Here is a 72089-nt window from a genome sequence, read left to right as displayed (position 1 = left end):
GCGCCCTGACCGTCCACACTCATGAGCTGAGACATCATTTCCACCAGATCCGCCATAACATGGTAAGTGTGCTCAGAGCCTCCGAGGGCTCCCGTGGCCTTTAGGCTCAAAAAGGCTGAGGTCTTCCTTGTCATAAAGAAACGAGCAGCAGCATAACGTAAACCGTATCGTAGGCTGACTTGTAACTCTGATTCCTTGTAATGAGTTGGACGTGAATGAACCTGTTAAAAGATCTGTACTCATTAAGCAAATGAGTCATAATCCATGCACTATGACAGGTTTTTAGAGTGAGAATCTTGCACAGCCCACATTAATTCTAGTAATAACAGCAGCTAGAGATTTCCTGTTACTGATGTTCTCACCTGACAAGTACGGTGGCGTATAACACAACATGAAATGTCAAAACTCCACTGCAACATGTACCACTTAGTCTAAATCCAGGTTTCATGTGCGTCAGGAAACATGGCACAAAAAGTTGCTGGGAAATCCTTGTCTTGCTTTTGGCAAAGTGACGCAACTAAAAGGTACAGTGATGTAATGACTTACGGCCAAAGATAGCCGCTGCCGCAAAGGCTAAAGAATTTCCTTCTCATTCTGTTAGACGCAACCATAGCCTGGGGCTAAAAAAATCACAAATTCATCATGACTGCTTAAAGCAGATCAGGGAGTTCACTTAAACCTGTTCACAAAAAGTGACCTGTTGTTCACTTGCCTGATACAGTCTCATGTTGTTGTACAGCTTACTGAAGACAACCAAAAGGGTGTACGGTTGCTGAGAGGCGACATGATGAAGAACTTGCAGGTTGGATATACTTGATAAATGAACTAAATTACTAACATTTGGAGAGGGGAAAGGAACAGAGAGTTTAATGTATATTTCTTTAACAGGCCACAGAGAGCTGCTGCTTCCTCAGGCAGGTCCTACGATTCTACATTGAGAAAGTGTTCAACACCTACACAAGCAGTCATTCCCTTCACCGGAGAACCACCAGTGTGCTGGCCAACTCTTTTCTCAGCATCAGTAAAGACCTGCAAGCATGTGTATGTAGAATTTTGTAGTGAAACATTCTCTTGTAAGACTTTCATGATGAAGCAAGCCATATAAGAACCTAAAGAACCTTTCAATCGATAGTTCTTTAAAAGAACCATTTTTGGTTCCTCAAAGAACTCTTTAAAGGGTTTGTCAGGCAACTTCATAAAAAAAGGTTAGGCCTATTTAAATCTCTACTTAAATTGTCCTTTATTGAGCATACAAGAATTAACAGATACAGATGGTTCTTTAACAGCTTTGTTCCTAAACCAAAGCTAAAACAAAAATGATAATAACAAAAGAAATGCAAGACTAACCCAGCAAAATATTGACCAAATTCCAAATAGTTTATTGTCTTTGTCAGCTGAAAAGCCAAAAAAAAGGTCAAGGTTATCAGACGTTAGCTGGCAGCTACACTTGCTACCATTTTTAGCAAGCTTGGTAGCTAACTAGACCGCAATTAGTAGTAGACCTCATTATTTCATCATCCTGTAGTCAGTGTCAGGCCCATATTATTATTATAATCAAAACACCAAAGTTACTTTGGCAGTAGCAAATTACAATCTGGGTAGCTTGCATTGTTATACACTGACCAGCCACTTCATCAAAACCACCCTCTTGTATCTAAACTAATTCTCCATTGTATGAGCTCTGTGTACTATATAGGTGCACTTTGCAGTTCTACAATTACAGATTTTGGTTTATCTTTTTCTCTGCATACTTTATGCTATATACTTTCACCCTGTTCTTCAATGGTCAGGACCACCCCAGAGCAGGTACTATTTGGGTGGTGGATCATTCTCAGCACTGCAGTGACACTGACATGGTGGTGGTGTTTTAGTGTGTGTTGTGCAGTTTGTGTTAGTCATCCTCTAGTCTTTCATCAGTGATCATAGGAAGCTGTTGGCTGGATATGTTTGTTGGTAGACCATTCTCAGGCCAGCAGTGACGCTGCTGTGTCCAATCCACTCCAGCACAACACATACTAACATCCACCACCCAAATAATACCTGCTCTGTGGTGGTCCTGACCACTAAAGAATAGGGTGAAAGGGGGGGGGGGGTGTAACAAAGTACATAGAGAAACAGATGGACTGCAGTCTGTAATTGTAGAACTACAAAGCTACTTGTTAAGTGGAGCTAATAAAATGGACAAAAAAAGAGTGGAAGTAAGGGGTGATCAGCAGGTGTATAATAGTGCAGGACTGCTAACTTACTTGGTAGCATTAGTGACTTCCTACTTCACAGGATCCTGTGACATGCTAGGGAGGAATGTGCAGGGGACAAATGTATTGGATCTGGAACATTTTAGTTAGCGTGATTGAGGTCTACGTGTCTCACTAGACAGACTAACTTTCCTCAAAGTCTGCACAGTGCAAACTCTTAATATATCCTTGAAAACAATAGTTTATGAAGTCTCACTTACCATGGTTTTGAACCCAGGTTTCGATTGCAGTCTGCGTAGGTGGAAAATAAAAAAAAAAAAAAAACTGATGCTATCACCGCTTCATGCGCACATTATGTCCAAAGAAGAAAGTAGCATTAACTAAACCAGAATGATGCATGAAACTACAGTATGACAAAGGATGGTTTTTCTGTTTCTTTCTCTTTTTTTTGTCCCCACTCAATACATTTCACCCACGCGATAAATTTGCAACCATGCATAATCTGAAAGTTTTATACGACAAACAGACATAAGTATATCAGCTGACTGAATAGCACACTTCCCATTTTTTGTGAGAAGGTCTTTGTTCAGCATTTTAGTTAAGCGTTTTGGGCCTACTCCAACATAAACATGGGCCACTTATATAATTATCTTTAGCTTGCGACTTTACTAAGACATATTACTGGAACTGACTTTTAGATTTATATGATTTTAGACAAAATGCTTTTGAAACTAGGGATGATATCAGAAAGTAGGGATGATATCAGAATAACATGGTGTCAGCAGCTTTAAAAAAATCATCGGCCAGAGATTTAGATTTGACCCATAAACTAATATTTGGTTATGTATTTATTATTCTCTGGAAGAAATGAGGCTGGGCTACTATGCAAAAATGTCTTATTTGACTGCAGTTGTAACAGGCATGAATAAATGTTGCACTTCTTTAGTGATAATTGTGATAATTAGTGATAAAGAAAATTTCTATATTTTATTAATGTTTATACATCAGCTTTGCAAGAAATGCATACGATATTGGTTCATCCCTACAACAAATTTGGTCTATACTCAATTTTTCCTAGACCAGCCTGCTGGAAAAAACAGCACAGACTAGAAAAACTAGCATATGTTGTGTTTTGGATGCTGTTATGCTGGTCAGCAACAATTAAAGTTATTAGGTTGGTCATCAGCAATAACAACATGTTGTGGTTTGGATACTCATGTGCTAGTAAACTAGCTTGACTATGCTGATAACCAGCAACAGACAAGTATCAACCAACATAAACTAGCTTAGACCAGCATGAAACTCGTGCTGGTCTGTAGTTTTTTCAGAAGGGCCACCGAAACCATTTAGTAAACTTTAGTTTTAAGAGTATCCACAAAAAAGTAAGCATGAGCATGTAATGTAGTCACTTAACTCTAGCTTGATGAACCATTGGGTTTCAAGGACTGAAGAGTCAATTAATGTCATTAATGATTATTAGCTCCTTCTTCTAATGCAGACACGTCTTTTGTTCTTTTGTCAGTGCAGACTAATATTGGTCTCTTCTTTTATAAAAGCATGTACAGACACATTGCCAGTGCAACGCGGAAACCATGGAGAAATCTGATGCCATTCAGGCCAACTACAACAAGGTAATTAGCCTCATTTCACTCATATTTATCAAAGTTCTCTGAATGCTGGTTTGATCTGATTTAGAATCAGATTTGCCTTATACAACTAAACTCAATGACGATAGTATATTCAATCTTTTGGTCATATGAATGAATGAATGAATGAAGCCTTTATTGTCACATAGTCACCAGAGTAACCGGCGAAATTTTGATCAACCCATCCGAGCACATACAATATGACAAGGGGGGGAGACAGGACAGGAAGACAGGAATAATGGAAAACTACAGAGAAACAGAATACACTGGGTGAGGGAGGAGACAAAAAAAAACAGAGAGAAAAAACACCTCAGCATTAGCGCACAGTTCCACACAAACAGAGTCCATGATGGGGGTGGGGAGGTGCGGACAAACCCAGCACAGTAAGCGGCCATCCGGATCTGCAGCCATTAATCCGGCGCTGATCAACAGACCCGTCATACCATACCGGGGGGGGGGTAAAAGTGGCGAAGTCGTATGATACTAGAAATTTGATTGTGATTGAAAGTATAGACACTACATGTAAACAAGCAAATTCAAACTGGTACCAATGGACCCTGTTTATACACCTCGTCACTTCATGCATCTTCCATATAAGATTATATCAGGATATAGCCAAGCCACATAAGAATGCAAGCATAAACGCACCTAACACGCTTTCACTTACATTGTTTCAGAAGGTGATCTGAGACACATGGTGTTATATGTTATAGCAGTGTAAATGCATCTGTCTCTACAAGATACATTCCGCAAGTTAAAGTCCTCCCCAGGCAGTATGCCACTGGGCATGAAATCCATGTCTGGTTGGGGACCAAACATAAAATGTTTAATAACAATATGGACAGACACTACTGTGCAAAACTAACTGCAGACAGCAACAAACAGGCAGCAAGCCTCTTTAGCATAGCAGAAGAAGAGGCTAAATGGATAAGCAACTGGTAATTGTTTGCTGTGCAACAAGCAGATTTGTATCCCCCCCAAAGCAATCAGATTTCAGTCCAACTGACCGGAGATGCATTGGATTACCAAATGTAAATGCATGTGGCTAAAATCTTATCAGGATACAATCCAGATACTAGTCACATGAAGTAAACAGGTCTAAACAGGGCCTTAGATGTTCATTTAAGGTATAATTATTCAAAATTTCATCACTTCACACAATCAAAACAGACGTTCTGTAGCTAATCATGCTAAATGTAATTACTGGATGTGAATGAGTTTATATATAGAGCTACATGGGCTGGTGGTACCTAAGCCTAGATTGGAAAGCTACTCAGGGACACTTGATAAGTTTAATTCTTGTACTTTTACACAGCTGGAGCCAGCGGCAGCATCAGCGAAGGCAATCGGAGAGCTAGACTCTGTGCTAGAGTGGCTGGAGAGTTTCCGCAGCAACTGAGACCACATTTCGAGCCATACTAGCCATCATGATGTTGATTCATTTGGATGTCCATAACATCCTCTTAGTCATACAGTGCTGATTCATTCTTGGAAAAGATTCCATCAAACTTATCACACTGAGATGAAGCAAACAGTTAAACACCACATTAGGGAACAAGCCAGTTGAATGACTTATTCGACCTCAATTGGAGCTCCCAAAATGTTTCTACTGTGGACTAGTAGGCTATAAATTTCCCAAAACAGCATACATACTGATTATTTATTTAATGTCTAGTTTATTGTAGTTGTTGTGCACTTAACTTATTTTTTTTTTATATATATATGAATAGTAATGCCTAATGTTCAGGTGCATGACATGTAATGGTTGTGCTTGAAAGTAGACCTTTGGGGTCAATTTGCTGAGAATTTCAGTTGAGTCGGAAATTGTAATTTAAAGATTAAATAAATGTTCATTATCAAGTATTTTGTGTTTTATTTTATGTTTTGGGGTGTTTTATGTTCAGCTGGTCCAATCCCATTTCTTATTTTTACCCCTACCCCTTGCTTTTGAGTGTCACTGCGCCACAAGGGGTAGTGGTTGAAATCATCCCCTACGAAATGGGGCAATCCTCAAATAAAAAAAGAACATTACTTCATTATCAGTGTAGTAGCGGTGCTCTTAGGTGACCTTGCCAGTCTGCAGTGATAGCAGAGGAGGTCAGCAACCTTGCTGCTGGTTAGTTAAATTTAGGGCCTCATATGCCTCAAAGAGGGGAATGCTGTTCACTAGCTTCTTGTTTGAATTTTCCCATTCCACCTTAAATTTAAGGTGGAATGGGAAATTTAGCTAGTAAGCTACCAAGACATCAGAAGACTCCTAGTGAATTTTTATGACTGTTATGAAGGAAAGGACCATTAAACATTGAAATAACATTAAACTAAGATAATACAATGGTAATAGTAATTTTTACCAAAGAAAATATTCACATTTGCGGGATTGTGTAGCCATCTTGTCAGTTTTCCTTTTTTTCTCATAAACAGAGTGTGCCTCTGAAAAACACCTGAGCAGCAACTGAGACCACAACTCAAGCCATGCTGCCCATCATGATGTTGATACATTTGGATGTCCATAACATCTACTTAGTCATACAGTGCTGATTCATTACTGGAGCTACATGACAAACTTTCATAGATACCACAGGGTTAAAAATACCATCAAATTTATCAGACTGAGATTAAACAATAGATTACAAACTTTTGTGTGTACCTCACAAAAATACACATGAATATATACATGAAATGGCTATAAACACACTGCCAGATGCCTCAGACATTGTTTTTCGACAGTTTTGGTCTAAAATTGAATCATTCAGGAATTCTGATCAGTGTAATTCCCATTTAAGCTCAGTAAGGTGATAAGTATTATAATGTCTCATTTGGTAAATACCTTTGGCGTTGACTCCTCAGTCCTCACATTTTAGCTCTCTCTGATGTGAGGATAAGATGTGAGGACTGAGGAGGAAAAGATGCAAGGAACGGAAAAGAGAGATAACAGAAGCACACATTTTGTTGTCCCCTTTTTGACAAATACAGCCCTATAGTGATGCATCTACTGGCCTCTAGTGGCCAATAATGATATAGATCATTTTGGCCAATCACATTCAAATATAACAGGTTTTAGTTTCAGATAAACTCAAAATTGAGTGAAACAGTTACACAAATGCAATAGTAACATGGAAATCTCCCAAACTGCTCTCACATTCAGTAGAATATTTATCTTCCTGCTGCATCTTTAAATGCTCAGTTATGAATGTTATTTCATTGTTGCCACACATACTTAATCTTAACACATGGTACACATCATATTCATACGACTGACTGGGTCCAATGATGGTGGTATTGGCAAAATGTTGTCGAAACCCCCTGATGTAACGAGCATGGGCACTACACAATACTCTGTATACACAATATTTTACCATGATATTCTTTATTTAGTCCCTGTCTGACGTGTTCATTTGGACTCTGATGAACAGCCTGTAATCAAATCCCGGAATCTGACTGAAAATGCCTTTTATATTTTGTATTTATGCATTTATGCTATGTCTTTCTTTTAAAGATTTAGAAGTACTCTGAAAAAAAAAACACTCAAGAAGTAACGTCAGTAGACAAAGATCGGGCCTCTATGTGGATTCAGTGTTTAAATATCATTTAAGTCCAGTAATCCTCCCTTATTGTCTTGGAATCCAGTTCTGGTCCTGGAGGGATGGACACCAGCTCAATTAGGTAAATCTCCATCCGAAACATCTAAACCTGGGGCCTAATTTCTAAGAAATACATAGGTGAAATTCATTCTACATTAGTTCATATGTTGTCAGCAGTCATGTACAATTGATCACAGCTGATTGTATGTCAATATAGAAACATATGTGAACATTATGTGAATGTTAAATATGTAAATGAGTCTCTGGGAAACAAACTGCTGAGTTGGGGGAAATCAGCTAATTGTACTGAACGCCAGCCCTTCACACCTGGAGCTATGGCAGTGTGTGCTTTGCACATTTGAGTATTTTATCCATCAATCCAACTAATGAGCTCTTTTATAGCCCCTTCAAGTGGGTGGATAAAAGCAAGGAAATCACTAAAATGGGCAGGGGGTCTCCAGGACCAGGACTGGAACACACTGCCCTTGGACAATCACCTGAGCCAAGCTCAACCAACACAACCAAAAGGTGTCTGTAAGGGTTCTTTGGAGCAATACCACAGAACAGGGGTGCCCTACCCTGGTCCTGGTGATCAACTGCCCTGAGTTTATTTCCTAATTTAACACACCTGAGCCAGTCCCCTGAAGTCAAGTGTGTTGCTACATCAACAGTTCAGTCAACTCCCAATGATTACAAAATCCAGGCCTAGAAAATTCATTCAAGGTCCAGATTTAAAGGCTTCTGTGGGCATCTTTGGAACACCTTAATTTTTAATAGAGTAACTTAACCCAAAGTACATAAACGCTTTTACAGAGAAGCAGAGTCCAAGGCAAAACATATACTTTAACATACATTCATCTACATTTCACACCTCTGGGCAGACGTTTTGATGAAGTCGTCATGAAATAGGTGAAAACTGTTATGTGATTAAAAATAAAGCAAAATTTGCTGGCTTAGCAAGGATTTTATGATTCACTCGACCAACGGCCTGTTTTTCGCTTCACAAGTGAATTCGCTTTGCAAAATGGAAATTTGGTGTGTTGTCATGGTACAGATAAGTGTGGTTAACACTATCAGCGTGCAGAAAGTGCAAAAGTGAGAGATCAGTTTTGTTTCATGTCTTTAAAAAAAATTAAATAATTCATAGATATGCCTGTTTGTACAGGATCTGGCATTGAGTATAGCAGATAGCTGAGCAACATAACATTACACAGTACACTGATACTACAAATATTGCATTAGAAAGCATTTTGAGCACAAGAAAAAGAAAAAAAATGTACTGGACATAATATTGCAAAGTCAGAACTTTGAACTTTGGATATTGCTTAATAAATTTCATTAGATAAGATAAAATAAGTAATGTGGAAAAAACATGGGTTTATGGTTTTCCTGACACCCACCATAGTATTGACCAGACTTCCGTCGAAAACTGCTGATTACGGTTGCGAAATGAAGAAAAAAAGCAACGTTGCTTACTTCTTAGAGCACATTGTGTAAACTACTGTTCTAATGAACTCTACAGAAGAGGCCATTATGGTGTGTTATAGTCAAGTATTGAAATATGACACATCATGACATCATTATAACAAAGAGAACTGCTGGTCCTACATGCCAAGTCCCCTTGGCACCCCTACCCCATCTGTTTTGAAATGTGAGCAAGAGGCCAGAGCTTGGTGAGAAGCAGGTGATGGTGGGTGTTTGACACATAAAACCTTGCTTCAGACCACATCAAATGATAGCAGTGGCAGCCAGTGGTAAACAAATCAAGCGTGTTTGATTTGTGGGCCCGCAAAAAAGGCAGATGCAAGGCCACAATCATTTGCGTGCTGGTTGGGCAAGCTGGGCGGCCACTGACGGTGGAAACTGATGATTTATGCAAAATTCTAAGGTGACACAAATATGCCAACTGAATTGAATCACATGACTATGATCACACTAGACAACAGAGAACACTGCCTTTCGGAGACAGGAAGCCAAGATCTGTGCAGTTACAAAAAACATACATGCAGGCTTGCATGCTGCAAAACATGTATGTAATGGTACACTAAGGAAGCACTCATCTTTTTTTGTTGCACACAGCCAAGGGCCAATTGGTGTGCACAGCATCACGCGCCCGCAAAAAAGGCACGGGCAGTCCCAGCTGCTGCTTCTAGACGGATTGACACGTCCGCGAGCAAAACGACTGTTCCCTCTGCGTCACTGGCGCAGGCTGTGTGAACGGCAGCCTTGACACCCTACATCTGAGTGGTTGGCGAAGAAAAGAAAAGGGAAAAAATAAAGACGACTTGTGAAACTAAAACTGCCGCAGTGAACGGTGCGGTACGCATTACTGTTTGACAAGATTGTTTCCTTTAAAGACAGCGAAAGATCAAAGACCATATGCTTCTAGGAGCCCAAGATGGGCCCCTTCTTGACCCATTAAGAGGTGAAACCCTTGTTGAAATTCCTGTCTGAAAATGTTCAAAATGCTTCATGCTTGAACTCAAATCAAGACATAATCAAGAGCAAACAAGACTTGTTTTTTTTCCCCCTTTAATGCAATGTGGTACTACAGTTTCCAATATTGCACTGTAGCATGTTCTCCCGTGTACTGACTTCTGCTGAACTGTACAGTGAGGTTTCACTATAGTGCATTTTTACAGTTCAAGACAGCAGCTTCTCAGAGAAGCACCACTTTTGATTTTCTAAAGAAACATTCAGCACAGGGCTGAACAATGCAGCAACATTGTTGTACATACTAAGAGAAATTCATCTTCTGCCAACACAAAAAAAGACAAGTACATGTGTATATGTCCATTTTAACATTTTCCTGAGTGTTGTAGTGATTTTGTCATTGTCAGTTATTCGAGACCTATCCTAACTGCATGGTGTGTGCAATATCAAACATTTCCCCACCATCCAAGCCATCTATTCAGCATTGTCATAAGAACAGCAAAGCAGGTTAAGTTCTAGTGTTTATAGTCCATCAAGTAGTTCAAACACTATGAAAAAGAATCCGTGTTTGTAAACAAAAAGCCTCACAAAGTACAAAATGACCAAAAATTGTTTGGTTTGGGATTTTTTAAATGTACAATTACAACCATTTGATGATGCAGTGATGCAGAAAACAATAATTTCACAAAAAGAATGTTACAATCCAGACTTTCTACATGGAGCTTTTTGTTTTATTTGCTTTTTTTTAAATCACAGGTAAAATGACAAGGCATTTCATGTAGTTTTTATCTCCATGTTAAAAAATAAAACTTTTGCATTGCAACTTCTTTAAAGCAGGTCCTGGTCCTGGAGATCTACTAATCCCAGAGAGTTTGGATCCAACCCACCTGATTCAAATCTTCAGACGCCCCTAACGGCTTTCATTATCTGCCTCAAGGTTGTAGCTAAAAACTCTTTGGGCACGTAGATCACCAGGACCAATGAAAGTTTTCTCCTATAACAATATGCCTAAGCAGATTATTTATTATTTTCCTGCTATTCTTTGACTGAATGGTATAAGATCGACAGATTCAAAAAAATCTGACCGTGAGGTTCTTAGCTCATTGCTCAATGTTGGAAGGGCTTGATGATTACCTGTTAGTTGAATCACTACAGTAGTGTAGGGCATCAACAGCATTCAAAAATGATCAGTGAACAGATGACACAAAGGAACAACTTATTAACCCAACCTAATTTTCCCACATTACAAAGTTAAACACAAGATTCTGAGCTGATTTGTGGGTAGAACACATTCGAGCTAAACTGGTCATCTCGAGTGAAACTCAGTATTGCTCAACAGAAACTATCCTCCCCTTAGTAGGAAATTTGGGACTTCACTCAAGAAGATAAGGTAAGCTTTATGCAAAATCTGTGGGGAGAGACATGAAGGAAAAACGAAAGTTAAAAACAAAACCGAACAGCTAAGCTGAGCTGAAGAGCAAAGCATTTTTACAGACTTGATAGACTTGATGTAGATTATAGATAGGATAAGATGGCGTATCTTGGCGAAATCCAGATGGGTTCTTAACCGTCAAATGTTTAAATACAGAAAGGGTTGCTATTCACATTTCTTCTTAATACGACCTCCCATAACCTCTTTCTCTCTCTCTCTCCTCATCAGCATGTCAAACGTTGACAAACGTTTGACAAAATAGTATTTGTTTCAGAGAAAAACAATTTTAGTACATCAGACCGAAGCTAGACTCTTTGCGTAGAGAAAACCAGGAACCTTTTTACCAGACTAAAGCACGGAAGGGGAAAACCTTGTCATTTGTTGTCATTGAGGTTTTGTTCATTGATGGAGTCATAGTTAGAAAGTTAGAAAGGCATTTTGGATGCAATTCTGCAGAAGTCTGCAAACGATAACAATAAGAAACACACACGCGTTGAAATACAGTGTACCACTGCATTGTACTCTACATGCAAAGTTCACGTATTTTTTATATCATAATGTCAAAAGACGCTAATATGTCATAAGCATTATACATGGAACTTCTGGGAGAAACTGAGAAGCTTTAAAAATAGCATCACACTTTACACTTGGAGAAGAAGTGGTAATAATAGACATTTTGCTGCCTTGGCGGTGACAAATACGGCCCAGCACTGCTCAGCAGGCTATTTCCAGTAAGCCATCTCAAAACTGGAAGACGTCATCGTTTATGAAACGCGACGTTTTGAACACGATATTGTGCGTTGAAGTACTTAAGATAAAGAGGGCTTAAAGTAAAGAAATAGGCGCTAACTGCAGTTGTTTCAGATGTCTTGACTAATGCATACTTTGAATATGATACATGATACTTTGAACGTGTATCGAACTCCTGTGTCAATACTACTGTACTTCGCTAGGGCCCTCGGTAAAATCTATATTTCAAGAGTTAGATTAGAGATTAAAAAAAACAAAGCTTTCACAATCTCAAATTATGAAAGCCACATCACACACAAACAGTCATGACTAAGGTCATGTTTTTTGACTCAAAGGAAGACATTTCATCTGGGCAACATACTCATCGCCTTTGATGATGCGTTTTGTAAGAAAAACTACGCCACTCATGAATGTGGGAGTCCAGTTCCAATGAACCTGGCTCAGAGTCTTTCTGTCACCCGAAATGAGATTATGAGCTATCCATTCATCCTTTTCTCCCTCTACCTCCGCTCTCGAGGAACATCCTCGAAAGGCACTGAATGTGTAAAGCCACAGCATCCGTCACAATAACATCACGCTGCGAAAACTGAGAATGTGTTATTGTTAGGCACAAAATAAAGCTCTCAGACATCGTCACCCTCATGCTGTCCAGGCCATCCAGTGTCGTTAGACTGTAAGCGCAGAAGCATTTGTGTCATCATACAACTACTTTGCAGCCATCTTGGCGAGGTGTCAAAAGATCTTTATCAGGCCTATAAAGATGTCTCAGCAAAAATAGAGGTCATATCCATCTTAACTTTGGTTAATCTCTCATCCCACTTTGTTCTTAGGAATCCTACTGCTATTCAGAGGATGGACGAAACCTAATCAGTAAAAGACAGAGCTGATGGCTCTGATAATCTATCTACCTGTATTGTATATGAAAAAATCCCATTCTTCAGCTGTCAGGGGGTTTTCACATCATTTTTATTCATTTAATCAGAGGAATTAAAAGTAAGACAGTCTTTTTAAACCAGCCATTTAAAAGAAATGACCAGAATCATGGTCACTGGCTCTTAAGTAAATGGTTTGCTAAGACTTAAAAAAAAAGCATACATGTAAATCTTAGACACGGCTAATAATGAACTTTAAAAGTCATAGATATTTAGACATCCCTTCACAATTTTAGACACTGGCCACTTCCATCTATAGTTATGTATTGGCCAACACTCAGCTTTGACATCAGCCTTCTGGATATGTGACAGATGAAAAATCTCAGATGGAGTGTAATTCATTAATAAAACCTCCATATATGAATGCAAAAATAAACAAAAAAATAAACACAAAACTCCATGTATGCATTAGGGGGTTACATGACGACACAATGATTCATTGGCAGGAAGTCCAAACCCACCTCCCTACAGAAAACTTATATAAAAAATAAATAAATAAAAAAGACGCCTTGAAAACTCTTCTGCACTCCGCCTCCCTTCAAGGTTCTGCTGGATTTTTCAAAAGGCATAACAGCCAATAAGACTTCTAGCTTTACTGTACTGTCAAGGACTTTCAATGCAGATAAGACAACTGCAAAGGCAGCTGCTGCTCTTTTGTGGAAAGCGCCCCACCTCACACACAGAGATAAGTGTCTACTACGTGAGTACAATACGCATGATATGAAGCTGTCGGTTTTGATTTTTGTTCATCTTTGTTTTACACTTTTGCAATGTATTTCATTTTGTTTGTAAGGTTATAAAAAGCTCATCTGTACCAATTTCAACTGTCTGGATTGTCATTTTGACTACGTTTTTTGTCTTTTTAGCATATTCAGCATCAAGCCATCAAGTGCACACAAGACTGGATATCATCTTAACAGTGCATCTTCCCTCAAGCTTGCCATTCCCTCCTGGGCAACCTTGGACAAAGTAAGTTTCTTTTATATGAATATTTATTGATCTGTTAATATATTTGTTGGTGTAGGCTTGTTTTTGGGATTTGAATACAGAGAAAGTACTGGATAGCTAAATTAGCTAACAATTGATTCTATGGTCATGCCAGCAGTTTGTTGAAATTGCAATTGCAATTTTGAAAATGTCTTACGCACTGTTTGACCTGTGTAATGTTACATCTACACTAATGTCCTGTAGCATTCAACGCTATTAAAGAAGACACGGTTTCTGTGTGCCATTGTGCTTTACTAGAGGCTGTTGTTGGCCACAGCCATGCCATACAAAAAGGAAGGTTTTCTAAATGGCTCTAAGCCTAGCTATGTCTTGCTTCCTAGGCCATCAGTGATGGACTGATATAGTACGCCTTCAAAATAAGAGTCCTTGTCAGAACAACCCAAAGAATAAATGCTAGAGAAATAACACTCTAAACATAACATTTTGAACATGCTACACTACATTAGCTAGTTGACGTCTGAAAGCATTTGCAGGGTTTTAGCCTACAGATGATATTAAGTTATTCGAGATTACCTTTGAGGAGGGAAAATTATGGGATCAGTTCAGTGGTAATACTGATATTTCAGTGAGGGACACGTGTGTGTGTGGGTGTGGGTGTGTGTGTGTGTGGTGCATACAGTTGTTATTCTGCCTAAATGAAACAATTACATTGATATGTGTTCTTGTCGTTTGCCACTGCAGCTGATGTGGAGAGGAATCTTCCCTTACTGGCAACTCCTGCTACTGACTGGTATGTTTACAATAAATTTGTATAAGCCTGCAAAAATTATTATAGCATTAAAATAACAATATACTTGCTTTCAGCTGTTAACCCTTTATTTTTTCAGGTAAGAAAACAGCAAGCTGGATTGGACACTGGATGGTCAGGTCTTGAGTGACACATCATCTTATACAACCCACTTTCTTGACTGGGCTTGCGGCTGTTTTATACAGCTTCAAACATCAGGAAAAAAGAGAAGATATAGACACCATTGTAGTGTGATGTCATACGGTCGCACTTGGTTCTTATCTATTGAACGAGACACAGCGAGCTAAATGTCTCTTCCGTTCAACCTTCTCACTCGAGTCCATTGCTACCACATGACATTACTCTCCCACTAAAGGGGTTTAGGCTACTTTTAATATTAAATACAACTAAAAGAGTGAAGTTGGGCTATGATAGCTGGATTTTTTCTTGGTTTATTTATTTACTTATTTATTTTCCAGGCATAATATGGAACTTCCTTTGATGGTGGACAAAATATAAAGTAAACAACCAAACAAAAAACATCCATTAGTTCATTAAAGTTCATTAGTTTATACTGACATGACAGACTTTTTTTTATACGGGTAACTAAATTAACGCCAGTAAAACACAATGTTGCGTGTTTACAGAACATTACTCGTAACTGTAATAACACTATAGTGCATTACTACAGTAACAGTATTCTAATGTATACATATGAATCATTGATGTAACAGTAAGTTCCTGAAAACCTTGCTGCCAGATCTTTACCAATTTATTTACAGTAATTTGTTTTTCACAGTGTACTTTCCTCCAAATACATACTGATTACATGACTTCGGACCACTGATGCAAATGTCAGTGATGCTTCTTTGGGGTACAGTTTCCTATAAGAGTCATATGTTTTCCCACACAGGGTACTCCCTCTAAATGAGTGCAGTGTTGATATTAGCTGCTTAGACCTGGGTTTAAATTCCTCAAGTTTTCACTTGTTTCTTGGTTCTTTTCATGACTCTCAATCCAAGTAATCAAGGCATCTATGAAATCATGAAGGACAAGTTGGGCAGCTAGTGTTCTCCTCCAAGCATGGTGAGATGCTTTAGAGGGCTAAATGGTTATTAATCTCCAAAGATTTGAAGTAAGCCGTGTACAAGCCTCTGCTCCTCCAGATAAGAGAGACTTAAGAAAAGAGATGGATACACTGCATTTTGAAAAATGCCTGAGGAAAGCAAATTATTAGACTTCCAAAAAGCATGCCCATGGCAGAAACTGTAGATCTCTTGGCATCACTGATATGCATGTGTCCTCCTTTACATTCAGTGGCTTACAGTAATCTAGACCAAAGCCTTGAACCCTAAATGAGGTTTCTCACCTCAGCATATCTGTGAGGCTGGGGGGGAAGAAGCATTTGCATCATGGGTTGGGCCACATTACCCAACTCTCTCACATGCGGCATCTGTGAAGCAGGGTCTGCTTTATCATTATATCATGGAACAGCATGTTACTCACACTTTGTTTACCAGTTAACCCATTTTCTGTGAAATTACCTAGACTAAAAAGAATGAATACACATGGACAGCTATGTGAAAGTGGAAGAGTATTAAATTAGGAGTCTCTAGTAGAAACCTGTTTAACCATCACTTCACCTGTGACATAAGCACATTGTATTAAAGGCATTATAATATCAAATACACACCAGTGACAGTGACTGCATATACAATCAGATACAAGGTAATATATATCCACACAGTACTCTATATATGTCAGAAACAAACCTGAATTTATTTAATTTCCATTCAAAATGTCCATGAAGTTACTCATTCATTAGGATATACTTCTACACTACAATGGTATTCCTTTTTACTACTTCCCATGTAAGACCAGGTAGACCACCAAAACAGTCACCATCAGATTAACAGAACTTAAAGATTTCATCTTTGAGTGAGAGGAGAACATCAAGCTCAACTATTGCTTCAGATCTGAAAAACCACAAGTGTTTCTGTCCATCCTTTGACTATAAGAAAATTCTACACAACAGTTCTGAAGAGATGTGTAGCTGTCAATAAGCTGTTACTGAGAAAAGGAAACATATGAAAAAAAGTCCAGACCTCAACATCACTGGAAGCATTTGGGATTATTCGGATCATGAGAAGAAGAAAATGCAACCAACTTCTGAGACTGAACTTTGGAGGTGTGGAAAAATTCCCTTGCAGATTTCTCTGAAAAACACAAATTGAGTCTCCTGAAAAGCACGGAATAAAGGAAAAGAGTGGACACAGTGAATACAGTGAATAAGTGAATATTCAGTTATTGAGGCTTTTACGTAATTCTCTATTTTCTTCCTTTTTTGCTGACTGAATATTAAATAAAGAAAGAAGGATGTCTGACCTTTGCACAGTACTGTACAGTGCCATCCTTTTGTTGCGTTGGTAGAATTGTGAAATAAATTTCCTCAACTACATTCTACACAGCCTTTGTCAAGTCAGACATCAGAACTTCTTTAAAGTTAGAATTAATGAACAAGGCGTCAACAAGGCATGAAATTAATATTGAAAAGTGCTGGACAAAAACTGCACTTTGCTGTCAAACCTATGTGCTTTATTTAAAAAGAAAGATAAAGGAAAAAGAATATCCTTGAAGGCTGATTAAAATTTGATATCAGCATTCTGCATAACTGACTCTAAGGGGGAAAATATCAGGTGGAGTGTAATTCATTAATAAAACATTTCCATTTATGTAACATAAAAATAACCTTGTCAATATAACAGTGAGGGAGTGACATGATGACACAAGGATTCATTGCCAGTAAGTCCAAACCCACCTCCCCACAGGAAATTTTTGAAAATGGGGTATAAAAAAGGTGCCTCGAAGACTATTCTGCACTTCTCCTCCCCTGGGGGTTCAGCTGAATCTTACATAAGGGTTAACAGACAGTGAGACTCCGACCTCGAGGATGCACTTCTTCAAGTTCCTCTTGCCTTCACTTCTGACGGTGCTGCTGGTCGAGGACACTCAGAGCAGAAGAGTCAACTGCATAGACAGCTGCTGTACTTTTGTGGAGAGCTTCCCACTCAGGCTGAACAGGCTGCGCTCCTCGTACGAGAAGATAAGAGACTACTATGTGAGTACTACAACCTGTTTTGATCTTAATACATACTAGGTTTGACTTAGCAGCTCTGGTGCAGGAGCCAGGGAGCCTTCATGGGAGTGCAGAAATGCTGCTTTTAGTACAAACATGGAGCACAGAAGCCTCCAGAAGGTCAATTCTTTCTAAAGGGTTTGACTGAGGGGCTCAACTGTGAAGTTACAGGGCATTTTTCTTTTTCATGGAAAGGGGGTTATCAGAGACTTGAAGCTGAGCTTTTTATTTCTATCCCTGCAGGAGGAAAAAGATGAGCTTGACAGAGCACTACTCAACAAGACAATCCTTCAGAAATCCTTCAATGTGAGTATGACATCCAAAGATTACTACTGTTACTACTGCTAGTGTTTATGATTCAACTAATTTTACTGATGCTGTAGTAATCTCATTCCTACAACTGCAGCCTTCTTCCCCGGGTACAAATCCGCTTCGTAATAACAGCATACTCATCATATCGAAACTGAAGGGTGATACTAAACCCATAGCTGTTTTGACACAAGTCAAAATGTGAAAAAAGTCGCCTACGAGCGTTGAGGACTGCTTGATTGTGGCCACGACTGATATTTGAAGTCTCGTTTTCCCTTCCAGAGCCCTTACGGGTGCCATGCGATGAACGACGTTTTGCATTTCTACCTGGACACGGTGCTGCCCACGGCGATTAATGAGAACACGAGGAGCTTCAAAACGCCAATAGACGAAATTGGAAACATCTTCCAGGAGCTCAAGAGGGACCTGATCAAATGCGTAAGTGCTCACGTTTGTTTACTTCACTGGGAGAGCGCTTATGTATTGTCCTTACTGGGATTTACCTAAATGCTAATACGTCCTTATGCTAAAAACACAAGGTTTATCATAACTGTGAGGAACCTGAGGGCAGGCAGGCAGTCAGCCAGCCAGTCAGTCAGTCTGCCAGTCACCGGGCTAAACGTGTAGCTGAAAGTTCCGAGTTAGCTTGTTGAGCTTTCCAACGCTGTGAACGGACGATTAAAAATCGAAACATTTTACTCGAAAACGCCACTGACCGCCGTTCATAGTCATCAGATATTAGTCACTGACACAGTTCCTCGACATCACGAGTCACTTGTCCACTTCTGTTGTGTCAGCAGTGGTCGAGAACGCCTGTGCGCTCCATTTTGAAGTGCCATACTCCCTGCTCCCTACTCCCTACTCCCTACTCCCTGCTCCCTACTCCCTGCTCCCTACTCCCTACTCCCTGCTCCCTGCTCCCTACTCCCTAGCAAACCCAGCTTAGTCCAGCATGGCTACTAGCAAAACCAGTGTAGGTTGTGTTTTGGATGCTGGTATAAAGTAAATCTGCACCAGACTAGCACTAGACCAGTGTAAACTAGTTTAGACCAGCACAGAATTCAGGGTGGTCTTTTTTCTTCAGTAGGGTATTCATACCCCACAGGACAGAAGGGTCGAAAATAGCAGCCAATAAACAAAGTTCAGTTGCATTGTTTTTCAAGCAAAAGCAGCAACTGTGGCTGAATCCCAGTTGGTTCCCTGCTGGCCATACAGCACAGAAGCTAATACTTCATTAGCCTCCCTATTTAGGGCACTATAGCTAACCTAGAGTTCTTAAAATCTGCGTGGTCAATCTAGTTTCCTTTCCTGGATTTCGTAATTACTGGTCAGTGTGACACTACGTAGCCAATAACACCAACAGTTCAGTTAACTAGGACTGGAAACTGGATTCAGGCTCTGCATTTGATGACCTCTAGCATGTAAGGAGTCGTTTCTAAATGACAAAATCACTTAGAAATGTGAACAGCTTCTACAGACTAATAGCATTAGCATGCATAAAAGCAGCTGAAAGTGTGCTATGCTAGCATTACTATTATTAGAACGAAGCGTGAGCAAGTTCCCTTTGAACGTGAGCTTCATTCGTGCACCCTAATTTCCGGATTAGGCTAACTATGTAACTGTGGTGATTGTTACAGAGATGGGGTAAAACCACATGTTGTACCTGCACCTAAAATCCAATAGTAACCAACTGCTAAACCAAAACAGCTGACTAACTGCGATGTTCTTGTGTTATAGAGGAATTACCTCGGATGCCAGAAGCCCTTTGAAATTTCCAGCATCAGGGACTCATATCAACAAGTAAGTATCAATATCAAGTGAACCCAGTACAATACAGCCATAGTGTACCAAAAGTGTGCATTATGTGCGTGATTATCAAACAGACATCACCTACGCATAAATGATCAATACGGATGGGCCTATCAAGTGAAGGGCATGGGTTAATGTCTGCTTTTTGTCTTTTAGATGAAGAAGAAAGGAATGTACAAAGCCATGGGGGAGCTGGATATGCTGTTCAACTACTTTGAAAAGTATCTGGCATCAAAGCGTTCAACACACTGACTACAGACGAGAAAGCCGCTGGATAACCCGAATCGCTCATTGGAACGGTTTCGGGGCAACAGTGGACCATGGAAGAACAATTGCACTGGATATTGTAAAGAAACCTATTTAATATTTGGCATTATCCTGCCATTAATTCAAGAACTCAGGGCGCCTTTCTGCTATGGTGCCACACTACTTAATCTTTTGTTGCACTGAGCTGTTTGTTTTCTAGAGCCCTTTTCTAGAAATGTTCTTGGTGTGGTGATGTTCTTTAAAGAACTAACCTTATAATTTAAGTCACATTGACCAAGGCTATTTTGAAAAGTAGTTGCCTTTTGCAATTAGGTTTTATGTTTCAGCTTGAAATTTTTGTATGATTGTTAATATTTATTTTAATGTTAATTGCCATGTCATTGTTTTTAATTTATTGTTTTATATATTGTATAAAATGTCTGCAAATGCTGTAATGTTTCATACTTGAGTTTAAATTTATTAAAGAAAACTGTAAAAGCTAAAGCAGCTGAGTTCCATATTGTTATTATGCTGACCGGGCTTGCTTTCATGTGGGATGGTAAGCTATATCTCAAGTCTCTTTTAGTAGCAGTTAAAAAATACAACCTACTCAGAAGACAACCGTGCCATATGTATCTTATGGCAGATCTAGCCATGTGGTTACATTAGGGTGTGTCAAACCCTGAGTAAATGCAGTGTTGAAGAATGACTCTTCTAACCTCAGAAGTGACCTATATAGGGCAATTTCCAGCAATGGCGCTGTCACCTCTTTACAGTAAACTCATGCAGCATGCCTCACTTCACAGACTATAAGAAAGCAAACCTCTAACTGCCATCAACTCTAGCACGCTGGCTGTTGTGTCAGCGAAAAAACAGAAGTGGTTTCAGTTCTGACAATGCTGAGTAAAGCTTAGAGGTGTTGGTTAGTGTTGCTCTGAAGCACTGGAAATTGAAAGTTCTTTGCACAAGAAATAAAACTGCCATTAGAGTTGTATGGGTTTCCTTTCGGTCACAAAGCTTTGGGCAGGAGCCGACAGCATCACATTTCTGACTTATTTATTAGGTTTCTTCAGAAGCTCAGTTCTGATCATGCTGAGAAAAAGATGTTGGTTAGTGTTGCTCTGGAAATCAAGAGTTCATTGCACAAAAAAAATAAAGTGCCATTAGAGGTATGCAGGATTCAGTCCACAGAGCTTTGGGCAGCAGCCTATAGAATTGCAACTGTGACTTATCTAGAACTGAGCTGATGTGTTTCTTCAGAAGCTCTTGCAATGATGAGTAGAGGCTAGTGATGAGAAAAGCTTGCACATGTTGGTTAGTGTTGCGCTGAAGTAGTGGAAATCGAAAGTTCTTTGCACAAAAAATAAATAAATAAATAAATAAAAAACTCCCATTAGAGTCATGCAGGCCGTGGTTCCTTTCGGTCTCACAGATCTTTGGGCAGCAGCCAACAGCAGTCATGATTGTCACTTAATTAGAACTGAGCTGGTGGCTCTTACAAGGAAGAGAGCGGGGGGTACTGCCGGGATTTACATCAGCGATGTTTCTTGTTTCCTCTGTGGCACACACAAGAAGTCAAAGGTAGAGGATCTGGCTTCTAACAGGAAGTGCTTACTCTCCACATCCTTCCTGAAATCCATGAGTGTGTCATCATCTCATCACCAAAAGGGACAAGCTGTGAGACTGGTTGGGGTCACCTATTTTTTTGTCTGTTGCCCTTCGGAGAAAGTTGTCCAATAGGATTAAGATTTAAGTTCATGTTTATGTTTCGGCGGAGATTTGTCTTTTTCTTTGTTTTAGGGAAACCACTTCCTCTCAAAACACACACACACAGGCACCCACAAAACCAAGCAATGACGATTACAGAACAATAAACAAATGATAATAATAGCAATAGCAAATGATGCTAAAAACTTTTCTTTCTTGTCCAGGTTTGAGCTACATAGACCCAACCTGTGTGTTAAAAACAACTGAGAAAAAGCTCAATCCTCATAATAGTATTTATTTCCATATACACAAAGGCACTGGGAGCACTGATCATTCAATTCCAAATGAAAACACAAACTAAATATCAATTTTTAAACAGAAAAAATGAACAAAAAAGAATAATAGATTGTTCAAAAAACAGCAATGTCTGCATTTTCATTTACAAACTCAAATATTTACAGTATAAACTGAAATTTGTTTACAGATTTAGGTTTTCTGTTCACATCTGTATGGCATCGAGTCAACTAACATCTGACACCTGCCAACAGATATTCCAGCCCAAGCTGACCAGACTACATTCCACAGTTCTGCATTCTTGGGTTTTGCATCAAAAACAGCATCCCCACAAATTCTCAGTTGGATTGAGGTCTGGGGATTAGGCTGGCCACTTTATAACATCAATCTTGTTGGTCTGGAACCAGGATGTTGCCTGCTTGCTGATGTGTTTGGGGTTGTTGTCCTGCTGAAACCCATTTCAAGGGCATTTCTTCTTCAGCATAAGGCATCATGACCTCTTCCAGTATTTTGATATATTCAAACTGGTCCATGGTGCCTGGTACTCAATACATGGGCCTGACTGGAAAGTATGAGAAATATTCCCAAACCATTATGCTTGCACCTCCATGTCTGACCGTCTTCGCAGTGTACTGTGGCTTGAATTCAGTGTTTATGGGTCATCTCACAAACTGTCTGTGGCCTTTAGACCCATTAAGAAAAATCTTGCTCTCATCTGTCCATAGAATGTTGCGCCACTTTGGCAAATTATAACCTTTTCAACATGTCTTTTTCTCAGCAGTGGTACAAGGGTTTCTTGCAAGTAGTTTGGCTTTATGTAGACGTCGTCTGATTGTTGCAGTACTCACAAGTAACTGAAGATCTTTGATTTCCCTGGAGCTGATCACTGAATGCTTCTTCGCCATTCTTGTTATTCTGTGATTTACGTGGATGGTAGTATTTCTTTTCCTACCACGTGTTTTTGGGTTATGTTTGCCATTTTAAAGCATTTGAGATCATTTTAGCTGAGCAGCCAATTATTTTCTGCACTTCTTTATATGTTTTCCCCTCTCCAATCAACTTCTTGATCAAAGTTCTTTCTCCTTCGGTACAATGTCTGGAATGACCCATTTTACATTTTACATTTACATTTATGGCATTTGGCTGACGCTCTTATCCAGAGCGACTTACAATTTGATCATTTTTACACAGGTAGGCCAAGGTGGTGTTAGGAGTCTTGCCCAAGGACCCTTATTGGTATAGTGTAGGGTGCTTGTCCTGGTCGGGGATTGAACCCCAGTCTACAGCGTAGAAGGCAAAGGTGTTAACCACTACACTAGCCAATCACCTGGCTCACTGAGCAAGGGCTAAAACCAGCAGGTACAACATTTGCTGCCCTTCTTCTTTAAATAAGGGCCATAATTGACCCCTGTTTCTTCACAGAATGAATGACCTCACTAATTGAACTTCACACTGCTATTAATTTGAACACACCCCATTCATTAAATGAGTCAATTACACCCAATTAACAGCATGCATGTCATGACTGTTGATTCTGTTGGTTGCCCATTACTTAGCTACACCTAGTCGTTAATTTTCTCCCAAGTTATATCTTTTCTGCCAAAATCAGTAATTAAACACATTAGTGATGTTAGACTGCTATTATTTTGTGCATAACTGTATATAGCTGGCTCTTTTAAACTGGACTTCAGCCACTAAGAAGTGGGTTTTGAAATGGCTATATTGATTCCGCCCCTTTCGCTGGTTTGAATGTGTAATTACAACATGAGGAAAAAACATAACCTCACAATAGTTGTGCTTCATACACCTTCCCTGAATGGATGAATCTGACAATTGCAAGCACGTTGAAGAGTATTCAGTCAAAATACAAAAGACTACTCAATCAAAACTTGAAGGATGTGGCTTCCAATGATGTAAGCTAACTATAAACTACTGCTAACATATCTTTATCAGTATAATGTTGATTTTTGCATTTGAGCCCTAAAAACTGAGCCAGAACTTCATAGGTCTGTGCTTAATGTTACTATGTAAAGATATATGACTTAATCTGAAAAATCACCAACTACACACTTCTGACTTAATTTCAGACTTTATTGGGTGACTTACAGCAGCACAGAAACAATATTTTAGCATACTGTTTCTTTTTAAACACCAAGTTCCCAATTCCCTTTTATGTGTTTAATATTATTCTGTTCTAAAGGTTCAGCAACTTCAATCAAACTGCGTTCCTCTCAGGCAATAGCTCTGCAGAGATTAGCCTCCTCTTGTGGTCATCTTAAGAAGGCCTTGCCAATTACCTGTTGAGTGGAATCAGGTGTGTATAATAAGGCTGAATGCTAAATAATCTTGAGAGGAGTCGAGCGGAATTTGGAGAAAATACTGTAGGCAATATTATAGGTTAAAAATTACATGCAATTTTTTAGGTAAGCAGTGGTTCCTAATTAACTAGTTAATAAAGCGGGGAAAAAAGGGTATAAAGTTGTATTAATCTAAAAATTACAGCTAATATTTTTAATAAACAATACATTAGTATGTGTAGTGACCAGTTGGTAACAACATGGGGTTATTAGTGCTGTGAAATACCAATTCACTTATGCTGTTCCTTGTCTAGAACGTATTTTAATGGTCAGGTGCCGTATGTTGTACATACATACACTAGTCACAGGCTGTAATTACAGTGAAACTAAATGGTATCAGAGCCATAAAATGTAAACTTCTATCCAATTGGTTTCTGTTACCGTACCTGTCTCATCAGACAACAACTTTAAAAATTCAACATAAATGTGACCAACAGGACTGAAATTATGACTAAATTGCTGCATCATCACCACCCATGGTTTTTCTATTGCTTTTACATGTAAGCCCATTGGCATACAAAAACACTGAGATTACACAGAATCTGATTACACAGCTGAAAAATAAATTACAGGTTCCTTTTGTGATGCTTGTTCACAAAATACTGGTCCTGGCTTAAACAGCAAAAAACACTCAGAAATTAGTTCAGTAATGGACCAAAAAAAAAAAAAAAAAAATCCATCGTTATACAACCGTTAACTTTGTCTGAACTTAATCTTAACAATTTATCTTAACAACTAGAAAATGAACAGATTTTTTTTTGTTAAGTACAACTTGTTACCATAATCTTACGATGCCACTACCCACTTATAACTGATCTGTAAATAGCTATTGAAATACCATATGGTACATTTTACTACATATTTTACTGGCCTTTTTGGACAAGGTGCAGTAGAATATCTGTAGCACCTTCAGCAGGCTAATTATAGCTAGGCCTTACAAACTCGCTGATTTTTGATAATACCTCAACTTTTTAGGAAACAAACTCATTTCAACATGTTTGAACTTTTGGCAGGCAATAAATGCTGGAAAACTGTAAAAATGTACAAAAACTATACGTAAACGTTGCCAGCTAGACGTAGCAGCTACCTAGACTGCAAGTCTAGTTTCTGGAATGCAGCTGAAGTCTGCAGTGCTGCGGACTCAAAAGAACTAGAGTCTGACACGTGGCCTAGACTGCTTTGCTGTTGCTTACACCTCTGTTTCCAGTTACCAAACATACGTGTTGGTTTTGTTGTTTTTTTTTGTTGTTTTTTTTAGATCAAAAAGTCACAAAAAGAACAAACTAGTCTAAAGAGCAAGACTTTTTACAATTCTAATGCCACCAGCCTTCATACAACAAGATCTGCTCTGGACCAGTTTCTATTGCTCAGCACTTGCACTTCACACTGCAGCTGCATGCAGACAGCGCATTTGGAGAAACTGACAGGAATAAAAGAAATTCAGAAAGTGCACACAAAGGCGAAGTTCTCAGTATCTCAGAGACAGACAGATAGTGATCTTTCTGAGTAAAGAAAGAACTAAATTGTGAATGAATAAGCACCATTCACAGGAACAGCATACTATGCAGTTTCGTATTCCACATTGGCTGGATTTACAAATCCAAATAATTCTGTTAATCTGCTCAACAGATTCCCAGGCCACAGTCATCTAAGCAGGAGTGTTTTGTGAATGTTCACCATTCAAGTATGCTCTCTTCTATCTGTTACACATCATTGAGAAGGGGTACCAAATACTTGTGTAATTGTACTTCCTTATTTTACCTGAATATTACTGAAACCAATACCTATTCTCAACTACATTTCTAAGAGAAGAAATAACATTTTTATTTGGACCTTCAAAGTACTCATCACAAAGCCTGAGAAAACTTCCTTGCCAGTTGAGCTCCTGTGCATTTGAATTTGCTTTTATTAAAACATCTAACTAAACCCAATCATTGTAAAATGAAACTGAATAAAATATCCAAATTTGTCTTTGTATGGGGAAGAAAACTTTTGCTAAATCAACTTTTTACTTTATAACCTTTTGTATGTTTAAACATTTATACTTTTACTTCCACTCAAGTTCATTTTAAGCCCCATAGTTCCACTTTTTGACTGTGTTCTATACTTTCACTTGCAGTTCTCTGCATTTTTCCACCCCAGTGATGTTTTGCGTTGTCATCAAGCAATGCACACTGAAAAAAATAAATGAGTTTAAATCAAAAGTGAAGCATGCACAAGATAATATGATGAACAGTGAAGATAAATTATGCATAGCTGCGAGTTTCCATTTCACAGCTTGGCCATCGCTTCCTTTCGGCACACATCAGTCGTACAGATGTTCTATTACCTGACTGTGTTTACCAACAGTGAAAGTACTATTGCCTTCTTCTGGAAACAAAACTGTTTCAGAAGCAGTTCGTTTCCAGTCAAGCCAAGAACTGCTATCAAGCAAAAAAGAGCAGGCGATCAAGGTTACTTCCAGGGTACTGTTCAGTCTTGTCTTCAGCAGTGCCCAAGTTCCTTGGAGAGGTTCGTTTTAACAATGTTCAGATGCTCCCAAAGGCCTTCATGAACTGGATTAGGTGTGCTGGATCAGTGCAGTAGATGACCAGAATCAGGCATCTTTTTTAAAGTTTCATGATTAAGCAGCAGCCCCAACAGGCAATTAAAACTGATGGCATATTACCGTAGATTAGCTCCTTACAGAAGAGCAGTTATTTTAAAATAAGAAGGTTTGCATATTGGAGCGCCTACTACTACTACTTCTGTATTTCCAGCCCATGCCTTCATACTTGCCGTCAGCTGCTTAACTTCCACAAACTTATGCAAATTTCACTGGTGGAAATTTTAGCCAAACTATTAACAAGTTAGCCATGTGTTTCTGCAAGAATGGTACACTAAGTCACTGACCTTACAATCAGCCACATACAGCAAAGGATGGAAACATCAGTCAACAGATTTAAAAGAAAGAACTGTTTTGGTTGAGAAACATGGAAGTAGTCATAACTCGTGACCCTCTGAAGTTTCAACTATCCACAATTTAACAGTGATGAAACAACACATTGCATTAGCTGGGTTCAGAGAAACCTAAAGATATTACCACTCCCACTTTCCATCCTCATTCAAAGAAAAAGGGTAAATGGCTCAATCTATCCTGTAGAACTAGAGATCACAGGCTTATAAAGTGGATTACGGATGTATAGTCAAGGGGTAGGGATCATGAACTCTGCATAAACTAGTGGTTTTCAACTGCAATCATGGGAACCCACTGCCCTTCCGCTGTCCAGGGAAGTGGCCTCTAGGAAAGTCATTGATCTAAACAATAATGACCAGCCTTTTCAGACATACTCAAACTAAAGAGTAAATGAATTAACTATCAATGTGTCAATGAGAGTGGTTACAACAAAAAAAGCCAAGGCTAGTTTACTACAAAAGGAGTCTTGACTCACACTGAAATAATTAGAGCTCCTTTTTTTAGTGCATTTTCTACCTCCATTTCAAACCTCATCAGAGCAAAACCATGACATGATTTGACATACTGCCAATTTCTCAGGTTGAGTTGCAAAAATGCCAAACCCAAAAACCTCACCTCAGTTTACTCTCATAACCTCAAGAACACAACAGGTTACCCTCGTCATTGCCAGACAATCGGTACTGGCAATAAGGAGAAAGGCTCACATCAATCTTCTCCAACAACCCTGCTCAAGAATTCAATGTATGGAATTAGTAAGAAGCATAAACAACATTTTAGGCACAAATCATAACATTTATCAAAGATCTAGTCAAGTATTACAGAGCATAACCACCATAGCACACACTGAGAGTCTTGCACTTAAACATGGCACCAAAGACAGGTTGGTTTTTATGTGTTTTAATCCAAAGTTGAAGCAGACCAAGACTTAGGTACAGCAGCTGAACACTGAAAATACATTTGTGACTCCCCTGCAAGTAAACCTGGGGCTCAGGCAACACTCTCTATATCCCATTTGTCAAATTTGTGCCAGGGAAAAAAAATAAAACTTTTGTGCAAAGGAAATAAAAAGATAGAATGGTTTAAAAATTAACAAGTGAATATAAAATATTCTTAATGTCCAGACCGAGGAATAAGTATAATCAGAAATCCTTTGGATGATGAGCTAGCAGTCCACTGCTTCAGACTTAACACATTGAACTGTACTGAAATTTGAGGAGACTGATTAAAAAAAAAAAAAAAAAAAAAAAAAAAAACCCTGATACCTGATCCCCATCACTTAAGAGCACATGAAACTACAGTAACACTTGGGGCCTGAGGGCAAAGGAAATATTTCTTTGATTATCATCCACATAGCTGTCTTTACATAGCTGTTCTCATAGGGTAATGCAAGCTAATCATGGACATGAAAAATCCATAGGAGGAAAAAAAAAACCAAAAAAAAAAACAAACAGCTATGCTCCAACAGAAACTGCCCATCGATCAAAATCCATTCATACTCAAAGAGACCATCAGTTACAATGAACCTTTAGCAGGTCAACTCGAGCTCTTATGAAATGGCTTTGCAATTCATCATTTAGGGCCAGAGTGTAAAATGTACAGCCCATGTACTGCATCCTAGATATTTCTAAATAAACACTGACCAACATTCTTTAAAATACTTTTCTAAGGAGGGGTCAGCTGAGGAAACAAAATGCATAGCAATTTTCATTGACAAGACGGATCAAAGTACACACAGACCGAGTGCATAAAGCATAGAATCAACAAAACAGTCAAAGAACAAACAAAGTGTGTTCAAGAGGGGTCTCCTTGTGTAAAGGACTGGGCAAGATTCCATGAGCGACTCCAATGGGAGAACAGATGCCAGTTCCCACCAGTCAAACCAGACCTCAGCAACACAGGCCACTAATAACGAAATCTGAAGCTCTTAAAAGATCCGGACGCTCTGAGTAACTGAACCTCAAGCATCAGTGTGAGACGTTCAAAGGGCTTCACAGTAAGTAACAGTTTGTCTACATTCGACAAGTCATTTCAGAAATACGTGTGCTCTATCTGCATGGTGGTGACGACAGCATTACATTTTTGGAACTAGCCTTTTAAAACACACAACATACAAGTGCAGGGGTGTTTCTGAGAAAATGGGGGGAGGGGTATTTCGTGAGAAAACCTGCATAAGGCTCAAGTTCCTCAGGTCTTTCTGTCACAAGAACCTAAGAAATACCTATGCAAGCTGGGTAACCCATATTAAAACAGTGCAATTCAGTCTGCAAGTCCATCCCATAACATAAGAATGAGTAGTATGAAATTAAATTGCAGTGAAAAAAGTGTGCGTGACCAATGGCTTTGTTGATTGATTTAAAAAAAAAAAAAAAAAAAAAAAAAGAAAAAGGAAAAATAATGAAATCGAGAAAAACAAAAAAATGTTCCTTCTCTTCAATGTTCAGGTAACCCAAAATACCATGTGAAAAAAACAGTAATTGCTGACATCACAAAATAAGCTACTACAGACATTAGCTCCTTCTTATTCATAATCTCTTTGCTCTCCAAATTTCATAAACCCCCTTTTCAGGGTACAGAGTGGTTGATTAGTTACAAAGTCTAAGTAATAAAAACAAATGTTTTTTTTTTTAAACAAACAGTAAAATTGATAAAAGATTAGAATCAAAGCAAACTTAAATTCCATTCATTCTTACTTTCCCATTTTCATGAATTATTGCTTCCTTTTTACAACCTTTCGAATGTAAGAATGTACGTCTTTTGTGTCTGTGTACACATGTATAAAGGAGAGGTGGGCAAACACCATGTCCTCAGCAGGCAGGTGTCTGATTTTCAGTTGTCATGTTGGCCTTCTTCCTTCTCTTCATCAGCAATGGATTGGAGGAATCCTCAATGGTCTTGATTTTGATTTGCTCATAGTCCACTCTCATTGTGGCCAAGGCACTTGTCATCTCCTCCTGAGATGCACAAAAAGGCAGTGACATCAGTGAAATTAATCTAGTAAAAAATAATCAATAATCAGCAGAAACAGACAAACAACTGGCACATTGAGGAGGCATCAGAGCTACAAAAAAAAAAAAAAAAAAAGGAAAAATAAATAAATAAATAAATAAATAAAACTGCTAAGCCTCTCCTTAAGCCTCTCCTCAGTGTTGAGTCTAAAACCCTTGAGTACACAACACAGGATTTTGCCATTTGCCATAAGCAATACAGCTAAAGAACAATTAAACCAGACCATGGAGTAAACCCTATGACAAAAACTGATGTGTTTTGTCCACAACAGCACAATATAAGGCAGAAAAAGCTCACCTTGACATCCTCCCAGGTATCCTTCTCCTCCTGCAGCACACGACTTGTGTGGAGGGGGGTCTGTGGCACTTCCATCGACTGCTGGATGACCACACGCATATACAAGGGTTAGAAATGCTCAGTCATTCATTTAGACAGACCATTACACTGCACTAATTGCAGAAGTTTAGTCTGTATACTAGGCCTGGATGACAGGGCAATGCAATGGAATATCTTCAATGATGGACAAGTAACCAGATAATGTATAAAAGACTAATTGATGTGGTAAACAACAGAATTAGAGAGAATTAATTTACCATTAAACAGCTTGCAAACTATGTTTGGAAACTGCAGTTCACATTTATGAAGTAAGCTGGCTTCCTGACATCCTTTGGAACATTAGCTTGCCTCAAAGTGACCCGCTACAGTAAGACAACCAAGCTAACATAATGAAGTTAGCACAGAGCAGCTGTAACCTGGAGAGAAATTCCACTTATCCTCGTCTATGGCTGGTGTTCTCAGAAAAATGTAATAAATTATATTAGCTAAAATGTACACAATGTTTTATTCACGTATACTGTTAAAACACTGAGTAATAATGGAGCATTTAAAGCTTCAGCAGAGTGAACTCACTGTCACTGTGTGTGAACTACAGTAAAATGTGCAGTATTTTCTGTACACAGTTCGGTGAATGGTTTAACACCACTGTAACAAAAGAAAATGTTTTGTTTTTAAATGTAGAAAGCATGTTTGCACAGCTTTGGAAATCACTTGCAGTCTAAAGTTTCTCTCACAGGGAGTGGTATTAGCATATACCTCACCCAGAAATTTGCAGCAAAAGCACATTTGCAGTAACGTTTATTATAACTTCAGGTGTAGTAGTTATCAAAAGATGTTGAAAACACTGTGCTAATTATTTTTAGACATCATCCAGGTCTACTGTATAAATGACTGTTCTTACATTGATCCAGGGGTGATTCATGAACTCTGTGATGGTCATCCTCTGTGTGGGTTCAGTTTTCAGCAACATTCTAATAAGTTGCTTGGCTGTAATGGAAAACCAACATTAGCAGCCAGTTAACCTCTACTCTTTAAAAGCGTACAAATTAATGAATACAAAGAAAAGAACAAGTTAAAAAGTTTACAGAGTTTATGATTAAACTTTAAAGACAAAAAACGAGGGAAAAAAATGCACACACGCACGCAAACACACACGCGGACAAACGCACGTGGACACACCTTCTTCTGAGACTTCAGACCATTCAGGATTGGGAAACTCATACTGTCCCATGCGGATTCTTCTCTTCATCCCTGGAGATATGGCTAGCCCATGGTTGGAATAGAAAGGTGGGTATCCACAGAGCCTAAAATACCAATGACGTAAAACATCGAAATAAAAAGGCAAAAAAAAAGAAATTATCCTTTAAGCAAACACATGTTTATGAAAGACAGCATATGAGGCACAAATCACTTACAGAATATACATGATGACACCCAAAGACCACATGTCACAGGACTTGTCATACTTTTCTGGACCAAGAACTTCAGGGGCTACAACATGAAAGAAAGAGTAATTGCACTTAAAGTGATAGGATCACAGACAATGCAAATACTACAAGCAAGCACTGAAATGGAAAAACGGACTGAACAAGGTGAGCTCTTGGAGACCATGACCCTTACCGACATAATAGGGAGTGTAGCATGGAGTGGCCAGTGAATTGTGTGTGGTTGTCTCCTTCGCAAACCCAAAGTCCGTCAGTTTGAGAAAGGCATTGGGCCTTTTTGAGGTAAACAAGAGATTCTCTGGCTGAAAAACGGAGGCAATCAGTAAGAACACTTTCAGCCATGTGGATATGAAGAAATGAGTGGATTCTTACCAGAGGATGTGTCTGTTTACCTCAATAACAGATATCTGACTTCAACATCATCTATTAGGCAGTATACATTTTTTTATTATTATTTTTATCCACTACTCCCCCCACACCTCAATTTCGTCACGGCCAATTACACCCACTATCTGCCCACGTCACACAACACCACCAAGGTGCGACGTAAAGGCTAATGTTTCCACACTTATTTACTGTTTACAGCCACCACATCTGTGAGGAGTGCCACCATCAAAACCTCTTAGGACAGCTGAATGCACTTGAAGGAGAACCCTAATCACCAAATCTGTTTCAGCTAACCGAAACATGTTTTGGCTAGCATCAGACTTAGTCATGGGGGAGAGGGAAGGCCATCATAGCCACCCAAGAAGAGCAAGGACACCTACGCTTTGTTAAGCCTGCGGCCAAGGATGACTGTGGAATCACAAGTGACAGGACATAAGCCATACTGTTTCGCCAGCAAGTCAAGGATAGGTTAAGGTTCTCACCTTGACGTCTCTGTGTGCAATGTTTATGCCATGAAGGAACTGGATGGCTTCACCTATACTCTTCATAATATCTGAGGCCTCTGTAGTGGTTGGAGGGGAAAAAAAAGAGGGATTAGTAACCACCTTTAGCGTTAACAATACAAGTTTTTAAGAAGGATACAATGCTACCTCTCTCAGTGAACGCCTGGTCCCCTCTGTCCTGAATCCGACTAAACAGCTCCCCTCCATCCATGCTGCAAAAGAGCAACATATTAATCAGCATACTTACAGCATTAGAGTTTAAGTGATCTGTGTAAAATCTTTGAATGGTTACATAAATTTCAGAATGTCTTAATACTTGGTATGTCCCCCTTTTGCTTTATGGACAGTGTGCACTCAAGCTGGCATGGACTCCATACATTTGTGCAACAGCCTCTGATCAGCACATCAGATCCACTCAAGTGTTATTTGAACAGGTGTTTAAACAGAAGTAATAAGATTTTTTTTTAAAAAGTGACCTTTTTGTACAAAGACCATAACATGGACAACCTCACAAATTTTCTTGAATGTGGGCCTAGAAATAGACTAGGATTCTGAATATTTATTTTGTCACAACTTTGTTAAAAAAAAATCTGGATTCTTAAAGGTTTATTTCCATGTGAATCAATTAATTAATTAATCAATCAATCATCACGTTTTCAGTTTTGTCTTAGACATTTTGTCTTCATTGTATGGGTGAGAGTGCATGCATGTGTGTAAGACAAATATAAAAATCATAGTATACTTCACTATTGTTATTATTGTTATCACTATTATTAACGCAAAGAAATGAGCATGTAAAAATTCACATGGAATCTGTCACACACACACACTTTCTAAACTGCTTATCCTTCTGTCGTGGGGTGGGGGTGTTGGAGCCTATCCCAGCAGTCATTACGCAGAAGGCATGGAATCTGCTAAAAAAAAAATAATAATAATAATAATAAACCTGAATCTATGAACTCTTATACAAGGGCTTGGCTTTGCTATGGAGTGAGCTATAAAGTTATTATGGGTCGTTTTTAACATATTTGTGCACTTGTCAGCATGTCCTCTTAATAATACAGGGAACATCCACTCTTCACTCTTCACAGAAAAGAGACATAGCAGTTTATGAGAATCTTCGGAGACAGTAACTTAAACTATCACAGCATTCATGTCTTAAAACCCACATGCCTGCCGATTACTGTTACGGGGCAAAAAAAAAAAAAAAGGAAATTAGCTGAACTATAACCTAAAGCCACGATGAACGGGTTGTTCAGAGTAAGAAATTCTCAAATCCAAACCACAATCATGAGGTGTCTTCATATACAACACCAAACCATCCCCCTTTATCATTGTGGTTTTCATCTGTATAAACCACCTCTAAGTGTGAACCAAGGACTGACTCGGTGGGCTGTCCTTCTTGGAAGCCTGCCAGTTGAGAAGAATTGAATTCGGTCAAGCTTTGAATGTTCATTCATAGAGACTGAGACTGCAACACTGAAAGAGACAGGGACTTTGTTAGATTCCAAATTTGCACATTATAATAAATGGCATCAGCACTTATTTATTTACTGTGTATTTTTTGACCAAAAGACATTTCTTGCCATGTTTAAATTTGCTTTGCTAGGAACTGAATTGAAGTGTTAAAATCAAACAAAATATTAGTAATTGTGTTATAGGCTGATTATTTGGTCAATGTTTATTTAAAAAAAAAAAAAAAAAAAAAAAAAAAAAAAAAAAAAAAGTAATAAAAGAGGGGGGGGGGGGCACGGTGGGTAGCGAGGAGGGCCTGGGTTCCATTCCCCAGCCGGGTGATCAGGGTCCTCTGTGTGTGGAGTTTGCATGTTCTCCCCGTGTCTGTGTGGGTTTCCTCCAGGTTCTCCGGTTTCCTCCCACAGTCCAAAGACATGCAGTCAGGCCAATTGGACATGCTAAATTGCCCCTAGGTGTGAGTGTGTGACTGATTGTCTGTGTCTGTCTGTCTGCCCTGCGATGGACTGGCGACCTGTCCAGGGTGTATCCTGCCTTCCGCCCGATGACTGCTGGGATAGGCTCCAGCACCCCATTATTTTTTTTTTTACTCATCATGCAGCGGACACAAAGAGAGAAAAACGCATAAATTATCTGAATACAGAAATGTGACATGGGTAAGGGGCTAAAAAAAAAAAAAAAAAAAAAAAACACACCTTTTATCACTTTCAATATCAATTGGAAACATGTCTATAGTCAGCCAGCTTCTCAAGACAGACAAGAAAAAAAAAGGAAACAGGTGTTCCAGTTTACATCGAAGAGGCTAAACGAGCACATGAAAAGACCCCTCTGTACTGCCTGTACAAACTGATGTTTATTTAAAAAAAAAAAAAAAAAAAAAAAAAAAAAAAAAAAAAAAAAGCCAAAACCCTAAAAATGTATTACCACAAAGTTACATTAAGTAACCAAAAAAAAACCCCAAAAAGCTTTTTGAGATCAAGCTGGTGGAGAAAAAGGCATATGTTCTGTGCTGTACAGATATTTTATCTTCTAAGCTATTGTACATAGTTAAATCTATAGTTGAACTATTAAAAGACAAGCACTCAATGTCTATTTGCCACTTATCCTCCAAAAGACAGATTCACAACATTCACCGGAAGTGAGCAATTCTAACAGACTAGGAAAACGACAAATGATAAAAGATTTGATGTCCTAGGAGCTTATCAAATCAAGACATCGTGACTACTGTACATCCACTAGTCATGCCTGGAATTCTCATGTTTCAAGATAAAACAAGACATGGCAGAGAAGAAAATCAATAAGTATTTTAATGACATACAACTTTAGAGATTATTGGGGATCTAAAACCCATTTCTTAATTTCCCTACCGACAGAGTACCGACCTGACTCTACTGATGTACTGATCTGTCATTTACTTTTAAGTAATATAGAAAATTCACTCCATTTTATGCAAGTATAGTGTGACACTCTGCATGGATACTAACAGTATTTTACATAAACAGTATATTATTTAAAATACAGCAATATACCTTCGGATTGGACTGGGAGGCCCAAAGTATTACTGCACATTTTCAAGCTATTAGTAGTTATCTTTACAATTTACAGACACACCTATAACTAAACGTGTAATATTTACACTAAAATTATCCAGGCTACATTAACAGGTTTAAAACCTGCCGACAAAAATTAATCAGAGCAAAGATTACATAGATATCATGCTAGAAGAGAGTTCTGGGTCAGCACTAATTTCTGTATAGAAATTGTAAAAGTGTATAGAAAGTGTAGAACTAACCAGGATTAGCAAACCTGAGGGAAAAAAGGGATCTTGGGAATATGCATGTTACCTCCATGTTACCTCCAGCTACATACCACCAGGCCAAGCTATTACAAATAGACTGTTTAAATTGGTTTAAACATTTTCAGCCAGCCTGTGCTTCATATAACAACCACAAGCTTACTTTCAGGCAGTGATAAATTCCACCATATGATTTTATGCTTTGAAGAACAGTTGTCTCATTTTTAGCAATTTTCCACCAAACTAGGACACTTTTATACTTATGATTTCAAACTTCCAAAGGGAAAAAAAAGAACTTTAAGCTTAAGTTAAGTTAGCAGTTTCCATTTCTACCTGCACTGTGTTCAGTTCGTATGACCTCCACATTCTGTTTCCTGTTACAACTCATGTGCTGAGCACTTGAATTTGGTTTGATTTCTTGTAATCTGTTTGAACTTGTAGGAGATGGCCTCATGGAAGCCTGCGAGACATTAACTGTTAACCACTGAGAGTAATCACTCAAGCACCCATCTATATTTCTGCTGTGACGGCTAAAACTGAGGAATCTTAAACACTTTTAAATGATAATTACGCAATGGGTGCCTGTTAACCACAGGTACCACATCCACCTTGCATATCTTGAGAGAAAAGAAAAAAATATATTTTTTGTTCACTACATTTTGTTCAGTGGTTGCTATATATATTTTTTTCTTCTAACAAAGTCTGCAAGTTGGTAACACTGCCCCACACAATGACAATGACTTTCCTTTGCAGAGAAGGGACCCATGAAATTTAAAAACCTGACATATCCCAAATGTGAAAAATAAGAAAAAGATGCAAAAGGGAAGCAAGAGATGCATGCCATCAATTGGCAGAAGTGGGGTTTCCAATTCCTTTTCGCTTGTTCTCATTTATTAGTCATTTATGGTGACTCAGATGTATAGAATGATTATAATGCAAGGCGTGCCCCAAGCCTTATGGTGACAGCAAACACCCACACGGGGGAGGACCTGCCAGTCCCCTCGTTTCCCTAGTATCGCTTTACGGTCATTTCCCCCTCACGCGAGGATGTAGGTGAAGACAAAATGAGGATATGTCATCTATTTGATGCAGCAGACTCCCCTGCTCCATATAGGGGCTTTGTAATCCTGCTGATGATAAAAATAATAATAAAAATATAATAAATAATAAAATAATTTTAAAAATTTAAATTTGCTGACTAAGATGTATTTCTTTCCTCGGAATGCTGAAACAGACAGCTACAGATGAAAACTACTACTAAAATGCTGAACCTGAAAGTATAGTTAAAACTCAAACTACAGTGATTATAAACGGCTGCAAGCGTTTCTCTTCTCCACATTTTAAACTAACAACTTCACCCCAAATACTTTCTGGTGAGAGATGCTCACATGATAGTGTAACAGCAAGCAGTGGGAGACAAACACGTTTCTAGAGCTGAGAAAAACTCTGATGATACAGAGTTACAATACAGAGCAATGGCTTTCAATCCCAGTCCTAAAGACTGGGCTTTTGATTCTATATTCCTTACTCTGAGAAACCCATTACACTGTATTAAGGGCGCAAAAAATCATCTTTAGTAAGTTAGCCATTTTTGTACATAGGTTAAAATACTGTATTGCACAAAGGTAAACAAACAAACAAAAACAAACAAACTCCCAAAGCCTATGTTACTTTCAGAAGCATCACAATATTCACCTTTTTTACAGTTAACAATTAAATTTTTACAGCCAGACTCCACTAATTTATTTCTAATCAACAAAAACATCCCTAAATAATGATGGTTCCCAATAAGAGTATCATTTAAGGGTGTGACTCATGCTTTAGTTTGTTAGTGTACTCTTTCAGCCGAGAGACGTTATCATAACTACAGATCAGCAAACGTGAGAAAACATCTGCTTTTTAGAAAGTAAACCGGTGAAATATAAAAGTGCGACATGTAATTTTCACATCCCTCTAAGTGGAAGAGAAAGAAAAGGTGTCAACTGCTTTGAGGGAAGTCAGGTAATAACGAAAACACAAAATGTGCCTGTGTGTACAAGTGTGAAATACCTATAGCCAGCAGGGCTGCTGTGTAAATGTCATGTTGAAACTTTGCACGAGACTGGGATGCCTGACTTAACACATTCCAGCCAACCAAAATAATGCATCATATGCATTAAAGACATAGGGACAGAAATAAAGAGGAAAACGGTTAATACGTTAATGCGTTACGTCACAGCCTTACCAAACATGTGAAATGGGCGTATGTGACTAAGAATAATCTTGCTCAGTATGTGTATTATATGGAGAAGAGGTCACCGTCTCAAAGCGTGCTTTTAGACATACATTTTTCCGATCACTCAAGCTAAGAGCAGAGCGTAGCCATGTAATTACCATAACTTAACGTTCCAGACACCTGCTAGTACCTGTTTTACACAGAAGACACAATGAAACCTCCTGACTGCATCACCACACCGGAGATGAGTTGTCTTGGGAACGATAAGGTATCTGAATGATTCAATATTTTAAAAATTGCATCATACCATGTAAACATGGATATAACTGGTTCATATGTTAAGTAATATATGGACATTATAAATAACAAATGTACTGAAAGTCCATGCTCAGTGAAAATCAGAGATTATGCCAGTATTGTGTTTATGATGCTACAGACACACATTTGAGGGTCATTGTGTTCTGGGGATGCAGACTGAGTACATTCACCCATTGCGATAAAGGCACAAATATGATGCAGTCGTGGCAGAGAGTTAAATGGGTGACTCACCATTCCATGACGATGAGTAAGCACTTGCGGCCCTGGTAAAGGTTCTCGTATACATCAATGATACGGACAATGTGAGCACAGGGGGACGCTCGCCAGTGGAGCTCTACCTCTCGTCTGGCTTTAGGACAGTCTTGTAGCATCTATGGAAGAAGGACATCAAGTTACTTTAAACTACTTTCACATAAAGCACAGTTAATTGCAATTACATCAATGTAAACAACTACAAAATTATGCTTTTTGTGAAAATTTTATTTCTATAAGAGCACAGCATTCCATGATATAAATGACAATGTAGTGATGGGCAATAACACAAACTCAATAATCAAGATATTCTCCATATGTTTCTTGGTTTCAGATGATAGTTTGCATTAATTAAAAAGCTAGTGAACCCATGGTTCCTAAGTGCTGCTACACTATGCAAAGGATGTCTTATAAATTTGACAGAGCTTGATCTGAACTTGTTGGGCTGTTGTCTTAAAATTACAGCAAAGTGAAATTTACACAGTATTGTAAGCGATAAGACAGAAAGCACACTAGCCAAAACAAAACTTGATTTTTTTGTAGTATTTTGAACTGTTACAAAATAATCCAAAGATCCCAGGAAATTATAAACTTTGCAGTTAAATGTTATGTATTGCATATCATAAATACACAAACTTTAGTTAAAAAGCTAAACATAAACTGCTTGTGAACAGGGACACAACTATTTTACTGCGATTATATCATGGATGCAATGTTATTCATCAATAAAATATTAAAATATTTATGTTGCATTAATCTCACTTAGAAGGATTCTTGGCTAGCCTAGAGTGGCAACTACTCAGTCTACCATCAAGCATTTTCAATGCTCTTGCTGACAAAAGCGATTGCAAATCATTCTGCAAGATAAGGGCTTGGATTAGATCTAATGGTATTGGCCAGATTTATATTTGCATTAAGTGACGTGGTTGGATTGTGAAAGAGGTGTGGCTGCTGAGGGAAAAATCGCAGACACTGGATGAGTTCAAAGGTGGTACACATCTGGCTATTGTAGAAGAAACCCCTCAGGAAAGTGGGAAAAGTGACTTCAGCTCTCATTAAATAGACCACTGCCCTCTCTGCACTGTCACAGGCAGCTATGTACAGCTCAAAGAAAGCTTTAAAAAACAAAACAAGTCGCATCATCTTCAGGCAACTAATTGAAACAGGCCTCAGGACAGTGACAGGAAAGACCAAAAACAGTGTGTCAGAAGTTGGGTTCTCAGGCATCTGTGCTAAGCTAAAAGCTAATCCTAGCCATCTGCCTCTCCCAATCTCCCCTCTCCAATGCCTGTTCTCTTGATAATTACTTTTACGTTTACATTTATGGCATTTAGCAGACGCTCTTATCCAGAGCGACTTACAAAAGTGCTTGTCATTACTTCAGAATATCTCATGTTAATAAAGGTCGACATAATTTTAAAGAGCTTTGCTCTAAATTGCTACCTGAAGTTATCTATGCATTGAGACCTAAAACAAATACAACAAGTAGAAAAATACCTACAACTCAACACAGAGTCTACACAACACTAAACCTGCTGAAAAAAAGTTTGTAATAAAATACAGTGAACAAAAAGAGGTGAAGATCTTCAATAGACAGTGTTAGTGATTAGATAAGTGTAGTGTAAAGAGATGGGTCTTCAGACGTCGTTTAAAGACAGCAAGTGATTCTGCTGTTTGGACACTTGGGGGAAGTTCATTCCACCACCTTGGTGCCAGGACAGAGAACAGTCTGGAGGCATGTTTTCCTTGTGATCTGCAAGATGGTGGGTCAAGTCGAGCCGTACTTGAAGCACAAAGGTCTCTGGGTACGGATCTAGCTTTCACCTTTGATCTCAAGTAGGAAGGAGCTGGACCATTTTTGGCTTTGTAGGCCAACATCAGGGTTTTATATCTGATGCGAGCTGCTACAGGAAGCCAATGAAGGGAACGATAATAATGATGATAATGATAACAATGATAATGAATAACAATGATAATAAACTGGACTACCTCAGACTACAACTCACTCCCCAGCAAGAACTCCAGTACTGCTTCATTTTTGTTTTTTAAGGCTCAGACAGAGCTAGCTGGCCTAAGCAAGCACTAGGCCAACAGGATAGCAGCACTATCAGGTAAGACCCATGGTAATGACTTGTGTGTGTGTCTATACAAGTGAAGAATGCTGCAAAAATGGCATAAGTAGTATTGAATCACTGCTCAGCACTGGGGAAGTTTATGATTGCCAAGACCAAAACAGTCTTAAACCCCAAGAGAATTTACCATCATGTTCATTATCACAGTGCTCAAGTCTACAGGGCTATCAACATCTTTAAGACTGCACATCCTGGTGCATTTTCCATTGCCACTGTGGACTTAAATCATGCAAATCTCAAGTCAAAGATGTCTAATTTCATCACCAGAGTATGCTACGGCTTATTCTCCAAGACAGTCTGACACACTGATGTAGCCTGATCACTGATCCCTTGATCATCACTGCACACCTTCAGTTTAAATTCTTTTAATTATAATCTTTGAATACTGCCATGGGACTGCAGTTCATGTATATTGTTTTGCTATCCTGTCTAGTTGCATAGTGTGTATTTGTCACATCTGTTTATTGCTCTGTTTAGCTACTGTCTTTTGTATTTAGTGTTCTAAAGTATATTTTGAATACATTTAGTGTATATTATATATTCTCTACTCAACACACTGTTGTATATCTGCACTACATGTGATCCTGTGTAATGTGCTGCAGTTGTGCGTTGCACAATGGGGCCTAAAGAACATTTCTGTAAAGAGTTCCAACATATAATGAAAGTTATAATGAAGAATGAGAAAGACCACTTGACTTTAAATATCATCCACAATCACATCAGTGAATACTGTTTCATTTTGGTTATAGAGTTGACTCATGAACACTGATGACTAAACTTTCACACAGACATGTTTGCAGCCACTTGTTGCTGCTGCTGAGGTGACAAGCTCACAATCTGGAGCTCTGGCTCCCCCTGTGGGAAATCGCACTTCATTACACTTCCCCTCTAGAGCCTAGATCAACAACACAGTCAATGTGTCACAACATGCTCATTGCTTTAACAGTGCTTATTTTTCTTCATTAGTGCTCCTCTGTAATTAAACTGTAAACACAGAAAGAGGAGAACAGCTGTATCAGGACTGGGTTTATGAGCCTTTCTAAAGGATACCAAGGCAAACTACATTCACCCATAGGATTTACGACAGATACAGAGGATCCTCTCCAGAGACAAATTTAACTTGCCATGTGCCTTTAAAGCACCTATCCAGATCTCAACACAGTCCAATGAACTTACATAACAGCTAATAGCCAAGACCACCAATATGTTTCAGGCATCTTCTACTGAACAGGTTAATTAAAAACAAAAAAAACTCCCTTCCATTAAGCCGAGTACCTTCCAAATACCTAGACTCTTATTACACAAATCATAAACGCAAATACATAGACTATAGGTGCCCCAAACCTTAATATTAAAATTTCCATGTCAAACATTTAGCATAGTGCTGGGCGATGCATCATCTGTATACCATAATGACCATTTCCTGTTTTAGTGACATTTTTATTCAAGTGACATTTGATGGATAAGGAGCATCTAATTTTGCGCACTTTACTCATGGTTTACGATGTAGTCTGAAAGCATCAGTTCATTATCTTCATTAAATGTCAAACTAATATAATCTGACAGCATGATACTGTAATATGTTAAAATCAGACTGAAATCAGACTGAAAGTCTGTGGCGGCACATAAAAACATAACTGGATGAGCAAGAAATCCGGACCAGCGCACAATGCATTAAAAGATAGGTTAGGTCAGTCAATAACCCAAATGTTAAGAGCAGCCATTTTGTCCTTTCAACAAAAATCAAACCATCTTGGGAGCCGCAACATTTTACGTCCAATATGTCTCAGTATAGTCTAAAAATATAAATGAAAACGCAGACAGACTTTGCTCTGCTTTAAACTTTAGCTATAGCCACTTTACTCCCATTTCAGACAGGAAACTTTTCCTCAAAAGCAGAAGAGTTTCTTGTAAAATGCTTCTCAACATTCAACTGTTTTACAAGGCTGAAGTCAGCTCCTCATTTCACGAGCTTCTTGTTAGAATTTTCCTGTCCCACCTTAAATTCTGCCTCAGGCGCCAGAATGCACATGAGGCACCATCGAATGGGACAATTCGAACGAGAAGTTGACTTCATCTTCGCAACTTTGACAGTTTCTTGATACAGGTTCAAACACTAATGTACCAGGAAGTCAAAGCAGTGCTTAAATGCAAAGTAGCGCATTCCTATCCAAATGTCTAAAATTTCTCTTTGCCTTTTCGTTAGCTACTAGCTAGGTGAGAATGTCTGAATTGCTAGGTGACCTGCAGTCTGCACGCCAACCTACAGGGCTATAGGGTGGTGAATTAGCAGCGTTTAAAAAATTATTTTTGTTAAAACCGTGTTAGAACAATCAGCAGAGCTTCATTTTACTGCAAAAGAGGATTATTTTACTTTAATCTTAAAATCTAATTCTTCTGTGCCAACCCCTGAAATAGCGTATAGAAGCACTTTGACTTCTATGAAGTTGAAGGGAAAAGGACCTGGACAAGAGCCACATTGTATGCAAGTTGTGTCACACTGAACTATACTGGAAATGACAAACATGAGGAACTATTATATGTTTCCACCCATTTTCCATCCAGTTGTACTTCCTTCAATCAGAGGACTATTAAGCAAGCGATAAACCTTCCACCCAACTCAGAAGCAACTTTCATCGTCAATAATTTACGTTCGTACTCAGTCATCAAGATGCATTGATAGTTTTATAATCGCACCACAGCCCTCTGAATTATAATTGAATCAAATCATGAGGTGCCTTGAGATTCCAACCCCTACAAGTTACTAATCAATCCTCAACGATATCTGATTGCATCGCCTAGGCCTAGTATGCACAAACACATTAACAATTCAAAATAGCAAAGTTACACCACACCTCTAAGCACTCATTTGAAACAAAAAAGGATGCACTGAACACACCATTTTTCACAAGAAGCTGAAGAAGTCACCATACAGAAAACACACAATTAGGTCACCAAAGGCCAAAAAATAGCCAAACAAATGTTCCCTTTACGTCTTAGTTTGCTAGTTTGAAATATAACTAAATTGATTCATGTAAGCAAAGGAATGCCTCTGGAAGACAACTCAGTAATGGACATGGCATACTCAGCATTTCGTTCTGAGAGATCACTTAGATGGCAGACAAAAATAGCAGGTGGGATTTAAGGGGAAACCACAGCAGAGATAAAGTGACGGCAGGCATACACGCATCCACGAAAGGCAGTTCAACAACAACAACAACAACAACAACAACAACAACAACAACAACAACAACAACAACAACAACAACAACAACAACAACAACAACAACAACAACAACAACAACAACAACAACAACAACAACAACAACAACAACAACAACAACAACAACAACAACAACAACAACAACAACAACAACAACAACAACAACAACAACAACAACAACAACAACAACAACAACAACAACAACAACAACAACAACAACAACAACAACAACAACAACAACAACAACAACAACAACAACAACAACAACAACAACAACAACACTTCTCACAAGGATGTCACCATCTCAATTCTTAAGGAGCAATCAGAATCCAACAAGTTGTATTAATGCAATAAGAGATCAAAAAATTTGAGAATGCTATGTCTTATAATCTACTATTAATCTTATGCCCCATAATATATAATCTTACTATAATATTGGTTTACTCACATACAATTTATAAAGAGGCTTTAAATATCTTCTCCACCATTATATTATTTACATTACAATGATGTTATTTGCTAGATGCTCTCATTTACATTAATGTCTAATTTAATCAAATATACAGCAAAAGCACAAAAAACATTCAGCTACGATTACTCTAACCCAAGCTCAAATGTTTTGCAAACAAGCATCAAAATATTCCTAAACAAACAAAAATATTCCATTTGCCGTACAACTACATATGTATGCTTGCTTTCTCAAAAATGTCCTTTATTTATGTTTGCTTATTTATCTTTGCTTCACCTTTTATTTCAATGAACTTTATTGCATTGCTTTTTATGATGCTTCTGTGCTCTATAAATAAATTAATCACTATTTAACATTTACAATTAGGCTCATGGATGAATATACATAAAGCACCAGAAGAATTACAAGCTACTCTTCAACTCACAAACCCAAAAGGTTCAGGACATTATGTATGCTATTGGTACAATAAATTTAAGTTTGGACATATACCAGGCATGGTAGATGTAGTAAGTATTCAGAGGCAAATTCTAATCATGAAGTCAAAAATGTCCTCATCTACTGAAGCATGCAAACACATAGGCATGGTACACTGCACCACACAGTTATGTATGACATTCATTGGAAAGAATCTCATGACAGTGGCCTTTGCAGGGAGTCTCGCTCTCTCCTTCGCCAACTTGTCAAGATTCCTCTCCCTGCCCACCACTGCTCGTGTGGAAGCCATCAACTATGGCCTACAGGTCGTGCTCACATTATTGGGTCCAGTCTCTCCACCAGTCACTCAAAGTAACGGGAAAAAAAAAATCTTAAGGTGAACAACACTCCTGTTCTCTTGTAGTGAGAACTAAAACTGAAATGTTAGGATGTGATATCAGCACCACTTTAGTGGTAACTGATAAAGTGACCATATTGGTATTGGTATGAAAGCCAGAATAGGCTTATGGTTTATGCAGTATTTAAATTCAATACAACTGCAGAAAGACAGTTTTTTTCATAACACAACAGCTAAAACAAGTGAAGCTGATCTGGTTGTGTGTGTGTGTGTGTGTGTATGCGCGTGTATGTAAATGTGTTTGTGTGCAAGACACTGATGTCACCCACACACTGCTTGATAGGCACCACCAGACGCAAAGGCTTACTCTTTCCTCCTCCTTGTAGTCTCTCATCATTTATAACTGACAAGTTATTTCTCACAAGGTGACAGCTCTCTAATGTAAATGTTTTGTGGGTTGTTTGCACATTAAAGTTTGGGTTGAATGCAAAACAAAAGGTTGTGATTGCTCTCCCTCTATGGAATAGCATCCCATGCATTGTCTAATTCTGTAATGTTGAATATTTAAAATGTTCTGCTAACCTACCAATATTTTCAAGCTGTACAAAAAAAAAGTCATGTTTTGCTCCTCTGAATAAAAAGAACTACCCCAAAACAACAAAGCAAATTCCTGGTGCTGTACCAAGTACCATGTACCATTGTGTGGCGTGCTACTAGGTGGCAGAAAAACTGGTAAGATGATCTGCCCGATTGTTTAAGCCACTCTCATAATTACATGCCCAGCCTGCAAATGAAAAGCAGGTTGCCAGGCCAACAAGGCTCAGCAAGACACCAGCTCCTGTGGACACCTGTTCTGTACCTGCATTCGTCAAAGAGGACAAAAGGACTAAGCTCCTTGTAACAGTTCCTCCTGGAAATAGGCTACAGTCAGGAGATAACCCCACTGCTGGTTCGAAAATGTTATGATAGAAACAGAGACAAATTCCTTTGTTTAATTGTAATGAGAATCTGCTTTGTTATTGTGCAATGATTCACTGCCCTCACACCAAACTGTTCTGGTTGTATGTGAAATGTAGGGAGACTAAAAAAAGTATCAAGCTTAGGTCATAGGTATAAGGGGTTTGTATCCTTCTACTTTCACAACAAGCAAGGTTTGGGTGTTCAGAAGGGACAACATTACCTAATTTCTCTTTTATCTATCTGTTGTTTGGCTGCTCTGGGGCAAGCATGGTTAAAGAAAATGCATGCAGTGGCTGGGCGTACAAGGCTGCCCTTCAAAGAAGTGCGTCATAGAAGGTCTCTAAGTGCAAGAGCACACATGCTTGCAGCAGAGGCACAAAGCTTTGAAGGGCAGCCACAAAAACTGACAAATGAGAAGAATGCTGCCTGGACTACTGAAATTTAACAGTATTGTGCTGAGAGATCAATTACCTAATAAAGCTCGAAAAGATTACTACTGACTGAGGAAAAGGGGCAAAAGGCAGGTACCACGAGTCATCTAAAGTAGGAAACCAGATGCATGTTGCACGGTGTGAGAGGGGGTGGAGCTGGCACGAAGCCATGTCCTGTGAAACGAGTGGTGGAGTCTGGACTCCCTACTCTCTCCCAGAGAGAGCAGGACAAAATCTGAAACTCTGCCAATGTCCTTATTAAAAAAAATAAAAACAATAAATGGACATTTAAATGATTTACTAACAATATCACCAAATGTTAGAGATTATTTCCTCCTCCTCACTGTAATTGTGTGCTATGGCACCTAAGACCATATTGATCTATACTTTATGCAAAGCATAAATGCAATGTCCCTAGACATTTATCATTTATGACAGCGGTCAGATAGAAATTTCAAATAAAAGTAACATAGGGACGTATAAAATTCAGTTGTGTTCAGGCCACTGAACACTGACCCAAAATGAGAGTCAAATTTGTACCATTATATCTTTCATGCAGTCATAAGTGAAACATGATGTCCCCGACTCCAGGCCCTGTGAATCTATGCACAGCTACAGCATTTCCATCTGGAGGTTACACACATACATATATATATACATATATATATACACACACATATATATATATATATATATATATATATATATATATATATATATATATATATATATATATATATATATATATATATATATGTGTGTGTGTGTGTGTGTGTGTGTGTGTGTGTGTGTGTGTGTGTGTATATATATATATATATATATATATACATACACACACACACACACACAAACACACACATATATATATATATATATATATATATATATATATATATATATATATATATATATATATATATATATAGACAGATAGATAGATATAAAATGTATACACCAGGCTCTCCTTGCCTTAAATGCCAGCAGATCTGCAGGCAATCATGCCCCATCTGCTGCCCAAGTCCTTTCAGCAAGGGCTGTCATCCGCTCAGTGGGAGGATGGCAGATGTGGCCATTCAACTTCCAGAGGGCCAACACAAAGGAAACCCTCGAGGCCAGCACAAAGGAACAGGGTGAGGGTCTGCAGGAGGATGAAGAGGGGGTGAAGGCAGCATCTCCCACCTGCTTCTGTTTAGAGAGCCTGGAGACAACAGGCTGGGCTGGGTGACCAAAGCTTTTTATTCTGATAGTATAGAGCTGGGTGCTTTTAAAAATAAATAAATAAAAATGACCTCCCCCATATGGGATCAGCATGTGTGCAGGTATGCGCATTTATGCATGTGCGCTTTAGTGATTTTAGATTTTAGCACAGAAACGTTTGTGCATTGTAACAGCAGGCCATTGTCACACGTCAAACAACTTTGTTATAAAAAACGGGGTCATTACGCATGGAATCTAATTCTCATGAGAATTTTCATTAATTTCTTCCACCTTTTCCTCTTTGAGAGATGACGTTTTCAGTCCATTGAAAGGGAGGGGTGGGGGTGGGGGGGTGGGGGGGGTTGTAAGACCACTTGCCCAGATCACTAACCCACCACAAGCAAGACAACAGGGAGTCTTGAGCCATGAAGTCTAAATCAAGGAGATTCCACTTCCTCCCCCTTGGAGTAGGCTTATTTGGCATGACGAGTCAGCATTTTTCATCCCACTTCATTAACAGAAAGAACAAACTGTAAAACAGATTCTCAGAACAGTGGCAAACTGTCCTGCACAGAGTGGCTTCCTGTGCCCTCAGGACATTTTGGCCTTCCTGTGCTCCTCATCAGGCACTTAGGCAGGTTCAGAATATCTTATGCTCTACAGGAGAGCAGACAACTGTGGTTCAACCTATACTGTTTCAAGCACATGCAGGACTAACTTAACTCTTGTTGTTGCCAAGCCAGTATGTAATCGATCACCACAGCAGCACAGAAGTCCAAGCTAACGTGCTGCAGGAAAATGACTTTCCTGTAACAAAGTTATGCAATGCATTACACTTCACATTCTTGTAATAAAGTTACAGTTACTGGCTTGTAACTGTAACATGATTAAGAAGAACAATGAAGAATTGTTGTGTGTTAAACATTTCCAAACTAGTAAACTATGTACAATATATTTAAAACACATATGCCACTAAAATGTATAAAGATGAAAACATGCAAGTTACACACAAACTTGAAACGAGCAATCAGTCCACCAAAGCATCTAATCAGACCGCACACTAATGACATAGCTACAGATGAACATGCTGAAGAAAAAAAGCCTGTATCTTAACTAAACAAGCCACACATTATTTACACATTATATTTAAAAAAAAAACAAAAACAAAAAAACACACACAATACACACAGACCTTTTTATAATAAATATTTCTACTGAAGTGTTTTTAGATTTTCACACATTCTTCACCAAGCTTTCACTATAAAGCAGGGAAAGTGACATGCCTTTAAAAGATGTTCACTGTGGCCATTTCTTCCTAAAGAATTTTTTTAAAGCTTTCCCCTTTCCAATTTGTATTTGAGAGAGAAACTTACAAGTAGGGAAGTTTATTTTTCAGGAAAAGTAATAACAACAACAAAAAAATAATAATAATAAAATAAACAACATTAAAAATGACTTCCCTCAAATGGTAATGAATTGCTTTCATTTTTCAGGTAACCATCCCAAAACTGAATGCATTGTCAATCTATGTTATAGATTTTTATTTTGTTACTTAATGTGCACACCATCTGAACACCTGTGTTTATTTGGCCGCTTTGCATTACCACAGAATACGTTACTGGTGTTACACCATCCAACACTTAACGAGCTGCCCCTTTATTCTGACTGATTGGCTGCTCCTGACCTACGGGCTCAGGAACCTCTCAATCAATATTTGTGGTACCTTCCTCCGATAACCCAATTCAGCTCAGAAAGTAATGTGGCAACACCACAGAGAAGCCTGGTTAAAGCAGAGAAAATAAACATGTTAATGTTTCAGGTCAGATATTTGCAAGTTAACTTTGTTTTTAATGTATATAAATAAAAAAATATATCAATACATTAATCAATTAATAAATAATTATTAGTATCGTATTTTTGTTTCGTTTTTTTCCCTAAGAATAAAAAGTGTGAAAAAGTAGATGTTGATGTTCAATACAAGTTGCGCTGGGTAAAAATAAATAAGGCTGAGCAGAATAACACTTACTGTTTTTGTATTGATGCTTATCTAAAATGTTTCACATAAGTTAAAAAAAATGGAGTTGGGAAGTCAGTAAAAGTACAGAGAAGTGAAGAGTCTGTGAGGCAGTAGTCAGTATTTGGGCATAAATGCACAAATGAGAGTGGGTCTGTGATATACAATTAACAGAGAACAACAAAATGTTCACAAACATGAGTGAGATCACATATAGCACAATATAATCAACTGCTTAGTTTTTAACAGCACCGCAACACAAAGCAGCTCTACTAAAACATATCTAAAATGCTAACAGCTAAATGCAACAGGGTACAAACTAATGACACTTGCTTTCGCAGTTAGGTATTAAAACTAAATCAACCAAAAGGCAAACAAGGATCATACATGCCTTAAAGACAGGTAAGAAAGGATATTTGCACACACAATGAATGAACTTTCCTCCTTGCTCTGTTTATCCTGAATGTGTCCTACTCAGAAGGGATCAGAGTGAAACTGGAAGAGACCAATGTCGGATGTACAACAGATCACAGTAATATGCAAGATATACAAGAAGCCTGTAACAACAAAAGGGGGAAACACAACCAATCTGTTTCACCACCTCAAGCAGAAGCACTCAGTTGAGTATGAGAAAAACCAAAAAAGGCTATGTTTACACGCAAAGACTTTTGCCAATCCGACTGAATACAATCAGATTGCAGATTCAGACTGACGTGTTTATATGCTCACTCTATTCAACAATCTGGTGAAAATCGTTTACATGCTCGCTACAAGTAATCCGATGCAAAATGACGCGCATGTGTGTAGTAGTGCTTAAAGTAAACATTACCATAACAGCGAACATCACATGATGTCCAGTCGGCATGAGATGAGTTTCCAGTTGGTGCGCTTGTGTTTTTAAGGGCTTTTAAATGATGTCGAGAGGAAGACGTCGTGTTCTGAGACACACAAACCAGGCGTCCGTCCCACGGCCGTCTTTTAAAGCTCAGAGTAAAACTCCATCTCCTCTGCTTCGTCATGTTGAACGGTATAAACCTTTCGCTGTGACGCGCCGCGCATACGCAGAACATACTTACATGTTCTGAATGGAGTGTAATCAGATTCTGGCATTTACATGGCTGTTATTGTTCTATTTAACAGATTATATAGAGGATTACTCACCTTATTCAATCGGATAGAAATTGCATTCCGAATCGCCTCAATCGGACTAGACTATTCCGATTGAGGCTTTTGCATGGACATATTCCATTCCATACTCTATTAAACATGGCTAATGCCATGAAGTGCTCAACAGCCGATAGCCACGTTTAAATGCATCCAAATCTGTTAATAATGAATATTTGAAACATTATATACATATACTAAATAAAACGTTAATTTATTTGGCTGCAATAGCATGTTTTTGAAATTAATAAAAATGTTACCATTTTATCATATTGCCACAAATATTTTTATTGCAAAAATACCCTGAAATATCACTCTAAATACAAGGCAAAAAAAATAAATAAATTTCATGCAAAGCATGTTATCACTAAAATATCAATTCCCTCTGATTATTACAAAAAATTCAATATGCACTTACCACTTATTCTTGGCAATCAAAATATCTGCATTTGTTTTCTGAATTTAAATGTGAAAGCACTCAAACACCTTTTAAATGAATAGTATAAATCTGACTGTCTCAGCCAGTGAACACACAACTGATTAGTAAAGCATCTGATACATCTGCAGTCCTAGGAGCAATATAAACATATCCACCAGATGTCCTTCAACACAAATAGAATGCAAGCAAGCTAAAGATAGTTTGTCAAATGTTTCACTTTGACTAATCCACCACAAAGAGCTCTACAAAGACAGACTGCTCCTCTATTACCCACCCTTACTCTATTTCCAAAACTCTTAGCAACTGATATGACACTTTGGTTTATAGATGCTGAATATCAGAATCTGTAGTTCCCCTTTAGTAATCAGATGACACAGAACCGCAGAACAGAACTGAGCCAAAGATAGTGCCCTGAGAATTACTACAAATGTGCCTGAGAATTATTACAAGTGCTCTTCCTCTTTGGCCGAGTCATTTGATTTCCCTGGGGTTTTTCCACCTGCCTATGGACTGGAAACTCCTCAAAGGACATAGCAAAATCACACCAAATGGTCAAATGAAGGGTGAGGTACACAAGGACATAAGAAGATTTCATTGATCCGATCTCAATATCCATTACACTAGTTCCACAGAATCCAAATACACACTTAGAAGCTTTATACTCATATATCAGAAACCACGGAGAGGAAGTAGCCTGAACATTTTTATATATTAGAGAGAGACACAGCTTTTTGCACTAGACAGAAAGCCAGACCACGACATAATACAGACTCTCAACACTGCAAGTGCCTGCGAGTTAATATTTTATCTTTGCTGAAGTTTGTTAAAAAAAACTATAACTATGTTTGTTATTGAAACTATAATGATGTAAAATGGCACTTTCAATTTACAGGCAACCATTACCTGTAAACTCAGTAAAAAAACTTGAACAAGAAGAAGCTCAGTTCAAGTAAGTCAGTAAATTTAGTCAATCAAATGACAGCAGAAATGTGTGTGACTTACTACCATATTATGCTCAAACACTTAAATTCTGTAAAAACGCACAGAATAGAGTTGTAAAACAAAGCTGTAAATCCTTGCCTTCTTAAACCACTATAATTCTCAAATTATCAAATGTTGATAAATGTTGCCCCAGTAGATTGTGTTCTTGTTTTCACTAATTATTTTTTGTGTAATTCAGCTCTTAAACAATGTGATTGGTGCCTTCTCTCTTTGCTAGCACACCTACACATTAGTATGTTAAAAAGGCCATACAGTTTGCTTGTGGGTTTCCATTTTAACAAATTATCAACCCAATAAATTACCACATCAGTAAACCTACATAAAATCTTACCAACAAAATTCACTCTCTCACCTGCGTGTTACTTTTGAATGATTCCAAAGGGCGTTTCAAATGCACCCATTCACAAAAAATTGCCTGTGTGAAAAAAAAGGTTTGTACACACTACAGGGAAAAAGCACACTTGGCAGTTCAGATTTAACCTTAAGAAAGAGGAAGTGGTTCCTCTTTCCCATTTGCCTCAAAGCCAAAAAACAAGCAACAGAAAAAGTACTCCTCTCTTCAGTGGTCAAAAATAAATAAAAAATACACACACTGACCAATGATGACTGATCAGATCATTTTTGTATTTTGCACAGCAACTCATTTTGCAATGGTTCATAATTGCAGCAGTGGCATTACTTCTGATCCCCAATCAGCTGTGAAACGGGATTCGAGGAAGGCCGCTATCAAGGTAAATTAAATGAGATGCCCTTTAAAAAAAAAAAAAAAAAAACGACTTTATGAAATCATTAAAACTCTGCCTTTTAACATTTAACAATAGAAAAATCGACTAGTGACACCATACTGCAGAATTAGTAGTATTTTTGCTACAAACCTCCTAGAAGGTATGCTTCTAGTCACTAGGCAAAAAATGAGTATCAATTTGGATGTTGTACATTAATGCTATGCTGTCTAGGTTACACTGACCTAGCCTAGTTAGTGCTTTGAAATTCTAAGAGGGTACTCTTTATTCTGCCCCACGAACGCAACATCCTGAATACTGCCCTAGATAGGGACTTCCCACCCATGGCCTTTTCACAGGAAGAAAATTAGCAGTGCAAAAACTTGTAAAACAGTTTAAATACATACAAAGCTCCAAGTGCAACTCACAATGTGTTGATTTGGTTTTCTGGGAAGGGGTAGAGATTTTTTTTATAGAAGGGGTGAAGAAAATTGCTTTCCCCAAGTACACATTAGGACAAAGTTCTGGTCCTGAGTTCTCTTGAGTTATGAAACATATTTTACATCCACCTCACACTTCATCAAGACAGCCAAGATAAGATACTAGACATAAAAGACTTCCAGACTTTGGAGAAGTACCAACTTCAATTAGCATGCCTTCAGCCTTCCCAAAAACTTGAACTAAAGTCAGAAATTGACATATAAACAAAAATAACAAATGCATTTAACACTGTATGAATGCTTTGAAAAGATAGAAGATTTTTATTTCATAAAAGCAGACTACATAAAAAGTAGATGGTGGAGTGGAAGCTCATTACAAATTAAATCAACTTTTCTATACTACTAGTAACAGATCTTGGAGCCACAACATTGAAAAAAAAAGTTGAAAGTTAAATGTGAATGTAGTTAAATAAAATCATAGAACAGCTGAATACAAGTCTCTTGAAAGCTTTCAAGAATTCAAGAGGAAATCATGTTTGCTAAATCTGCATTAAAACTAGCACCTTACTTCCCCTGCTTTTACTGACTCATTATCAAGGCCATCATCAAATAGGTACACTAAGAAAACAGTAAAAGGTATTCTTTGTGTTAAGTCAAATGCATAAACAAATAAAAACAAAGGTCTAACATTGGACTGACAAAAACTAATTCTCCACAGTGTAGAGCTCCATTTCAAAAAGTCAATCTGAAAGAAAACGCTATTACTTAAAACTAAAGTTAAAAATGACAACACACATCACCAGATTATCGTTTCTCCAATCAACACAACTAAAACAGCCTTTTGACCTTCACATATTGAGTTAAAGTTACCAAAACCAGCCCAATTTAAATAAAATATGCTAGGCTGCCTAATACTTTAAAGTAGCACTGTAGGCCTGTGCCCATAACACAATCCTCAAGTACTATTGTGACAGTTTGCATGGAAAGGTCAGGCTCATTTTTATCTTTATGACCAATTCACACAGGATAAGAAATCTCAGTATAAATTACAAAGATGTGAATGGCTACTTCATTTGCAGGTTGTCTTTCCTCCAAAAAAAGGGTGTAAACCATGACAACATTTAATTTAGCTGTTATTTTGTTTAACCTCGCCATCTACCTAGCTGTCCTTAGGGAATACAAGGCATCATTAGTAGTGGCTAACCACTCAAGTCAATACTGAAACATGAAACTATTTGGGTTTTCATTTCATTACACTACAGAGACACACATAATATATATATATATATATATATATATATATGTATATATATATATATATATATATATATATATATATATATATATATATATATATATATATATATATATATATATAAAAAGACTACAGGCAAAAACTGTGAAAAGCTGAATTTATGCTTTACCAGGACTGTAAAAATATGGTGACGACACTCACATTTGAGAAAGTCTATTACATTACACTTTACTACTATGTAACGAGTACCTTAACATGAGGACATTGCTAAGGATGTGACTGAGAATGCAAGCTAAGATATGGCTAAATCACTAACGAAGCTACTGTTGCTGATGCTAGTTAGGTCCAGAAACAGTGAAAACATTGGCATTTTATCCACCCATAAGAAGACAAGTACTCAGCATCCAGTGCTGTAACGGTTAACTCTGTTAGCTTATTTGCTCATCTGCAAAGGTAGCCTCCATTTCTCATCCAATACAAAAACCCAATTTCTAACTTTTTTTTTATTCTGTACTTGTTATGCCCAGTCACATCTGATCCCAGTCCTTCAGATTGGATTGAGACAACCTTAACAAGCCAATTTTCTTACAGGAGGATTTAATTGCCCACCTTAAATCAAACCAGATTAACGCGCATGTGATCCAGTGATCATAATACTTTTCAGGCCATTTTCAGACTGATGAATTACAATGGAGTCATCAGTATAGTTCACAAAACCTTCGTCAGAGTAACCACAAAAAGGAGAGCTACCTATGGCCAAGGGCACACCGGCTGCCCAAACTCTCTACAGTCATTGCAATAATTACTTCCTTAAGACAAAGTCACCTTGCCAACCAGATGGACCCCAAATTTTGGCTTACTCATCACATTTCCAGCCTTGTACGGATGGGTAAGCATGTGGCACAGATAAATTGTAAATGGTGGTGGTGTGCGTGCTTTCACATGGGAGGGGAGAGGGAAAAAAAAAAAACTATTTGAAAGGATCTGAACAATAAACTTATGAAGGCCAGTTGGTGTCTTTAGTGCGTAGATGTGACCGCTTGTTGTCTGTGTTATTCTGAGGAGTTTTCAGCTTATGTTTACTGCCGACGTGTATTGATTTAGCTTTACAGAGCCACACTACAATACTGATGTTTCTCAAGTGTCTTCAGCCTCCTCACTCCTGGCCTCAAAAAGCATTAGTAGTTTTTCAGCACTGCAGTATGAGAGGGTCTATAAAGCTAAATTCTTGGATCCCTGCTTTGATTGGACCTGCTGCTGGAAGTGTATTTTATACTCTGACTGGGTACCAAATAATGACAAAACAAAAAACTGCCATAAAGTCTGGCCCGTGAAGAACTTTGTTAATATCTCAAACAGCTGAAAGGTTATACAAGTTTAACCAACGTGCACTGAGTAAAGATGCATCAATACCATTTCCTGAGGCCAAGTGCATTTTTTTTTTACTTGCCGATACTGATAGACACCAACTCTGCTTAGAATTAGGTCGTTAGTGTAAATAAGTGCAATGTACAACAGTTAAGTCATTAAAATCTAGCAGATTTTAAATGAAGGGCATTAGCTAACTCATGTTAAGTTACCCTGCGCTGCAGTGAAGAGGAGTGGATTTTGCTGCTTGTCATAAATGCACTTCTGTATAGCTGTAAGCTGTAGCTGAATGCCCTTTTAAAGCCAGACATACACAGTGTAATTTTAGAACTCTTGTTCTTTGGTGACTCTCACTGGATGGCTGAATAAACCATCATGTACTACAAAGCCTATGATACATATGCTCACACAGTAAAAAAATAAAAACAAAAAAACAAAAAACACGCATAGTGAGCCAACATGCTGAGAAACTGCTACAGTAGCTTTGCTAACACTGCTTACAAAGAAACTCAAACCAGGCAGTGATGTACCCAAGTAGGACAGCACAGTCACAGTCAACGTATTAATGTTTATACTTTGCAATTGTATTCAGTCAAACAAAGTAGCCCTTTAGCATCACAAATGCAGACAGATTTCATCTTTATTTTGCTAGCCTATGTGCCTAAAAGTCACATAGTGCAAGTCTGACAGGAATTTGCCAAAGTGGAATGTTTAAAGTGACTAGCAATTTGGTGCCCAACTGCCACGTCATCAACAACACTTTGCTGTGCAAGCAGACCCTTGATTACTGCTAGCTTGGGTCGCCTTTTCATTAGCAGGCCAGCGTACAATAGGCTTGCGTCAAATGGTACTAGGTGGTATTTGATGTTGGCACTGGAACTTTTTTTTTTTTTTTTTTGCTTTTTTTAAAAAAAAAATTTAATATACTTTCTAAATACAAGTAAATGTGCACAGGCCGAAAACCAATACCACCATCATCATCAATGCATCACTAATCCTGATCACATCACTAGCATTACGTTTGTCCTTAAAGGGTTTAAGCTTTTTTAGGAGCTTGTCCTATGGATAAGCAAATGCAAATTTTAATTGTACAAAAGGCCAAAATCATTTGTCCATGGAAAAAAAAGATGTCAAGAAAATGACTGCTGTAGTGGATATGTTTCTCAAGACTTTACAATTTGTAATGAAAAATTTGAGTTAAAGAGCATTACTTTTAGTTCTTTAAATATCTTCACTACCTTAATTCAATATCCACTTGTTCAACAGAGATAAGCGTTAATGTCAAGCCCTGAAGGAACACAGTTACACAGAGACAGCAGTTTAACTATGACTACACAGAAAGTCCACTACCTGATCACGACTAAGCATAAGCCTAAACCAACTAGAAAAGACCAAAAAAGAAATTAATAATAAGATCTAAGGGAAACAACAAACCAAGCATGCCAAGCACATTTGACAAATAGCTTAAAGTCTAGTGTTAATTTCTATCTAGCTCAACTTTTCTCCTAACTGCTACTACTCAAGCCCTTCTCTGTAACACCCTTTACAGTACACATAGTTACAAAGCAGCTTCACAGATGATACACAGACAAGTTCATACAGCTGCACAGTATCTGGAAGCATGTATCAACTAGAATGTAGTCATTTCTCAGTTGTGTGACATCCAGCACTTCCCACTTACACCAAGATGCAACTTGTATGCACTGTAATCTATCCAGCCGTTTACTGATTTAACTATCGGGGCTGTCCAATAGTATCAAATCATATTTTAATCAGGGATGCAGTAATATCACTGATCTCAATACTTGATCCTTGAGCATCAGCCAATATTGAATACCCACAGTGATACTAATTCTAACCGACTTAACTAGCATGTGAAACCTGATGATATTTATACATTTCCAATTTAGGTTTTTTTTTTCGTCTGTTCTGCAGAAATAATAAAACACATCATTCCAAATACTGGAATTTTAGATAAATAATAGCATTTTGGATGCTTAAGATTAGCCAATCTTTGCTTATTTTCTAAGTAGTAAATAGTATGTACTATTTTATAACTAGTAGTAAAAATGAAAGTGAAATAAATGCAAAGTACTTTGTGAAATACTTAATGTTGTTTCACATCTGAATTTCTCAAGTTATTTGTCTCATATGTGCATCTTCTACACTTGAATGTCTGAGAGTCAGAAAGCTGGAACATTAGTCATTCACACTGTTTCTCTAAAATTTGTTCCCCAATAACAACCTGGACTAATATTAACTCAGACTGACTACAGAACAGGGATTAGGGATTACTGAAAGAAGCATGGCTCAGCCATTGACCCAAGTTGTTATGGTGAGTACATTTTACTCTGGATATTTTATCTGGTGTACATATTAGTGAAACCAACAGCTTAGGAAGAATTCCAAACTGTTTATCACGTGATGCTAGGGGTGCAGGAAAAAATTGATTCTTAGATGCACCGCAATGTGGACATGAACGATTCTGAATTGATTCACAAAAAAAATAAATTTTCTAAATATTTAATTTATAATATGGAACCTGGAAGTGCAGATGTGCAGTGCCTAGACACTCTGAGGTGCACATAAAAAAAACTACTGGATGAGCGAGAAATTCAGGGACTTGGGACTTACTTTGCTCTGCTTTCAGCTTTAGCTCAGCTAAAGCCACTTTCTTCATCTCTGCCAGAAAACCTTTCCTCTAAAGTAGATCAGTTTCTTGTAAAATGGCTCTCAACGTTCAACTGTTTTACAAGGCTGAACCAACTGCAGCGCTTACTAATGCAGATAACATATCATTGCTAGATGACCTGCAGTCTCAGTCGTTGCGAAACAGGGCTTTTGTGCCATGTTACACACGTCCCGTTTCGAAGGCACTTTAATGGCACAGCAATCCCCCCACTCTACAACGAGACCAAAACCCAAGTTATAAAAATCACAAGAAAAAAAAAACAAGCAGAACGGCTGTAACGTGTGGACAACCAGCACTATTGGGTCTTATTTCATCGTAACTGAGTAACAGCAGTGAATGAAAGCCTTCTATTTCACTTGCTACATCACTCCCATTAGATTTATTACTAAAAGATATTGGGAGTAAATTCATGACAGATCATTACAAATACTTTCTTTTAAAAGTACCAAGTCCTGAGACAGTAGGAAAATCCTGTAGAAAAAAAAAAAAAAAAAAAAGATGCATCGATAATCATTTTATAATCACCTCGCAGCCCTCATAATCTTAATCAAATCATGAGGTGCCTAGAGATTCCCACCCCTACCTGATGCTACTACCTTTACACAAAATACTGGCCTTACAGACTTTGTCATCCATATTTTCCTATTGCTTGACAACTCACAACACCAATATATTCCATCGACAAGTGCACATGTACATATCAGTGTGTCAAACTCTGATATTGGTATTTGGCATAGTTATCGTTATCCCAACTACTGATACTGCAGACTGAATTTAAGGGGCAGTACCGGCAGAGATAATGGTGCAACCCTAATTTTTATATCACATTTTCATAAATAATCACTAAAGAATAGCACCACTTAAATTACTAAACCAACACACAAGGGCTATCAAACATTCAAAAACTTGTCAAATTCAAAGTAAAAATTGTAAATTCAAATGCATTTTTACTCAAGTTTCAGTGTGATGACAAGATATCACTGCCATGGGGATTTTATGGGGGGAAAAAAATATGCCTATATCTTTTTAATGACTTTGCAAGTCACAGGCCCCATTGCTGAGAATCATTAGATTAAACCCTGTATACTTTTGAAGTTGATGCATTTATGGATTAATTTATGCTGATGTCCCCTGGTAGATGCAGGAGACAACACTGAATTGGAAATCTGCTGATTACAGTGATCCCTAGTTTTTCGGATGCGTTCCAAGACCACCCGCGAAAAACGAATTTCCGCAAAGTAGAGGAAAGATATTTTTTAAATGTATTTAACAAGTAATTGGACTTTTAAAACCCTCCTTGTACTGTTAACAACCCACCCTTTGCATTAAACAGTCATTCTATAATGTTTTTCAGTTGGAACTACATGTGATATCCTACCAGTTTCTTTAATAGAGTAATTCCTAATCTTCTCAGCAATCGTCATCATTTTTCGTTTGCGTTTAGCCTCAGTACCAGCCTTGGATGAAGAAGCACGCTTGGAAGCCATTGCAGAGGGTCAAAATTGCAAAGAAACGCAAAAAACACACTGCACAAAGTAAAGATCAACTGAATATGACCGCGCTGTAAGCAATCTTCCGATGAAGTGGTCGCGAGAGACTCGGAGAGAGAGAGAGAGAGACTCGGAGAGAGACTCGGAGAGAGAGAGACAAGGAGTTGCTGGGTATGTGAGCATCTTTCAAAATACCAATCACAGGCCAGAATACAAAATGGGAGTCTGTGATTCCTCATCTCTAACTTTCGCACCAATAAGCCCCCTTGAAAAAATCCGTGAAGTAGCGAATCCACTAAAGATGAACCGCGATATAGCGAGGGATTACTCTACTAAAGTTTCTTTTAAAAAATGAAAAAAAAGAAAAATTTTAATTAATTAATAATGTAGTTATATCTAAAATATTCAAATACATTTAATAAATAAACAAGGGGAAAACTGGACTCTGACCCCATCTGACAGTCCTACCACACACAGCACCAGAGTAAAATATTGCAGAATATACGTGCATGGGTGGCATAAGTAGATTGGAAGCACAAAGACCCTGTTTACACCTGCATACTTTGAGTGACAAGAATCTGGACTGTATCCTGACGAGGTTTTAGCCACATGCATTTACTTTAGCATTTAGTAGATAAGGAAATCAAAAATAAAAATTGGTTTTAGCACAGTTCCATATGTGACAATTTACAGGAATACAAGTCAGACACAAAATGAACATATCCAGGAAGGCTGGGGGTGGGACATTTAGCTGGATGAGCTTCTTTTAGTAGTGACTGCGTTATAGACATGAAACTCCCAAAAGCTTTTGATCAACACGAAAAGTCAAAATGCCAATTCCAATGATACTTGGCCTTCAAGATAAACAGACAAATGATAATGCTAGACAACATTACTAATACATCTATCAATATTTCATGTCACATCTATTTTATATAATATTTATATATACACACAGTAAGACCGTAGTAACTCATTGATATCTATAAAGACCATGGAATAACTGCAGAAAATAGTAAATCGCACAGTAAGCAGGCTATGTTAAAGTGCGTTTAACACTCAATTTAGCAAACTTGGATCCTAATGTAAAAAGCAAAACTGTTGACCTCCCAGTCATGAGCATGCCCCAAGCATGGGAAAGACCCCAGACATGGACATAAGCATAATCACAAGAGTCAGACAGAAGTAGCCTTGCATATCAACACAGACGTACAATTCAGAGACATGGATACTATGACAGCAGTTTTAGAGATTGCTGTACACATTTCTGTGTATTTATACAATGAAGAAAAACATGAAATACAAAATTGTGTGTTCACAAAAGCAATCTTCTCTCAAGTAAGGAAATCAAACTACCCTGTCAAGCTCAACAGTCATTTTTGCTACCAAGCAACCAACAACATGCACAGCTGAAACATGCATATAATCAAAATAATGTAATACAAGCCATTCAGACAGCTTCTATTACTGATGTAAAAAGGTCAAACCAAAACTAAAGCGCAATACACTGGAAGTTAGGAATATCAGAGCTGTTTAATGAAGCACCGCCACTCCCCAGTTTCAGTTTCTGCATCTCATTAGCCGACCAACGCTAACTTTATCCCTCCAAATAAACAGGTCATCTCTGCCTCCTCTTTTTCACCAACACTCACATTTTATCTGACAAGATTTCATCAACATTTACACACAAGTAATAAAACGGAGCACTGGATCTCGTGTCTGGGACTGCAACGCAGACAAATGTAACGTCATTACGCTAGTTACAGTGCAACCAGTGGCTATGTTTACATGCAAAGATTTTTGCCAATCCGATTGAATACAATCGGATTACAGATTCAGACTGACGTGTTTATATGCTCACTCTATTCAACAATCTGATGAAAATCTTCGTTTACATACCCACTACAAGTAGTCCGATGCAAAATGATGCGAATGCGTGGAGCAGTGCTGAGAGTAAACGTTACCATGACAGCGAACATCACGTGAGGTCCAGTCGGCATGAGAGGAGTTTCCAGTTGGCGCGCTTGTGGTTTTAATTGTTTTAAACAGATGTCAGGCTCAGAAAAACGTCCTTCAAATGTACATCGTGCTCTGAGACACATAAGCTGGACGTCCGGCCCACTGCGGTCTTTTAAAGCTCAGAGTATAAACCTTGTCTCCTCTACAGACCAGTTTCTGCTCTGCCATGTTGAACATCATAAACCTTTCGCTATGACGGAACGCACATACGCAGAACGTTCTTACACCCTCCAATTGGAGTGTAATCAGATTCAGGCGTTTACATGGCTATTATTCTTCTATTTACAGGATTATTTAGAGGTTTACCCACCTCGTTCAATCAGAGAGAAATTGTATTCCGAATGGCCTCAATTGTGGTGTTTACATGGATGTATTATATACCGATTGAGCCATTAGTTGGATTATTAACGGATTAGCAGGCTGCATGTAAACGTGGCTAGTGATGAGTCACACAGTTGAAACGTAAACAGGTCATCAAAATAAGGTAAAAATGTAAGCCACAGCTACTGAAACGCCTCCACCCGTGCTGTTTATCAGAGCATTACTACTCTGCAGTTTCAGTTTCCATTTACCAAATGCTTTAGCTGACCTCCCTAGTATTACTGATCATAATAAACAGCCACACGTGCAGCTCTGCCTCCTCATTATTCATCACCATCACTGTAATATTTTTTGATGAATATTCATCAACATTCCCTTTGTTAATAATAGAGGGCAGTAGAGATCATATCTGCAGTCATAGCTTGTGTGCTCGTTCACTGACTGGCCGAGTCGTTTGTTTAGAGGCACGGCAGCGTATACTAGGCTTATATCACACTTTGGCATCAGCACATTATCAACATAAGTACAAGTAAACAAGGGCAATATCGGGCAGATACCCATTATTGATGCATCCCTACTGCAGGTATACCTAGAATTCTTTGTGGTTGTGGTTTATGTTAATTGCCCTTTTTCCTATTTTTATTTCATGCTTTTCTCACTACAATGGTATTTTGCATTTTTAAATTCACTAGTTCAGCCTGTATTACAGTGAAATAGTTTAACAGGCAGTCCCTCATGCAGGGTTTCCCCAGTGGCACAACAGTGTAAATTTTCACTCTTGTTAAGAGAGTGAAAGCAGCATGGCTATAGACAGCACAATTTAATGATGAATCATGGTGAGCTTTTGTTGATCCTGCATTCCCATGGCAATAAGCCACAGAGTTGAGGTCTTAGCCAGAGAACAGAATTTGACACAGAAGTTCAAAGCTGAGCATCACTGGATTACAGTAGAGTAAGAACCTCACTGATACCCACACACAGACAGACAGCCCTGTAAAATAGACACCACATGGCTGTTTAATCCCTTGCTTAATCAGCTTAATAGATCAGAGGCTGGAGTCACACTTTGGATCTGAGGAGTAAACAGAAGCTTAGATGACACTACTCCTCCAAAACAAAAGAGCCTTAATGTATGTAGCACAGCAGCAAACAATTCAAAACAATACTCAGTTTTGTAAAAAATGTACATGGCTCTTATAAATTGATTTCCCTCAGAACACTGGTTCATCTGATTACTGAAACCTACTGGCTTGCAAAAAAGAGAAGGGCATTTATATTTGTGTAACACCAATCAGGACAGGTGTGCATAAATCAGGCTAAAACCTGCTAACTAAAGAGCACAACCACAGCAGGGATGTCCAGGTTTTGGGGCTTTTTACGTAGCCCTACTATTCCTGTAAGGCCTCAATTCAGGCAGGCAGGCCCTTTTTCTGTCTTGATGTCTTTCATCCAAGAGCTCATAACTGCCTTCACAAGTCTAAACAAGGCACCACACGCATGTACATGATTAAATGCAGAAGTGTTCTACTGTGAAGTCTTCTTTGCAAAAGCACTATCCCAGAGACTCGACACACATGGGCAGGAATTATGAAGTCTGTCTAGAGTTGAAAGACAACATTTTGCAAGTATAATTTATAAAGACTTCAAACAATTTCCAGTTAAGCTGAATCACAATAGCACCAAAAATCCAATAGACCTCACACCGAGTATCAAAAAAAAACATTTTAAACCCAAGGATCATTAAGACGCAAGCAGCAAACAATAAGTGTCACACTGAGAGGTCTATATGAAGGCTATAGTGGGTTCTTTAAAAATAGATTTTCTTAATTTTCAAGTCGGGTGGGCGATATGGCAAAAATATCACCATCACTGTCATTTTATTATTATTATTGTGATTAACTTTATAATGAATAAATATTATTATTATTAAATACCATCAAGTAGTTTCCTACTCCTGGCGACCATATGATTAGTCCCCATATCCAGAATATCCTCTCTTCTTTTCGGGTCTTCAGACTCTATGACTGGTTCATGATCCTTCTGATTGCATCCATCCGTCTTGTAGCTAGTCATCCTCTTCTATCATCAACTCTTCCAAGCATAATCGTTCTTCTCAGAATATGTACAAAGAAAGATGAGGCTTGATCTGGTCCAAGATCAACTCTTTCGCTTTCTTTCCTTTGTCCTGAACAAAATTCATAACTATAAAAAAAATTTACGATTAAATGTCTTCATACTGTCCACCTCTACTTATAAGGTAGCTGTACAAAGCGTCATTCATCTTTCCTCCAAGATGCTCGTAGAAGATCTACTGCCACACATACCAGAGAGAGTTGGCTGAATCCTCCTTCTACGCTTTGTGATCATTCATATGCTTTCCAAGGGTCTCACTGTGTCTCTCTCCATTATTCCTCTAATCTTTCTCTCTCTCTCTCTCTCATACACACAGACACACACGCACACACAGTGGTATGCAGAGCTCCTCTGCAGCTAAAAACAGCCAAGCTGGGAAGAGGAGATGTATGCGATGAGGAGCCAGATCTGACACCGGAGTACAGAGAGCTCCCACACGATGACAGAAACTGAGCCAGGGGACTGACATCATTGTCACTGTTAAAGCAACAGGGTTTCCCTTTAGAGGTGGCTCACTGTGCCCTGCCAAACATCAGCAAAAGCCAGCACGAGCTTTCCTGTACTTCCTTCTATCGATTTGTGAACAAGTGCCATTAGCCTAATAGTTGAATTCATTAATCGACCATCTGCTGTTGACAGAGAGACAGCCAATTAACCAGCTATTTTTATGGCATTTACATCCAGTGTCACACCCTAAGCCTGAAGTTTTACAGATGAGGCACAAATAAAAGTAATTTTTGATGTAATAAACAAGTGCCTTAAGTGAAACAACAGACAATACTTAGCTGCCAACGCAATGTTACATTTAGAAGCGAAGGAGTGAATGAACGCCTCTCCTTTTCTCACTCTGCTTCTGGGCGCAGACAGCAAGTGGGAGGAGACAGACCACAGAAGAGCAAGTGCTTTGACCTTTGAGACAAATAAACAAATTGTGCCCTCAATCCTGCTGTCCGAACTTTGATTAGTCAAAAACACCCACAGGTGAAAGCAGCTGATTCATTCCAATGGACTGCTATTATTTTAATAGATGAGATTAAAGCAACCCCACTGCATTAAGTACCGAGAGAAGCCTACAATTCATAGCGCAAAGGCAAACGAAGCAAATGAAAAATATTTTTTTTCTTGTCAATCATGTGTATTAATATGTAGTAGCTTAACAAATGGAGCTCATCCTTTCATGCTCCATTAAACAGGTTTATTTTCCATGTTGCGCAACTGTGAACAAATACACGTCTTTTCTAAGGCCGCAATATATTACAGACTCTGACAGCTTGCGCGCCGGGAGCTGCAGATCTCTGGTCAAACCGACGTAAAATTTAAGTCAAATGATGGGAGCTGGAGATTGGACGCCCGGCACTTCTGGTAAAAGAAGGCTTCAGAATGTAACTGCCACTCTCAAATGAACTGAATTAAGTGACTTTCCACCACTGTAAATATATTAAACCAGTGGCTGATATAACGCAACTAAGCAGCATTCTGGCTCCACAGGTAACACTTGCCCCATTAAACGTCGTAAATGCAAAACTGAAGGGAAAAACGTCACAGCTGTGTCCCTATTAATATTTCGATTAGAAACGTCTGGCAGGTGCTTCCTCTAATGGCTAATGTTAGAGAATGCAAGGCTTAAATAAATTTTAATTGAGCTACATTTCTGCATAAATTTTACGCTTTTACAATCTCAGGTGTAACATTAAGCACCTACAAGTAAATGCTCAAATAAAATACACTGAACTCTCAAGCATGCTTGTTCGAACAAGATATCCAAGAACTCATTCATTTCTACCAAGCATATAGTATTATCAAACATCCTTCCCTTTTCTCGTTGCTCAAAGCTCTTGATTTAAGTCACAGCCGCCCAGTTTCCAGAAAATTTTACTCATCTCACCTTCAGCGCATACTTCACCAGGCTCTTCTTCTGAACCACTTCCAAAACCTTCCCGTTGATGCCCAAGCCGAGAACCTGGTTGGTGACCTTGTAGTCGTCCGTTATGGCGTTTTTCTTTATCTGCATGGGTTTCCCGTGAAACTGTGGAAACTGAATCGGGTTTTGCTGCTGCGGTTGCTGGTTGGGAAACGGCGGCTGGTTCTGGGAGTTCGACATTGTGCCCGTGGCCGGAGGAGTCGAGGAGGAGACGGCTCCTTCCCCTCTTCGCTTTCGGGGGGACTGAGGAGCTAGTTGGCTAGTCCGGTTTCCTAAAGTTTAATTCCCCCAGAACAACCAAAACAACATTAAACCAAAAACCGACTAGAAGATCGAATATTTCTCCACACAGCAACTGTACAACGACTCTTTCGACCAGTTCAGCCAACTTATTTCCAGGTCGGTATCTCGTTAGCTAGCCGGTTAGCTAATATCCATTTCGAAAGTCAAACCGCCAATTCCCTTCGGAGGAGAAACAATAAAACAAACCGCGTTACAAGTTTTTAAAGGTCAATGGCTTCCGACTCCCGCTGGGTATTCATAGCAGTAGTTAAACGACGTTAAAATGTACACAATGTTGTTTAAAAAGACGACAATGGCGCACATTAGCTACCGGAGCTCGCATTGCCCTTTCGTTACTTTCCACCAGTGACTCTCCGCCTCGGCCGTTTTTTTTCTCTCTTGACGTCACGCGACTGGCTGGAATGCTTTGGTTCTTAAAGGAGAAGTGAAACGAGAAAACTGAACACTCAAAACCCAAAAAAGCTGAAATGAGAGAAAAGTGAAAAAAAAAATAACCAGTCGTGAAAAAGTTAAATGACTTAAAAGTTAAACGATACTTTTACTTCTACTGGAATGTGTTTTTGAGGTTTTAGGTCCATTTCACATTTCTTTCCTCACATTCAGGTCCTAATTCCTTTTATAGTGGAGTTAAGTTGGTAGCACACTGACTGCTTGTTGTTCACATCTCTCATTTTTGTGTTGAAAATAGCCTCTGCATGTTTGTTGGAACAATTAATAAAACATTAAAATTCACTTCTAGTTAATGGTTTGCTCCTTCACAGTTCAGCTGAAAGTCCAGAGTATTCAGATTTTTTCTTTCTTTCCAGATGTGAGTGTAGCCTCATTTATACATAAACTGCTTGTTTATGTAAAGGCAGGCAGGGTTTCCAGATTTTAGCCGACAGGCTCATCTGCTCCCTCAGAATCCTGAGGATAGTCCCATCATGATGTAAGCATTTGCTATGTAGCTCTGTTCAGCCTGTTCCTTGCTGTATTCAGAGTAAAACAAATATTCAGGCAGGAAATTATTATCAGTGGGACATGATCATATATATATATATATATATGTATATATATAACTCAAGATTTGATATGAAAAACGGGTGCTTTGAAAAAGTTTGCAAAGTTCTAAGAGAGTCCCACCTCCCACCTCCCTTAGTTCTTGTTGCTACAGCTATCAGACTTTCATTTTAGACTACCTGCTAGCATCTGTAGCATTTGTGCTAACAGACTAGAAAAGTCTGAAAGTACACAGAATTTAGGAGCACATAGTGGAGTACATTTAAAACGTTTTTCTTCCAAAAATAAACTGGCTGTTGGTCAGACTAAACTCGTTCCAGCCTTAGCTTTAGCATTAGCTGATCTGAAAGGGTAGCTCCTATCACTAACTGAAGACCCCCCCCCCCCGCTTACTTTGACAAAAATCCTACTGCTTCTAGTTTAATTAATGTAAACAAGGCCTACATTCATATTTTGTCATTTCTCAAACATTGCACTGAAAATCTTGTAAGCAAACGGCATTGTACCTCCTTCGTCCACATGCTGGCGCTAAACCTGAAATGGAGACCTGCCTTCTATGCAAGAGATGAACAGAGTATATTTACAAATAGCCATTTGGGATTCAGTCACATGTGCACACTGGACAAATACTGCAGAAGCTAGAATTTTATCATTTGCATTAGTGCAATGTTGAGGGAGTAGTGAGCCATTTGAGATTCAGCCTGAGTTTAACTCTACTTAAGGCAGGTCCTAACTAAATCATGGACATTTGAAGACATTCAAGTGACATATTTACTTTTTTATATTGTGGTTTTCAGTGAATGGAGTAAGTCATTTCATTCAAACCTAGTTGTGTTAATAGAGAAGTTGTTTAACATGTTAGCTAGCTGAGCAGCCTAATACTAGTTAACAAAACAATTGATCAGCCCCTCAGTTTAATCAAAATCGTGTTCTTGCATCATCAGTGCACTCAGTGATCCATGCGAGCAGCATTACAGTCAAAAATTATACTATTGTTATATAGATTTAAATTTTTGTGAAGTGGTTGTACGTATGCGTATCGCTGTTGTCCGATCAAAACCTCATATCTCCAGAATAGTAACTTTACAGGAGAAGGACAAAACATACTCTTAATGTAAGTGAATGGAATCAGACTTTTTTCCAACTAATTTTGGGTAGTTTCTGTGGGTCCATTCATCATGAAATTTACATAGATGTATAATCATAGGTACTTTCAAATTATGTCAAAAACTGAAAAAGGACAAAAATGGAAATACAAGGTTTTGTTCCAACAGCATGTATTTAACAGTGGCTTTGAACACAATTTTTTAGGATCTGAACAATCTGTTTTGTGCTATTATTGTCCCTATACCTGGTACTGGCATATATATTTGGAGTATACAGGGAAAGCTCATTCATTAAGCTCTGCACAGAATGCCGTCATATTGGCTGAGCCCAATCACTTACACTAATTGCTGTCACAAGTATCATTTCAGTCCTTTACAATCTTTACAACTAAAGTTACGTCCAACAAAATCAAGTTTTTGATTCTAAAAAAATTGAATATGCAAAATTTGAGGTAAGGAAAAATTACAGCACTGCTGGGGTAACTTTGTCACGAGTCAGTTCTAGCTTAAACACTGACATATGAACCTCAGAAAACATGCATGTAAAATGTTCTTTACTTTATATGCTGTGAATCCCTTAGTAAATATCTTCTGTCAAATTAATTTCTGTAAGAAACTGTAAAACATTTGTTAACTAAACATGTAAATATTGTACAACTGTTAATAGGTGTGTGTGTCATAATGACTTACCAGTTAAGGGGAATCCCATTGATTCAATGTAGCATGTTTATCATTTCTAGAAGGATTATTATTAGACACATATCATGAAAGACTTGACCTTTGGAATTATCAAGTGTGCAAACATGATTCGTGTGGAAGCAGCTGACTTCTTTAGTCTTCCATTCAGACCAGCTTGTTAATTAGTTAATGAACTGAATCAGGTGTGCTATCCCTGCTATAAATAATGTTATGTTAGTGACAAGTTAGTAAACTATATCCATCTTTAAAAATAATAGTCTCAAGCCTTTTTAAACAATCGGTTTAGTTATGCCAGGGCTTCTCTTCAACTTTTTTGCATGCTCAAAGAATTGACAGAGGACTGTACAGGATACTCAAAGAGCATGAAGGTCATAATGTCATTTCTCAGCTCTGTTTGAAGATTACATAGTGGATGACATAGTGCTCTAGAAATGCAGCCTAACTTCCTTAGCAACAGTAAGTCCAATAACCGCCTAATAGAGACCTTTAAATTATAGAGGCAAGCAGTTTAGTTTTAGTCTTAGAAATAATGAAGTGAGCAGACTTCATGTAAGGAACACATTTGACTTATTCGCCGGTCACATTTGTAGCAGTCTCAGAAGTATCAACTCATTAATGATAGCTGTACACTACCTGCAGCCTTTTTAAACAGTCTTGAAGGCCAGATGAGTTTGCATCTGCCTTTGAGACAGCATAACAGGATCCTCCAGCTTTCATGATAGGTGCGCGCCCTTCTGAAAAGGGACTGTTAATGCTGTTTAAATGTTGTTTTTGGTTCATTTAAGTTGAGTATATATGTTAACGTGTCAATATGTGTCGGGAAGTGGGGTCAGCGTCAGAGAGGAGTATGTAGCAAGAGGTAACCTCCCCTATGAATGTGGTTTCTGTGTCTTTTTGTTTGTGCGCTGAATCAAATGTGCACCTCACAGCAGGTCAAATGCTACTCCTGTGTCTTACTCTGCTGTTACTCTGCTGTTACTCTGCTGTTACTCTGCTCTTATTGAAAAGTAGCATAATAGTGTCATTATTCTGTAGTCTGCGTCGTGCCAATATTAGAAACGGGTCTGAACTGGATTTCTCTGTGGCAAAAATGAATCACACCCTGTGGTTAACAAAACTGCTCCAAACGTGATACGTTTTAACCTGCATCCTCTGAATGTCACCGGATCCTTTGAGTTACGAGGTCATTAAGGAGCCAAAATATGATTTATGTTATGTGCAAACTATCTCTGCTGTGCAATGAATAGAGGAATTAGTGCAGTATGTTAGGAGTATCTGGAGTTATTGTAAATTGTGCTGAAGGTTAATACTAGACTCGCTGTCATGTGACAGTGTGCAGCACTAGTACATTGTAGAAATGTTCATGTTTTAGCTCCTTCATGACCATGTAATTCAGAGGACCCAAGGCATTTAGCGGTGTGTGTGAAAGCAGAATTTCCTGCTTGTGTGAATGAGGCATCAGTCTCTGTTGTCTGCTTAACAGGCCGCTTCCTCTCACCAAAACCACATGAATGCATTCCGGGAAATAGTTTGATATCGCGGTGCTCTCAGCTTCATGTATCCCCCTGGG

The 72089-nt window shown here is 38.4% G+C and overlaps 3 protein-coding genes and 1 long non-coding RNA gene across 5 annotated transcripts in view; 3 read left to right on the top strand and 1 right to left on the bottom strand.

Moving 5' to 3' along the window:
- Nucleotides 1-5240, top strand: part of il19l (interleukin 19 like) — a 5325-nt gene extending 85 nt beyond the window's left edge. Inside the window, exons 1-5 of the mRNA XM_037532520.1 lie at nt 1-62; nt 740-802; nt 889-1041; nt 3761-3826; nt 5157-5240. The exon at nt 1-62 is cut by the window's left edge and continues 85 nt beyond it. Of these exons, the coding sequence (XP_037388417.1) occupies nt 1-62; nt 740-802; nt 889-1041; nt 3761-3826; nt 5157-5240 (428 nt within the window). The remainder of the gene's footprint in view (nt 63-739; nt 803-888; nt 1042-3760; nt 3827-5156) is intronic.
- A 9418-nt stretch (nt 5241-14658) lies between these two features.
- On the top strand, nt 14659-15102 carry LOC119261916. Its single transcript, XR_005129275.1, has 2 exons — nt 14659-14707; nt 14805-15102. It is a non-coding gene; the product is annotated as an uncharacterized LOC119261916 (long non-coding RNA).
- A 2502-nt stretch (nt 15103-17604) lies between these two features.
- On the top strand, nt 17605-20545 carry il10 (interleukin 10). The gene is made up of 5 exons (XM_017710858.1): nt 17605-17822; nt 18084-18146; nt 18432-18587; nt 19887-19949; nt 20115-20545. The coding sequence occupies exons 1-5, from the start codon at nt 17655-17657 to the stop codon at nt 20208-20210; spliced, it is 546 nt and encodes a 181-aa protein (XP_017566347.1). The 5' UTR covers nt 17605-17654; the 3' UTR covers nt 20211-20545.
- A 7854-nt stretch (nt 20546-28399) lies between these two features.
- On the bottom strand, nt 28400-68057 carry mapkapk2a (MAPK activated protein kinase 2a). Of its 2 annotated transcripts, none has more exons than XM_017713012.2 (10): nt 67377-68057; nt 39228-39367; nt 33343-33407; nt 33175-33254; nt 32481-32607; nt 32276-32351; nt 32040-32164; nt 31762-31847; nt 30822-30902; nt 28400-30469 (listed from the first exon to the last, which is right to left on the bottom strand). In XM_017713012.2, exons 1-10 carry the CDS (start codon nt 67590-67592, stop codon nt 30323-30325), a joined length of 1143 nt encoding a protein of 380 aa, XP_017568501.1. In that variant the 5' UTR covers nt 67593-68057; the 3' UTR covers nt 28400-30322. The 2 variants fall into 2 exon arrangements, with proteins under 2 accessions (XP_017568501.1, XP_037387873.1); XM_037531976.1 differs by having other exon boundaries at nt 30822-30899.
- Between the last annotated feature and the right edge of the window lie 4032 nt (nt 68058-72089).

This window comes from Pygocentrus nattereri, chromosome 21 (assembly GCF_015220715.1).
Source record: "Pygocentrus nattereri isolate fPygNat1 chromosome 21, fPygNat1.pri, whole genome shotgun sequence".
Lineage (NCBI taxonomy): Eukaryota > Metazoa > Chordata > Actinopteri > Characiformes > Serrasalmidae > Pygocentrus > Pygocentrus nattereri.
The sequence above is the reverse complement of the archived record's forward strand: the minus strand, read 5'-3'. Positions and strand labels throughout refer to the sequence as shown.

Coding starts and splice junctions, on each gene's coding strand:
- il10 (XM_017710858.1), top strand. CDS start 17,655: ATGCACTTCTTCAAGTTCCTCTTGCCTTCACTTCTGACGGTGCTGCTG. Junction 18,147..18,431: donor TCCTTCAGAAATCCTTCAAT/GTGAGTATGACA, acceptor TTTCCCTTCCAG/AGCCCTTACGGGTGCCATGC. Junction 18,588..19,886: donor AGAGGGACCTGATCAAATGC/GTAAGTGCTCAC, acceptor CTTGTGTTATAG/AGGAATTACCTCGGATGCCA.
- mapkapk2a (XM_017713012.2), bottom strand. CDS start 67,592: ATGTCGAACTCCCAGAACCAGCCGCCGTTTCCCAACCAGCAACCGCAG. Junction 39,368..67,376: donor TGGTGAAGTATGCGCTGAAG/GTGAGATGAGTA, acceptor CTTCTTCCATAG/ATGCTACAAGACTGTCCTAA. Junction 32,352..32,480: donor CTACACTCCCTATTATGTCG/GTAAGGGTCATG, acceptor TTCATGTTGTAG/CCCCTGAAGTTCTTGGTCCA.